Here is a 72089-nt window from a genome sequence, read left to right on the forward strand (position 1 = left end):
TAGTTGCCCTGGCTGTGTGTTTCGGGTCGTTGTCATGCTGGAAGACCCAGCCACGACCCATCTTCAATGCTCTTACTGAGGGAAGGAGGTTGTTGGCCAAGATCTCGCGATACATGGCCCCATCCATCCTCCCCTCAATACGGTGCAGTCGTCCTGTACCCTTTGCAGAAAAGCATCCCCAAAGACTGATGTTTCCACCTCCATGCTTCACGGTTGGGATGGTGTTCTTGGGGTTGTACTCATCCTTCTTCTTCCTCCAAACACGGCGAGTGGAGTTTAGACCAAAAAGCTCTATTTTTGTCTCATCAGACCACACAGGTCATTGGCAAAGTTCAGACAGGCCTGGACATGCGCTGGCTTGAGCAGGGAGACCTTGCGTGCGCTGCAGGATTTTTATCCATGACGGCGTAGTGTGTTACTAATGGTTTTCTTTGAGACTGTGGTCCCAGCTCTCTTCAGGTCATTGACCAGGTCCTGCCGTGTAGTTCTGGGCTGATCCCTCACCTTCCTCATGATCATTGATGCCCCATGAGGTGAGATCTTGCATGGAGCCCCAGACTGAGGGTGATTGATCGTCATCTTGAACTTCTTCCATTTTCTAATAATTGCGCCAACAGTTGTTGCCTTCTCACCAAGCTGCTTGCCTATTGTCCTGTAGCCTATCCCAGCCTTGTGCAGGTCTACAATTTTATCCCTGATGTCCTTACACAGCTCTCTGGTCTTGGCCATTGTGGAGAGGTTGGAGTCTGTTTGATTGAGTGTGTGGACAGGTGTCTTTTATACAGGTAACGAGTTCAAACAGTTGCAGTTAATACAGGTAATGAGTGGAGAACAGGTGGGCTTCTTAAAGAAAAACTAACAGGTCTGTGAGAGCCGGAAGTCTTACTGGTTGGTAGGTGATAAAATGCAAATTAATTACTTAAAAATCATACAATGTGATTTTCTGGATTTTTGTTTTAGATTCCGTCTCTCACAGTTGAAGTGTACCTATGATAAAAATTACAGACCTCTACATGCTTTGTAAGTAGGAAAACCTGAAAAATTGGCAGTGTATCAAATACTTGTTCTCCCCACTGTAGCTGTCAAAATCAATTTTTTATTTTGATAGCTATGTGCTTCCATATGTTGTGGAGGAGCTGAAATACAGTGATGCAAAGGATTTGGCATGGTAGCAAATTGCACTTGGATGCTACAACCTGAAGGAAATGTAGTATTTCTGCCCCACTAAACCAGTCCAGCTGATGTCTCAGCATGGAACCACTAATGCTCCAAATTACCACTAATTCCTTATATACTACATTACTTTAGTTCAGATGGATGAACGGCTAACCAAAGACATGGTATCTAAGTGAAAAGGGAAACAAGACACTGAGGTATCAGATTATTTGGAGTACAGTCAGAGTGCACTGAATGAAAATACAGAAAAATTCATCAAACTTTTGCCAAGTGAGCTGTGTCATAAAAAATTAAACAAACAACAACATTATTATTAAAAGGTGCAATTCGTAAGTTCGATTTTCTGTATAAAATAGTGGCCTCCACCGCTCCTGGAGAGCACTCGCAAGCAACACCAAAGATTGGGAGGAAAAGGGTGCACTACTTAGCATTATTTTTTCTTTGTTTTATTTTTGTTTTAGGTTGATTGTGGTTGTAGTTCATCTTGTTGGGGCAGATAACTTACAAATTGCACCTTTAACCTCCTATCAGTACAACAATTGAATTCCTAATTATGTTTAAAGCTCGTCCTTTCTTGTTTTGGTGAAGGGACAAGTGGCTAAGGTTTAGTGAGGTGTAAATGCGTCAGACAAAAATAAATTTGGTTTTAAGATACAAAATAGCACAACTGTGAGAAGTTGCCCCTTGTAAAACCACTTAAATGTCACTGTGACATCACCCTAGAACACTTAGCAGCAGGAAAATAACGTTGATCATCAAGGGAACACATCCATCTTCTATATTTCACACAGCAAGCTCAATGAACAAGACACCTTATGAAACATTTCTAAACTACTCAAATTTCAACCAGTTGAAGTCCTAGTTCATCATTTTAAAATGTTATCAAAGTTACCATGCCAACTGTATTTGATTTTATTAGAATTTGAACTCTTGACAACTCTAGGTGAAATAACCCTCTGGTCTTTGTCTGCGTTGGTATTATTCCCATAGCCACGCAGCACTATCCAAAGCAGTAGTACTCATCGGAGTCCACTCTGAGTCGCATTGTTGGCTTGCTGAAAGTCTCGTCCTCTATAACGGGTTTATCAGAGAAAAGATCAAGGTCCGTTGGAGAACGGTGTTCTGGAAGGTCTTCTGCTAACTCATCCAACGTATCCAGATAGCTGCCCACGGATATCCCGTCCAATCCATCGCTGTGTCCGTCGTGCAGACTGATGAAGCTGCCGCGTGAAGAGGTGTCGTCCTGGCTGTCTGATAGGCTGTACAGGCTGCCTGTCAGGCTGCTTTCACGACTGGCTATTCCCTCCTTGTCGTCCATCACCCATTTGATGGATTCGATGCCGTCGTTGATGGACATCAGCTGCTGCATCAGCTTGACATCGATGGCACGGAGGTGGGCCTGCGTTTGGTGTGAAAAGGAGATGCATTTTAGGCCTTTGTCATTATAGATTTGGACTAGAAACTGGACAACTTGAAACCCACATTTTTACATGTATTATAAAGTCACACAATAACACACTTCCAACAAGTAGGCCTACAATCGTATTAGTTTTTTAGATACAATGCTTTCCTATTCAATTTTAGTGAGAAGCCAACACCAGCATGTCTTTTGCATTGGCAAAGTAATGGTGAACATCAAATTGCCCCTGGGGGATAGTAAAGACACCACTCTACTCTTTGGAAGTGACATGTAGACAAAGACAGAACAGCATGCCACAGGAGATCTTTCCATCCTTGTCATGTAACAGCTTGGTCTGTGACTGCATAGCGCATAGAAGGACATTCTCACCTAGATGCCTATACAGTACCACCATTGATTTACCACCGCACCATGACAATCCCCATAGAGTAGGGGTGGGGGGAGGTAGCCTATGGTCTCATTCAGAAAGATTCCCCCAGGCTACCAGCGACAAATAGCCAGCTGTTTACGCCAATGGACAGTCAGTGGCAGCAGTCAAAAAGCATTACGCCAGATGGTGGCTGACAAAGCTGATACAATGTTCCGGACAACTGGCTTTATAAAACAGAGCCCTTTCTTGGGAGTGGATCGTGACAGGCCCCGTTTAGCTCATAATTCTGCCAGTGTTTGCTTTGCGGATATAACCCGTCCTTTATGTGTGCACACACGTTGAGCCGGAGCATAGCGGAATTTTACAACAGTATTAGCAGTGTCAATTAAAGTTGGTTCGAATGGGGTGGTGAATCACAACATGGGTCTAGCTAATGTGATTTACTGCTGCTTGATTTTTTGTTTGTTAGTCATTTATATTCATCTTTATTGATTTACCCGCCCTCCAACAATACTTACAAGAATTAAGTTTAAGATATTTTCTGAACTCTATTTAAAACAAGTCAGATTATTCTGGGCTTTTGTCTAAAATGGGAGTTATAGGCATTTTTTTTTTTTTTTTTTTTACAAAATGTTAATATACCTATGTTATAACAATATACAGTATTTGAATGAAATATTTGTGGAGGAATACACAAGATGACATGGATACAGACAACTGGTAGTCTATTGAGTACCACCGTATGAGTCATAAAAACCGGAAATGGTTCCAATCGTTTTTTTCACCATTCATTTTTCCATCTAGGACTACTTCATATAAGGTCTGTGTTTCGTCTAGGCTTACCCTGGCGTGACGTTTTGATGAATGCGCAAATCTCTCGGACAAGGTCACTTTTATCAATATTTAGCATTGTGAATTTTTTTGAGAAAATTGAGGCGAATATATTGATAAAACTCACCTGTCCGAGAGAGAATTACACAGCTATTATACCGTCACACCAAGGTAAGACTGCACCAAACAAACACATTTTTTTGTAAAATTCACGATGTGAAAAATGAATGGCGGAAAAACCATTGGAACCATTTCTGTGTTTTTATGGGTATTATGATGCGTCCACTGTGGTGGACTATTGTGAAGTGAAACAGCCAGTTGGCCAAGAGAAAAGCAGCTTGATTGGATTAAAGATTAAGTTCTGATTGTAAGAGGTGACAACAGCACAAAAGCCTTAGATGGCCCAAATGTGCCATTCACTATAGTAGGGAGGAGGGAACACAGCAGAGTACTCTTGCTGTCTTACAGTGCATTCGGAAAGTATTCACACCCCTTGACTTTTTTCACATTTTGTTAAGCTACAGCCTTATTCTAAAATGGATGAAAACTTTTTTGCCCTCATCAATCTACACACAATACCCCATAATGACAAAGCAAAAATAACACATTTACATAAGTATTCAGACCCTTTACTCAGTACTTTGTTGAAGCACCTTTGGTAGCGATTACAGCCTCGAGTCTTCTTGGGTATGACGCTACAAGCTTGGCACACCTGTATTTGGGGAGTTGCTCCCATTCTTCTCTGCAGATCCTCTCAAGCTCTGTCAGGTTGGATGGGAGATGTTCGATCGGGTTCAAGTCCGAGCTCTGGCTAGGCCACTCAAGGACATTCAGACTTGTCCCGAAGCCTCTCCTGCGTTGTCTTGGCTGTGTGCTTAGGGTTGTTGTCCTGTTGGATGGTGAACCTTCGCCCCAGTCTGAGATCCTGAGCGCTCTGGAGCAGATTTTCATCAAGGATCTCTCTGTACTTTGCTCAGTACATCTTTCCCTCGACCCTGACTAGTCTCCCAGTCCCTGCCGCTGAAAAACATTCCCACAGCATGATGCTGCCACCACCATGCTTCACCGTAGAGATCATGCGACGTTTCCTCCAGACGTGACGCTTGGCATTCAGGCCAAAGAGTTCAATCTTGGTTTCATCAGACCAGAGAATCTTGTTTCTCATGGTCTGAGAGTCCTTTAGGTGCCTTTTGGCAAACTCCAAGCGGGCTGTCATGTGCCTTTTACTGAGGAGTGGCTTCCGTCTGGCCACTCTACCATAAAGGCCTGATTGGTGGAGTGCTGAAAAGATGGTTGTCCTTCTGGAAGGTTCGCCCATCTCCACAGAGGAACTCTGGAGCTCTGTCAGAGTGACCATCGGGTTCTTGGTCACCACCCTGACCTAGGCCCTTCTCCCCCAATTGCTCAATTTGGCCGGGCGGCCAGCGCTAGGAAGAGTCTTGGTGGTTCCGAACTTCTTCCATTTAAGAATGATGGAGGCCACTGTGTTCTTTGGGACCTTCAATGCTGCAGAAATGTTTTGGTACCATTCCCCAGATCTGTGCCTCGACATAATCCTGTCTCAGAGCTCTACAGACAATTCCTTCGACCTCATGGCATGTTTTTTGCTCTGACATGCACTGTTAACTGTGGGACCTTATATAGACAGGTGCCTTTCCAAATCATGTCCAGTCAATTGAATTTGCACAGGTGGACTCCAATCAAGTTGTAGAAACATCTCAAGGATGATCAATGGAAACAGGATGCACCTGAGCTCAACTTCGAGTCTCATAGCAAAGGGACTGAATACTTATGTAAATAAGATATTTCTGTTTTATATTTTTATACATTTGCAAAAATGTATAAAAACCTGTTTTTGTTTGTCATTATGGGGTATTGTGTGTAGATTGATGAGGAACATGTTTTAATTAATAAATTTTAGAATAAGGCTGTAACATAACAAAATGTGGAAAAAGGGAAGGGGTCTGAATACTTTCCGAATGCACTGTATATATATTTCTCACTGATATGAAAGATACGTTCCTTATGTTTCCAAAACCGTACCGCAAGTGATGCGTGTTAACGTTTAGAGCAAGTGTCAGGGCTCTTAACAAAACTCCCCCAGCCAGAAGATACTACCATCAATAGGCGCTAAAGGTAGTTAGCGTCTATGAATGGGCTAACATTTTATACAGTATATCTCCATTGCCTTAAGATCAGCATTATAAGTCATCCATAAACTTCTGAGAAGGCAAAAGTATAGCCTATGAACACAAGAGCAATAAAGTTGGATTGCCATCAGGCATCTGTAAGTTATTGCATAACATGTTGAATTAAGATATCACAGGTCAGTAAACTTTCAATATAGCCTAAATAAAACAGCTGCAATAACCTTGGACAACAACCAGACTACTACAGCTAAAAGCTATTTTGTTAGCTTGGGTAAATTCATAGATATTAAAACCAGTAGATAGTGATAGCGCTGACGAATCCACGTATTCCTATGGAAAACTCCTGATGGCGCATGAAAGCCGGAAGTATTAGAATTTGAAGCACGCCATATTGTTGAATGGGGCTGAATGGCAAAAATTCTCTAAGGTGAAATCATGGTTAAAGTGGCCATAACTAGCAAAGGATCATGGTCGATGTAGTCGTTTTCATCCTGCCTGAGAGATTCAATCCAACAGCTGCTTGATGCACACCACACCCCCTTAGATACACGTGCAAAGAGTGTTCATGACGGTGTGAGTGACTGGTCTGTGTCAGCACATGGTCCTGTGTGAAGACAAATGTAGTAGTCTAATGGATCACTATTTAATTAAATATCTGGATTTGTTGCGGAATAATTCACCGTGGGGATAGAACTAATTTTAGAGCCCAAAGTGGCCATCTATTATTTATATTTTTTGACCTTTCCATATGCTTTCTAAGGAAGACCAGGGCTTCTACCAATGATTTATATATACACTAGATGACTTGTAGGGGGTGCTGTGTTGAAGCCACCATGCCTCCATCTTGGCACTCCCTCACCATTGTTAAAAATATTTTGGAAGCTATAGAAATGCATTTACATTCTACATTTGTTTTTGCCATATTTATTCTATTACAGACACTTTAATGTATTATTTTAAATTATATTATGTGAGCTAAACATACAAATAAAAAATGAAATAATATATATATATTTTTTTCCTTAAAGTATAATTCTTTGGGATTACTAATGTTACTGTCCCCACTACAACAACACAATACTTAAATAAATGTAATTTTGTCCTTGAAATACTGTAGAATTCCATTGGTTCCTATGGAGGACTGTTCCTACTGTGTGCTGACCGGTGGCTTCAGAGCTTCTCAATGGCCAATACATAGCATCCGAAATCCAGGGTTTATATACATCATTAGTTGCTACGCAGTAGCCGACCAGCAGAGCTGGTGACTTCACGCTCCAGACCAGTCACTGCGGGCCTTGGGTAAATTGCACTTAATGCAATGCACCACTGAATATACAGAAAGGTTTTGAAAAAGAAGTGAACTGACTTGAAAAAGCCTGGTTGAATTGCAACAGTACCCGTTTTGGATGTCTGCTTCAGTATTCAAGAAACATTATCAAAGGCTTACTGTATGAAACACAGGAGGCTGGTGAGGGGAGGATGGCTCATAATAAATGCTGGAACGGAGCCAATGGAATGGCATAAAACACATGAAAACCATGTGTTTCATGTATTTGATACCATTCCACTAATTCTGCTCCAGCCATTACCACGAGCCCGTCCTCCCCAATTAAGGTGCCACCAACCTCCTGTGGTTTGAAGCAACTCACTGACCCAAACCGACAGGGACAGACGCATCTTTAAGGCAACCACTTACCATTTCCTGTTTCAAAAATAACATCTTGCTCTCCAGTCGTTTCAAGTCAGCAGAGTTCGACTGGTTTTTCGGTGTCGCCGTTTTCGTATCCTCATGTTTGTCGTGATGGTTATTTCCTCCTGCAAGGGAACGAATGAGACTTTCAGGAACTTTGCGACCCAACTTTGTCTCAATATCTTTAAAATCGCGTAAGACGTGGTCCCCGTCCATGGTAGAATTACAGTAAGACTAGGCCTATAAACGAATATATATATAAATATATATATATATATATATATATATATATATGCTACGTTTTTCACTATGTGCAATAGGAAAAACCGAGAGAGCAAATTATAGGGTTCAGTGGCTTGACGACTCCCACTGACTTCACGTCCATAGCCTTGATGGTCTTAGCGCTCAAAAACCGTTCTTATCCGTAGGTAGTTAAGCGTCTATGAATGGGTTAGAATGGTCTGAGATCCGATGTTGAAAGCGTCCTCTATATATCTATTGGCGCACAGTTGCAGAGAAAAGTAATTAAAAAACAAAGTTGCCCCATCCAATTCTTCTCACCAATTCAAAATATAGAGTGTAATCCACAACAAAATAGATACATATCCCGTTATTATGCCTACTGCAAAGCCACTACACTCATCCATGAACTATTTTAGTTTTGGAAGTCCCGTTCGCCGGTGTCAGTCGTGTCCACTGAAACAATTGTCGAGCAGCACAGTTGGATTACAGCCACAGACACCCAAATGGAGCTTATGACCCCAGACAGGTGGGACTTTGAAACCACGCCTGTTTGCTGTAATCATAAGGCAATTGTCATAGCATATGTTTTGGCTTATTGTGCACAGTCATTTACTAATCATCAGTTCAATCATACAAACGATTAAATTGACATTTTATGTCAGCAAAGTAGGTTGCAGGAAGAAGTCTTTCGTAGGCTACAGTAAGCGGTCTTTCGTGCTGAATGTATTTTAATTCAAACCAATGTCGTGGCGCCTAGGCCTATAGCCTATTTGCATAGTTGTAGGCTACATTATTATTAGGGTACAGTTGTATTATACTTGCGTAATTAAATCAATATATTTTTAAAAGCAATCTTGAACTACTTTAAAGCAAACAAATTAACCTAAGTTTGATCTACGAAAAAAGATTTAAAATGTATGCACTCACTACTGTAAATCACTCTGGATGAGATCGTCTGCTAAATGACTAAATTGTAAATATAAAATCTAATTAATGATCATATATGTATTCAAAGCAACACATTTTGCCTTGATTGACCATGTCCTCTCCCTCACTACTTTGTTCAAGTTGTATTCCACTTCACTTCTACCACCTTGTGGCAATTAATGAGAATTTGCATTACTTACACCAAATCAAATCAAATTTTATTTGTCACATGTGCCGAATACAACAGGTGTAGACCTTACAGTGAAATGCTTACTTACAAGCCCTTAACCAACAATGCAGTTTTACGAAAGAATACGAACAAAAATCACAACAAATACAATATAAAATAATATGAAATAAAAGTAACAAATAATTATAGAGCAGCAGTAAAAATAACAATAGCGAGGCTATATACAGGGGGTACCGGTACCGAGTCAAACCGGTTAGTCGAGGTAATTGAGGTAATATGTACATGTAGGTAGAGTTATTAAAGTGACTATGCATAGATAATAAACATAGAGTAGCAGCAGCGTAAAAGAGGGGGGTAGAAGTCTGTGTAGCCATTTGATTAGATGTTCAGGAGTCTTATGGCTTGGGGGTAGAAGCTGTTTAGAAGCCTCTTGGACCTAGACTTGGCGCTCCGGTACCGCTTGCCGTGCGGTAGCAGAGAGAACAGTCTATGACTAGGGTGGCTGGAGTCTTTGACAATTTTTAGGGCCTTCCTCTGACACCGCCTGGTATTGAGGTTTTGGATGGCAGGAAGCTTGGCCCCAGTGATGCACTGGGCCGTACGCACTACCCTCTGTAGTGCCTTGTGGTCGGAGGCTGAGCAGTTGCCATACCAGGCAGTGATGCAACCGGTCAGGATGCTCTCGATGGTGCAGCTGTAGAACCGTTTGAGGATCTGAGGACCCATGCCAAAGTGGCAAAGTAGGCTATACAACTTTTTAGATATGATCCTGTTGTTTTTTCTATTATATACAATTCTATATAAGGAGAGTGCTTATGCATGACATTACACTCCACAATTGTTGCAGAAATTATAATAATGCAAGACAAATACTTAATATTTTATTTTGTTTAATCACCTCATATTTTCTATGGATTTAAAAAGAAGTTCAATTTTGAACCAAAAGGATTCAAATAAATTGAAATATGTTTACACATCATTGTTATACTCATAATCTATAGTTATATAGGTCAAAGTAATGTAACTAATAGTAGAATTGGTAATAGGGTCAATTAGATTCCATATTATGGACTACATCAGTTGTGGTAAAACTTGGCCATGAGAGGACGGGCTGCATTGTGCAGGTTTTTGTTCCCGACCAGCATTAACGCACCTAATTCTACTCACACTGCCACCCTCCATCGCCAACATTTGGCCACTCCCGGAATACAGTTTGTGACGCATATTATACGGCATTCGAAACTCAAATTGAAATGATGAAAACATGATTTTGTAATCTAATTACATAGCTGCAAACAAAACAAAAGTATGGAAATATGTGACACTCAGCTAAGCCTGGATCAGGCACTAAACAAAAGAAAACTGACAAAAACAGGGAGGGACTACACATTGTCTGTTGCGCCCTAATGAACATGACCCTGTGGTTTCACATTCGGCTCAGACCCCGGATTGGCTTTTGTCGTCGTCATAGCGTTGGTACTGTTCACCCAGCAGGGGCTGGCAGCCCTCCAGATTGCTGTAGGAGCGGGCGCTCACAACACATGCGGTGGAAGCATAGATTACAGCCACGATGACCAGGGCCGCCACGATGGCAATGGTGATGATCTCGGTCAAAGTGAAAGGAGCAGCTATAGCGAGGAGACAAGATTTATAACAGTTACATTTGTAATTATATGGAATGTGACACTAGCAAAGAGTCACAGACAGACAGATACAGACAGACAGATGGACTCTAACCATGGTTAAAAAAACAAAACAAAAACAATATATATATATATATATATATATATATATATATATATATATACTCTTGGCATTCTCTCAACCATCTTCATGAGGTAGTCACCTGGAATGCATTTCAATTAACAGTTGTGGCTTCTTAAAAGTTAATTTGTGGAATTTCTTTCCTTCTTAATGCGTTTGAGCCAATCAGTTCTGTTGTGACAAGGTAGGGGGGTATACAGAAGATAGGCCTATTTGGTAAAATACCAAGCCATATTATGGCAAGGACACCTCAAATAAGCAAAGAGAAACGACAGTCCATCATCATACAGTACCAGTCAAAAGTTTGGACACACCTACACATTCAAGGGTTTTTCTTTATTTTTACTACTTTCTACATTGTAGAATAATAGTGAAGACATCAAAATTATGAAATGTAGTAACCAAAAAAGTGTTAAACAAATCAAAATATATTTTATATTTGAGATTCTTCAAATAGCCACCCTTTGCCTTGATGACAGCTTTGCACACTCTAGGCATTCTCTCAACCAGCTTCATGAGGTAGTCACCTGGAATGCATTTCAATTAACAGGTGTGCCTTGTTAAAAGTTAATTTGTGGAATTTCTTTCCTTCTTAATGCGTTTGATCCAATCAGTTGTGTTGTGACAAGGTCGGGGTGGTATACAGAAGATAGCCCTATTTGGTAAAAGACCAAGTCCATATTATGGCAAGAACAGCTTAAATAATAAAAGAGAAACAACAGTCCATCATTACTTTAAGACATGAAGGTCAGTCAAGAACTTTGAACGTTTCTTCAAGTGCAGTCACAAAAACCATCAAGCACTATGATGAAACTGGCTCTCACGAGGACCACCACAGGAATGGAAGACCCAGAGTTACCTCTGCTGTGTTGCAGAGGATAAGTTCATTAGAGTTACCAGCCTCAGAAATTGCAGCCCAAATAAATGCTTCACAGAGTTCAAGTAACAGACACATCTCAACATTAACTGTTCAGAGGAGACTGTGTGAATCAGGCCTTCATGGTCGATTTGCTGCAAAGAAACCACTACTAAAAGATACCAATAATAAGAAGAGACTTGCTTGGGCCAAGAAACACGAGCAATGGACATTAGACTGGTGGAAAATTGTCCTTTGGACTGCTGGTGACACTGTCTGTGATTTATTTAGAATTTAAGGCACACTTAACCAGCATGGCTACCACAGATGGCTACCAAACCATCTGGTATGGGCTTAGTGGGACTATCATCTGTTTTTCAACAGGACAATGACCCAACACACCCCCAGGCTGTGTAAGGGCTATTTTACCAAGAATGAGAGTAATGGAGCGCTGCATCACATTACCTGGCCTCCACAATCCCCGACCTCAACCCAATTGAGATGGTTTGGGATGAGTCGGACCGCAGAGTGAAGGAAAGGCAGCCAACAAGTGATCAGCATTTGTGGGAAGTCCTTCAAGACTGTTGGAAAAGCATTCCAGGTGAAGCCGGTTGAGAGAAGATCCGAGAGTGTGTATAGCTGTCATCAAGGCAAAGGGTGGCTATTTGAAGAATCTCAAATATAAAATATATTTTGATTTGTTTAACACTTTTTTGGTTACTACATGAAACGGTACTATAACAAGGCCATCAGACTGTTAAATAACTATCACTAGGCGGCTTCCACCCGGTTACGTACCCTGCACCTTAGAGGCTGCTGCCCCATATACATAGACTTGAAATCACTGGCCACTTTAATAATGGAACACTAGTCACTCTAATAATGTTTACATATTTTTGCTTTACTCATCTCATATGTATATACTGTATTCTATTCTACTGTATTTTAGTCTATTCCACTCCGACATTGCTCATCCTAATATTTCTAATATTTATATATTACTTAATTCCATTATTTTACTTTTAGGTTGTGTGTATTTTGTGTATTGTTGTGAAATGTTAGATATACTGCACTGTTGGAGCTAGAAACACAAGCATTTCGCTACACCCGCAATAACATCTGCTAAACATGTGTATGTGACAAATAACATTTGATTTGATTTGGACCACATTGTTATATACATAGTAGATAAGACAAATATCCATAATGTATTTATATTGTCAATACACACCTGGCCATTCAGCCCATATTTATATTGACAATACACACCTGGCTATTCAGCCTGTATTTATATTGAAAATACACACCTGGCCATTCATCCCGTATTTATATTGACAATACACACCTGGCCATTCAGCCTGTATTTATATTGACAATACACACCTGGCCATTCAGCCTCGTAGGAGTAACCAAGGTTCTCAGGGGCTGCAAGAAACATCTCAGCGTGGGTCACTGGAGGCCAGAAGGGAACCATGTTGTACCCCCTGTTGTGACCAATGGGGGCATTCTCTGAAGGATAGACTGCCGAATCTGCAAAATGTCTCAGTTAAGAGTCAGCTTCTGAACATATGGCGGTGACGTACAAAGAAAAAAGCCTCCCAGAGCTAAACAAATATTGCATAGTGGTGTGTGTATTATGAATCTTAGTTTCCAAAGTAATCATGTAATTGTTGTGTAATTACCATTTTACCATGTAATTTAGAAGTAAATACAAGGAAAAAACAGCCTGTAAAATACAGCATATTCAACAAACACATACAGTGAGTGTACAAAACATTAAGAACACCTGCTCTTTCCATGACATAGACTGACCAGGTGAATCCAGGTGAAAGCTATAATCCCTTATTGATGTCACTTGTTAAATCCACTTCAATCAGTGTAGATGAAGGGGAGGAGACAGATTAAAGAAGGATTTTTAAGCCTTCAGACAATTGAGACATGGATTGTGTACAGTCGTGGTCAAAAGTTTTGAGAATGACACAAATATTAATTTTCACAATGTCTGCTGCCTCAGTTTCTATGATGGCAATTTGCATATCCTCCAGAATGTTATGAAGAGTGATCAGATGAATTGCAATTAATTGCAAAGTCCCTCTTTGCCATGAAAATGAATTTAATCCCCCAAAAACATTTCCACTGCATTTCAGCCCTGCCACAAAAGGACCAGCTGACATCATGTCAGTGATTATCTCGTTAACACAGGTGAGAGTGTTGATGAGGACAAGGCTGGAGATCACTCTGTCATGCTGATTGAGTTAGAATAACAGACTGGAAGCTTTAAAAGGAGGTTGGTGCTTGAAATCTTTGTTCTTCCTCTGTTAACCATGGTTACCTGCAAGGAAACACGTGCCGTCATCATTGCTTTGCACAAAAAGGGCTTCACAGGCAAGGATATTGCTGCTAGTAAGATTGCACCTAAATCAACCATTTATCGGATCATCAAGAACTTCAAGGAGAGAGGTTCAATTGTTGTGAAGAAGAAAGTCCAGCAAGCGCCAAGACCGTCTCCTAAAGTTGATTCAGCTGCGGGATCGGGGCACCACCAGTGCAGAGCTTGCTCAGGAATGGCAGCAGGCAGGTGTGAGTGCATCTTCACGCACAGTGAGGCGAAGACCTTTGGAGGATGGCCTGGTGTCAAGAAGGGCAGCAAGGAAGCCACTTCTCTCCAGGAAAAACATCAGGGACAGAATGATATTCTGCAAAAGGTACAGGGATTGGACTGCTGAGGACTGGGGTAAAGTCATTTTCTCTGATGAATCACCTTTCCAATTGTTTGGGGCATCCGGAAAAAAGCTTGTCCGGAGAAGACAAGGTGAGCGCTACCATCAGTCCTGTGTCATGCCAACAGTAAAGCATCCTGAGACCATTCAGGTGTGGGGTTGCTTCTCAGCCAAGGGAGTGGGCTCACTCACAATTTTGCCTAAGAACACAGCCATGAATAAAGAATGGTACCAACACATCCTCCGAGAGCAACTTCTCCCAACCATCCAAGAACAGTTTGGTGACGAACAATGCCTTTTCCAGCATGATGGAGCACCTTGCCATAAGGCAAAAGTGATAACTAAGTGGCTCGGGAAACAAAACATCGACATTTTGGGTCCATGGCCAGGAAACTTCCCAGACATTAATCCCATTAAGAACTTGTGGTCAATCCTCAAGAGTCGGGTGGACAAACAAAAACCCACACATTCTGACAAACTCCAAGCATTGATTATGCAAGAATGGGCTGCCATCAGTCAGGATGTGGCCCAGAAGTTAATTGACAGCATGCCAGGGCGGATTGCAGAGGTCTTGAAAAAGAAGGTGTTGACCCAAATATTGACTCTTTGCATAAACGTAATGTAATTGTCAATAAAGCCTTTGACACTTATGGAATGCTTGTAATTATACTTCAGTATACCATAGTAACATCTGACAAAAATATCTAAAAACACTAAAGCAGCAAACTTTGTGAAGACAAATACTTGTGTCATTCTCAAAACTTTTGTCCACGACTGTATGTGTGTCATTCAGAGGGTGAATGGGCAAGACAAAATATTTAAGTGCCTTTGAACGGGGTATGGTAGTAGGTGCCAGGCACCAGTTTGTGTTAAGAACTGCAAAGCTGCTGGGGTTTTCATGCTCAACAGTTTCCAGTGTGTATCAAGAATGATCCACCACCCAAAGGACATCCAGCCAACTTGACACAACTGTGGGAAGCATTGGAGTCAACATGGGCCAGCATCCATGTGGAACGCTTTTGACACCTTGTAGAGTCCATGCCCTGACGAATTGAGGCTGTTCTGAGGGCAAAAGGGGGAGGGGGGGAGGGGGTGTAACGCAATATTAGGAAGGTATTCTTAATGTTTTGTACACTCAGTGTAGATGAGTTAGTAAAAGGATGGAAGAGCATAATATTTTCAGAAAAGCAAGCACAGACAAAGATACTAGCACAGGAAGACAATGATCAGGTCTTGAACATGAGATCAATAGTAGAATGGGATCTATTACCAGGGGCGTGCCTCCTGAGCCACTCGTCAAAGATGGCGTCGGTGAAAGTGTGGAGCAGCACGAAGATGGGGTCGTTGGGCGAGAGGTGGGTCTGCCCGCCTGTTCCGTTCAGAAACAGGTGGGCCAGGTTGTGAAGGCTCCGTACCACAGGGTCGTAGTTTCCCTGGGGGGCGCTATAGCCTGCGCACACAACACAAGTAGTTGGTGGATTAAACACAGGGAACCATGTTAAATGGATGTGAAACTCGCCCGTAGCCTTTTGGCTGGAGTACATCAGTGACATCACACCTTCCCTGAGATCTAAAGCTCACGGAGTGACAGACTTGTCTCTTTCTCTGTCGGTTTTGTGTGTGTGTGTGTGTCTGCATGTGGGTGTGTGTCAGCATGCACAACAACCCTCAATGTTCAGTGTGTGTAAGCATATGTACAGGATGTGTAGGTGTCTGTGATATCTGTGTGTGTCAATGTGAATGACTGCAACTACTGGTGTAGACCAGCAATACCCACTCACCCTCGATGGTGTTCCTGAAGCTCTCTGAGGAGGTGGAGTAGTAGGGAGGGGTGTCAAATGTGTTCACCTGCAGGCAGTCTGCAACATCCTGGGGCTCAGGGAGACGCTGCACCATGGGGTGGGCCACGTTACCTCCTGGGTTCCTCCTGATGGGGGTGGTCTCAGTGTCTAGGGGGAGAGAGAGGAGAGGGTTAAGAGGGGTCTCAGTAACCTGGGTTAATAGAGACAATAGTAAATAGACTTGGGAAGTTGGCAAGTGCTAAAGGACACACCCGGGCCCTATTTAAATACTATTTAGATGCTTCTTTCTTTCTTTTTCCCTTCCTTCCATCATTCCTTCCTTTCTTCCTTCCATCATTCCTTCCTACTTACAACTTTCCTTCCAGTAATCACTAGTTTCAAGTTTCATGTTTTAATGTCGCATTCACAAGTACAGTGAAATGCCTTTTTAGAAACTTCAAAATCCAACAATGCAATAATCAATAACAATGTAATACTAGAAAAAGAACACGAGAAAGAAGAAGAAATATGAAGAACACAATAAGTAAGTAAGTATACTATATACAGGTTCAGTTCCAATACCATATTTACAATGTGCAGGGATACTGGTGTGATGGAGGTAGATACAGTTTGTATAGGGGTAAGGTGACTAGGCAACAGGATATAAGATAAACAGAGAAGCAGTAGCTTGTATGTGAGTGGGTGTGCATGTGTGTAGAGTCAGTTTAAATGTATGTGCATATTATGTGTGAGTGAGCAGATGATGGAGTGAGTGTGTGTGTGTGTGTGTGTGTGTATGTAAGGCCCTGTGAGTCTGCATAGAGACAGTGCAAAAATACAAATAAAAGGTCAATAAAGACACAAGGTTAACTCAGATAGTCAGTGTAGCTATTTTGTTAGCTATTTATCAGTCTTATTGCTTGGGGATAGAAGCTGTTCAAGAGCCTGTTGGTGTCAGACTTGATGCATCGGTACCGCTTGCTGTGCGGAAGCAGAGAGAATAGCCTATGGCTTGGGTGGTTGGAGTCTTTAACAATTTTCCTTCCAAGGCCTGATATAGATGTCCTGGATGGCAGGGAGCTCAGCCCCAGTGAAATAATGGGCTGTCTGCACCACCCTCTGTAGTGCCATGCGATCGAGGGCGGTGCTATTGCCATACCAGGCAGTGATGCAGCCAGTCAAGATGCTCTCAATGTTACAGCTGTAGGACATTTTGAGAATTTGAGGGCCCACGCTGTTGCGCCTTCTTCACAACTGTGCGTGTGTGTTTAGACCATTTTAAGAGTGATTTGGACACCGAAGAACTTGAAGCTCTCGACCTGGTTCACTGCAGACCCGTCGATGTGGACTGAGGCGTGCTTGCCCCCCCTTTCTTGTAGTCCACGATCAGCTCCTTGGTCTTACTGACATTGAGGGAGAGGCTGTTATTCTGGCATCACACTGCCAGGTCACTGACCTCCTCCCTGTAGGCTGACTCATCGTCGCCGGTGATCAGGCCTACCATCATTGTGTCATCAGAAAACTTGATGATGGTGTTGGAGTCATGAGTGGCCATACAGTCGTGGGTGAACAGGGAGTACAGGAGGGGACTAAGCACACACCCTAGTGTTGAGGGTCAGCGAGGTGGAGGTGATGTTGCCTACCCTCACCACCTGGGGTCGGCCCGTCAGGAAATCCAGGATCCAGTTTCAGAGGGAGGTGTTCAGACCCAGAGTCTTAAGCTTGGTGACGAGCTTGGAGAGGACAATGGTATTGAACGCTGAGCTGTAGTCGATGAACAACATTCTCACACAGGTCTCTTATCTAGGTGGGTGAGAGCAGGGGAGGGTGGAGAGCAATTGAGATTGTGTAATCTATGGATCTGTTGGGGTGGTATGCAAATTGGAGTTGGTCTATGGTGTCTGGGATGTTGGAGTTAATGTGTGGCATAGCCAGCCTCTCAAAGCACTTCATGATTACAGAAGTGAGTGCTACAGGGCAGTAGTCATTGTGGCATGAAGCCTTAGAGTTCTTGGGGACAGGAATAATGGTGGTCATCTTAAAACATGTGGGGATTACAGACTGGGAGAGGTTGAAAATTACTGTGAGTATGCCTGCCAGCTGTTCTGCGAACATTCCCTAGAATATCGTCGGGCCCCGCGGCCTTGCGGGTGTTAAAGACCTTTCTCACGTTGGCCTTGGAGAGCGAGATCATCCAATCCTCTGGATCGGTGACGGCCCTCATACCCGGCACGATGTTGTTGTTGTCAAAGCGTGCAAAAAATGCATTGAGTTCGTCTGGTAGAAAGGCATCATTGGGTAGATCATGGTTGGGTCTTCCTTTGCGATCCGTAATGGACTGTAACCCCTGCCACATGCGTCGGGTGTTGAAGCCTGTGTAATATGATTCCACCTTATTCCTATATTGTCCTTTTGCTCATTTGATGACGCGGCGGTCATAGCGGGACTTCTTGTACTTATTCCTGTCCTCGGCCGTAGCGTCAGGGTTGTCTACGATAGCTCTGTGTTCGGTAGTCCTGTCCTTTAGTTTAGCCCCAACCTTGGTGTTAATCCAAGGCTTTTGATTGGAGAAGCAGCAAACCCTCACTGTTGGGACAACGTCGCCGATGCATTTCCTAATGAAGCCAGTGATGGAGTTGGTTAGCTCGTCAATGTTATCGGCGGAGTCTCGAAACCTATTCCAATCAGCACTAGCAAAGCAGTCCTGTAGCATAATCTCTGATTCTGGTGACCATTTCTCAACGGAGCGAGTCACAGGTATTTCCTGTTTGAGTTTTTGCTTGTAAGCCGAAATGCCTTCTCAAACATGTGAACTTTCATGTGCCTTAATAACAAACTTGTATGCCATCTGTAAATACGAATAAAATTGTTAAATTACGTGCCTAGTTGGTTTAGCCAAAGAAAAAGACAGCAACCTTCCCGCTAGCCATGATTGGCTGAGATAATGAGTTTGGATTGGTCTGCCATATAGCAGGCTTCTGTCAAAAAATGTATCTTGTATTAAAACTGCATAAGTGTTGCTCTCCACTTTCTGGAGGACCGAGTTTTGAAATCAGTGGAATTCGAGTATGATAGCTAAGGAGATAGAGAAAACACCTGTCTCCGGATTACATCTTCAAACTAAGGGCAACCATAGCATCCGACAGGAGACGGGTCCATCCATGAATGATGTATATGGGTAAGATAGTCTAGCTAGCTACATTTTCAGAAATTACACATTTCTAATTTTGATAGAAAGATCCATTTGCTTGGCTAGCTATAGCCTAATGTTAGCTAGCTGACATTGAACCTGGTTGGTTAGCTACCTGCAGATTCATGCAGGGTAGTAACGTCATGAATTGTGATTATGGTTAATTGTTTACCTAGCTAGCTAGCTAACGTTGGCTGGCTGGCTGGCTTGCTAGCTAACGTTACGTGTATGAACTTATTATTCGTATATCAGAGCCATTTGCTTAGTTAGCTATAGCATAATGTTAGCTAGCTAAAATTGAACCTGGCTGGTTAGATACCTGCAGATTCATGCAGGGTAGTAACATCATGAGTTGTGACCGGTAGACCCATGGGGCGGCGCGCAATTGGCCCAGCGTCGTCCAGGGTAGGGGAGGGAATGGCCGGCAGGGATGTAGCTCAGTTGGTAGAGCATGGCGTTTGCAACGCCAGGGTTGTGGGTTTGATTCCCAAGGGGGGCCAGTATGAAAAATAAACTAACTGTAAGTCGCTCTGGATAAGAGCGTCTGCTAAATGACTAAAATGTAAATGTAAATGTGATTATGGTTCATTGTTTACCTAGCTAGCTAGTGTCGTAGTAAATATTAAAATGTTATAGCTTGGTCTGACTAAAATCTTGTGCATGACCCATTTTAATGTTAGGAGCTTGTTTTCAATCAATGCTGTTCCTATGCAAGAACAATGGACAGAGCCAATATCTTCTCAAGGACAACTCCCACGCCACAGGCCACAATCTGGTTGCTCCCCACGAGACTTTCCTTTGAGAACATACACACATTCACACACACATCTCCATGCATACGCACACTCATCCTCATGCCTCACGAGTTACGCACACACACACACTGCACTTCCTTCTACTGGTCAGAATGGGGCTTCTACTCTGGACAGAGCAGACCCGCCTCCTACGCCTCGGGAACCAATCAAGGGACTAGAAGAAGGACCCCTTCCTTTGTGTTGCATTGTATAAAGTAATGCTGAAAACTCTGTTTTTGATCCCTTTCAACTGTCTCGATAAGAGGCAACTGAATGGGTCCATGCATGTAGCTTGAGCAGTACCAGCTATCTCTGTTGTTTAATAAACTGCCTTTTGCTTAAACATATTCCTCTCCGTCTAGCGTCGTTGGTTCTGTACTTCCTCTCCTGTATGGTTTCACCAACACTAGCTAATGTTAGCTGGCTGGCTCGCTAGCTAACGTTATGTGTATGACCTTATTATTTGTATCTCAGAGCCATTTGCTTAGCTAGCTATAGCATAATGTTAGCTAGCTAACAATGAACCTGGTTGGTTAGCTACCTGCAGATTCATGCAGGGTAGTAACGTCATGAATTGGGATATGGTTCATTGTTTACCTAGCTAGCTAGCTAGCTAGCTATATGTCTTAAAAAAAGACTCCACTATGCAAGTAACCATTTCGGGTGCGTTCGTAAATTCAGTCCGGCCATCTACTGGGATTTCAGAGCACTCTCGTCTGAGTGTGCCAGAGCGCAGAATAACTGATGAATTTACGAATGTTGAATATGGCCGGTGTCAGTAAACGTCGGCAAAAAAACGTCATTAAATTGTTGCCAGCAGCACAGTTACAGTCACCAACGCACTGGATAACATGAAAACAGCCTAACTAGCTCTGCTAGGGCGAGTAAAATGGTCAGAGTGGGGTGTTCTCTCATTATGTCTCATTACTGCCATTGTGAGGTCAGAACATTCGGATCAACCCTACTCATGCGCAAGAGCGTCCGGTGTGCGCTCTGAACCGAGAGCGACATGTTTTGAATTTACGAACGGACAATCTGACAGCACAGTTGCAGTCACCAATGCTCTGGATAACATAACAGCCTAACCAGCTCTGCTAGGGCGAGTAATGTTCAGTGAGCTGTTCTGGAAGTAGCTAGCAAGTTAGCTTGGGTGCTTGCCTTCTGTTGTTACTACAGAACGCTCAGATCATCCCTTAAAGAGATGGGTGTGGCTAAATGTAAGAGGGTATGAACGATGCTGAATGGGTGTAGACAAAGAAGGGCTCTCCAGTAACAGTACCAAAAGATTCAAAGGCCATTTTTTCAAAAGTGAGTTTACAAGTTTATCACCTTTCAAAGCAAAATTACTTTCCCATTGTTCCTCAACTGTAGTGTATGATAGACCATTTTGTAGCTCCGAGTCTCTACTTGTATCCAATGTAAAAAAACACCATTTCAAATGTTGCTAAGTAAGACCAATTTCAGTACATATGTCCCTTGATGTTCTAGTCATTTGTCAACCTTGCTGAGTATGTTTCTATAATCTCAATGAATTCTACCCATTTTAACATTTGGGGAGGGTGAGTTGATCCTAGATCTGTGCCTACAGGCAACTTCTACCCACCATATATGGTGTTTTCTTTCAAACTTGGAAGGATATGAGCGCACTACTGAAGGCTTACTGTTGCAGATGGTTCCCAGTGTATCATAGTCCTCCACACTCTCACAGATCACCCTCCAGTTGGAGAAGATAGAGTTGGTGCTGATGGAATTCATATCGAGGTTGCTCCTCGCTCCCAATAGGTCATCTGTGCAGATGTCACAGGTGCTTCCACCAATGGCAAAGTTCCAGTAGGGCAGGGCAAAGGAAGGGTCTTGCAGCATATCCTAAATTGAGAGTAGGGTTAGAATTAATTACATAAAGGGCACACAATTATAATAATTAGTTTGTGCAATTAGAAGCCACAATAATGAACTGCAAATAAAATAGTTACAAATGGTCTTGGAGAAGTATATAGTGCCTGCATTATTTTAAGCCAACTAATGCAACAACATACAGCTGTATCACAATCTCAATATTTAGCTGCAACTGATTCAATTTTTTCAATTGTATGAAACAATGATTTGTCTTTATTGCTGAGGCCTAATATAGCCCCCATACTGACAGCCAAGATAAATATCTTTGAAAACAATAAACAGTCTCTGTCAGTAATGCCAATGTGTAATGCATAATTCAAGGGATAACTTGGACAACAGATGCTCTTTTGTGTCCTATTAGAGGGGAAATCTAGGCTCAGACTAGTAAACGCTTAAGCACATTTTCTGCAAAGCTTGCTTGATTATGGCACAAAATTGCTTCATCTGGAAAGATATCCTCACCCTTAATGTGGCACTAATTCAAGCAAACAATAGGTAAAGTGGGCACCGAGTGGCGCAGTGGTCTAAGGCACTGCATCGCAGTGCTAGCTGTGCCACTAGAGATCCTGATTCGAATCCAGGCTCTGTCGTAGCCGGCCGCGACCGGGAGACCCATGGGGCGGCGCACAATTGGCCCAGCGTCGTCCAGGGTAGGGGAGGGAATGGCCGGCAGGGATGTAGCTCAGTTGGTAGAGCATGGCGTTTGCAACGCCAGGGTTGTGGGTTCGATTCCCACGGGGGGCCAGTATGAAAAAAATATATAAAAATAAATAAATAATGTATGCACTCACTAACTGTAAGTCGCTCTGGATAAGAGCGTCTGCTAAATGACTAAAAATGTAAAAATGTAAAGTGAAATAACTATTGATGGGTAATAAATAGGCCCAGCCTACAGATTAAAATTGATTTTGCTGGAGGTGAAAATCCATAATACCATTAGATGATTGCCTATTATATTGTGATATCCAATTGAATAGTAGGCACACTATAAAATTAGTTATTTGCATTATTATTGACTATTTCACTTCATATTACATGCAGTGACATACATGTGATTGTTGGTACCCCATCTCACCTGCATGTCGCGCTCAAGTTGGAGCAGGTGAAACCTGTGCCAGGTCACAAACCCGGGACCTTGGTGAGAGAAGTCGACTCCGCCAAAGCTCGGCTGGCCGGCCCCCATGAAGGTCTTGCTGACCGAATAGTAGTGGGTCCATACAAAGTAATTGTAGATGGTGATGTTCTCAAACTGCGGGGTATTTCCATCGGGTCCGAAGACATCCTGGTACCGCCGCGTAGCTATCACAATGTCTGGATGCACGGTGCGCTTGGCCTGGTCCAGTGCGGTCACGAAAGCTCGCTTCTGATCCGCACTTAGCTGCATCACGTTTCTCCGGACTGAAGGATTAAAGAGAAAAATAAAATGTGATTATCTTAATCATTAATGCGTTAATGAGCAAATTTTTTTGTGGAAAGAAATTAAGAAATTATAGGGCAGGTAGCCTAGTCACCGTTCATCTCTACGCATACACCATTGCCTGAATATGAGGCAAAAAGGTCATTATATCACTATATGTAAGGACATTCGTGTCCTTGCAAAACATTTTTGTGTTGTATGCTTTCCATAGTCTGTGCAGAAATGTGTCTTTTAAACAGTTGAGTGGCAGTGCATTAAGTCAAAGTTGACTTAGGGGTAGACATAACATAGTAAACGAAAATCTGGGATGCTCAAATTAGTGTGATATGTTACGTTTGGTATGGTATTCATTTGTGGATTTCCATCATCATATGATATGTTACGAATTACAATTAATATGTTATGAATTACAATTTGTTGTCACGGATTCTGCCGAGGCTGCCCCTCCTCCTTGCTCGGGCAGGCTTCGGCGTTCGTCGTCACCGGAATACTAGCTACTGCCGATCTATGTTTCTATGTTTCTATGTTGCACCTGTTGTCTATTGTCACACACCTGTTGCCCATTATTGTAATCACGCCTTCCCTATTTAACCCAGTGGCTCCCAATGTGTTTTGTGCGTGGTTGTTTTTCGTTTCGTGTGTCGTTGGTGAGCGGGTTAGTTCCTCCCTGTGTGGAGGTATTCTGTATTGTTATCTTTACTTATTTCAGTAAAGTACGTTTCTTAGAGTTCTGTGTCCTGCGCCTGACTTCGATCCACCGCATTACACTGACACCCGTGACAGAACCACGCACCATTTATGGAGTCAGCAGGTACAGCCAGTCAGTCCGAATCGATGGAGGAACGATTTCAACGACAGGAGAGTATAATCCAGGCTCTTGGCACCGCCATGGAGAGGGTGATGAATACTATGGACAGTTGGGAGAGAGGTGGCCTTCCTACACCTCCTCCAACCACTCTACCACCCATACCACAGTCCACCCCTTCGCCACCTGGGCCCAGTGGGATTCGGCTCTCGCTCCCGGCGCCCTCGGGATACGAGAGCGTGTCCGACCTCATCTCCTGTCTGTCGAGGAAGGCGCTCGAGTGGGCCAACGGCGAGTGGGGAGGAATTGACGCTACATCGGTCCGCTACGAGGATTTCACCCGCCGCTTCCGGGCGGTATTCGATCGTCCACCGGAGGGGAGAGCGGCGGGCGAGCGTCTGTTCCACCTAAGACAGGAGAGGAGGAGCGCCCAGGATTTTGCGCTGGAGTTCAGGACATTGGCAGCCAGCGCAGGATGGAATGAGAGGGCCCTGATCGACCACTATCGTTGCAGCCTAAGGGAGGACGTTCGGAGGGAACTGGCCTGCAGGGATACCAATCTCAACCTGGACCAACTGGTGGAGATGTCCATCAGGCTGGATAACCTGTTGGAGACCCGCGGACGTTCTGATCAGGGCCCATTCATTCCATCCCCCAGCACCTCCGACTCTACCCCCATGCGCTTAGGGAGACCAGGAGAGGGGCCGTCCCCTGCACCAACTGTGGCCGCAGAGGACACACTGCCAAGATAGCGTAGCAGTGCGGTCGTGTTCTCTTGTGTGTCCATGTAAATAGCCTGTTTTTTTTTATTTATTTTTTTATTTTACGTATATATTTCCCTATCACACTTTTCATCCTTCTACTAAATATACTTTCCTGCAATCCGCCTCACTCAATGTGGAACAGATTCTATTATTTACTCACCTTTATCTAGAATCTCCAGTTGAAACTAGCCAGTCAGCTAACTAGCTAACTAGCTACTTGCTATTAGCCGCCGTTAGCGGTTTTCACCCAGAACATCAGATTTTCTGCCGGAATAACTGAATCACTGGACCATAACACCGGATCTAGCTAGCCGCAACCGAATGGATGTCGAATGGATGTTGCTGTAGGCTAATCACCACTGTCCCCGTAGCACCAGTTAGCCTTGAGCCTTGAGCTAGCCCCGGCTATCTACCTCTCTGTCTACCGGACGGGAGTAGCCAGCGAACCAGCTAACTAACTACTTGCTATTAGTCACCGTTAGCGGCTTTTCTCCATTGTCCGTGGCCTGCACTACCTACCAGCCAGCTCTAGCCTGGACTATTATTGGCCAGTCTGCACTGTCTGCACAGCGAGTTATCGACCCAGAACCTATCAGATTTTCTGCCGGAATCACTGAATCACTGGACCATTAACACTAGATAATCGCAGCTAGCTAGCTGCAACCAAATGAACGTTGTTGTTGGCTAATCAGCCTTGAGCTAGCCTTGAGTCAGGCACATCTCCCGGCTATCTACCTCTCTGTCAACCGGACGGGATCTCCTAGAGTCGACACGGAGCCCTGCCGATCCATCACGACTGGTCTGCAGACGTAATCGTCTGTGGTTTCAACAGGCTTCCCGTTGCGACGACCACGAAGATCCATCTGCTAGCCCCAGCCCGCTAGCACACGCAAACTACAACCGTGCTTCCTGCTCACTGTGCTGAAGCACCAATTTGAACTGCTCTCGGACTCACATATTGCTGTTCACTGGACCTTATGATCACTCAGCTGCACAGCTGATGCCTGCTGGACTGTTCCTTTACACGGTACCCTGTCCTGTTTATTCTGTTTAGCCTCAGCCCAAACTTTATTGCCATTCCCAGTTGTTGTTTTAGCTCTCTCTAATAACACCTGTGATTGCTTTATGCCTCTCTCCCATGTCAATATGCCTTGCCTATTGCTGTTCCAGTTAGTTCTTATCATACAATTTCACTGTAGAACCCCAAGTCCCTCTCAAACTGCCTCAAATAGTTCCTTTGTTCCACCCCCAATACACGCCGAGAACGGCTCAATCGGTGTCTCCAGTGATGCTATCTCTTTCATTGTTACCAAACGCTTAGGTTTACCTCCACTGTACTCATATCCTTCCATATCCTTGTCTGTACATAATGCCCTGAATTTTTCTACAACACCTGGAAATCTGCCCCCTTTATTCTCTGTACCCAACGCACTAGAAGACCAGTTCTTAAAGCCTTTAGCCGTATCCTTATTCTAGTCCTCCTCTGTTCTTCTGGTGATGTAGAGGCTAACCCAGGCCCTGCAGCCCCCAGTATCACTCCTACTCCCCAGGAGCTATCATTTGTTGACTTCTGTAACCGTAAAAGCCTTGGTTTTCTGCACGTTAATATCAGAAGCCTCCTTCCTAAGTTTGAGTTATTCACTGCGTTAGCACACTCCGCCAACCCTGATGTTCTAGCAGTGTTTGAATCCTGGCTTAGGAAGGCCACCAAAAATTCTGAAATGTCCATCCCCAACTACAACATTTTCTGTCTAGATAGAACTGCCAAAGGGGGTGGAGTTGCAATCTACTGTATATCCAGGTCTGTGCCCAAACAGTTTGAGCTTCTACTTCAAAAAATCCACCTTTCCAGAAATAACTCTCTCACTGTTGCCGCTTGCTACAGACCCCCCTCAGCCCCCAGCTGTGCCCTGGACACCATATGTGAATTGATTGCCCCCCATTTATCCTCAGAGTTCGTACTGCTTGGTGACCTAAATTGGGATATGCTTAACACCCCGGCCATCCTACAATCCAAACTAGATGCCATCAATCTCACACAAATTATCAACGAACCTACCAGGTACAACCCTAAATCCGTAAACATGGGTACCCTCATAGATATCATCCTGACTAACTTACCCTCTAAATACACCGCTGTCTTCAACCAGGATCTCAGCGATCACTGCCTTATTGCCTGCGTCCGTAACGGGTCCGCAGTCAAACGACCACCCCTCATCAGTGTCAAACTCTCCCTAAAACACTTTAGCGAGCAGGCCTTCCTAATTGACCTGGCCCAGGTATCCTGGATGGATATAGATCTCATTCCGTCAGTAGAGGATGCCTGGTTTTCTTTAAAAGTAATTTCCTCTCAATCTTAAATAAACATGCCCCATTCAAAAAAGACAGAACTAAGAACAGATATAGCCCCTGGTTCTCCTCAGACTTGACGGCCCTTGACCAGCACAAAAACATCCTGTGGTGTACTGCATTAGCATCAAATAGCCCCCGCGATATGCAACTTTTCAGGGAAGTTAGGAACCAATATACACAAGCAGTTAGGAAAGCAAAGGCTAACTTTTTCAAACAGAAATGTGCATCCTGTAGCACTTACTCCAAAAAGTTTTGGGACACTGTAAAGCCATGGAGAATAAGAGCACTTCCTCCCAGCTGCCCACTGCACTGAGGCTAGGAAACACTATCATCACCGATAAATCTACAATAATCGAGAATTTCAACAAGCATTTTGCTACAGCTGGCCATGCTTTCCACCTGGCTACCACTACCCGGGCCACCAGCTCTGCACCCTCCGCTGCAACTTGCCCATGCCCCCCGCTTCTCCTTCACACAAATTCAGACAGCTGATGTTCTGAAAGAGCTGTAAAATCTGGACCCCTACAAATCAGCTGGGCTAGACAATCTGGACCCTTTCTTTCCAAAACTAGCCGCCGAAATTGTCGCAACCCCTATTACTAGCCTGTTCAACCTCTCGTTCGTAACGTCTGAGATCCCCAGAGATTGGAAAGCTGCCGCGGTCATCCCCCTCTTCAAAGGGGGTGACACTCTAGATCCAAACTGTTACAGACCTATATCCATCCTGCCCTGCCTTTTGAACGTTTTTGAAAGCCAAGTTAACAAACAGATCACCGACCATTTCGAATCCCACCGTACCTTCTCCGCTATGCAATCCGGTTTCCGAGCTGGTCATGGGTGCACCTCAGCCACGCTCAAGGTCCTAAACTTTATTATAACTGCGATCGATAATAGACTACTGTGCAGCTGTTTTCATCGACCTGGCCAAGGCTTTCGACACTGTCAACCACCGCATTCTTTTAGGCAGACTAAATAGCCTTGGTTTCTCAAATGACTGCCTTGCCTGGTTCACCAACTACTTCTCAGATAGAGTTCAATGTGTCAAATCGGAGGGCCTGTTGTCTGGACCTATGGCAGTCTCTATGGGGGTGCCACAGGGTTCAATTCTTGGGCCGACTCTTTTCTCTGTGTATATCAATGATGTCGCTCTTGCTGCTGGTGACTCTCAGATCCACCTCTATGCAGACGACACCATTTTGTATACATCTGGCCCTTCATTGGACACTGTGTTAACAAACCTCCAAACGAGCTTCAATGCCATACAACACTCCTTCAATAGCCTCCAACTGCTCTTAAACACTAGTAAAAATAAATGCATGCTCTTCAATCGAACGCTGCTGGCACCTGCCCACACGACTAGAATCACTACTCTTGACGGGTCTGACTTAGAGTATGTGGACAACTACAAATACCTAGGTGTCTGGTTAAACTGTAAACTCTCCTTCCAGACTCACATTAAGAATCTCCAATCCAAAGTTAAATCTAGAATCGGCTTCCTATTTCGCAACAAAGCCTCCTTCACTCATGCTGCCAAACATGCCCTCGTAAAACTGACTATCCTTCCGATCCTTGACTTCGGCTATGTCATTTACAAAATAGCCTCCAACACTCTACTCAGCAAATTGGATGTAGTCTATCACAGTGCCATCCGTTTTGTCACCAAAGCCCCATATACTACCCACCACTGGGATGGCTGGTCCTCACTACATATTCGTCGCCAAACCCACTGGCTCCAGGCCATCTATAAATCACTGCTAGGCAAATCCCCGCCTTATCTTAGCTCATTGGTCACCATAGCAACACCCACCCGTAGTATGCGCTCCAGCAGGTATATCTCACTGGTCATCCCCAAAGCCAACACCTCCTTTGGCCGCCATTCCTTCCAGTTCTCTGCTGCCAATGACTGGAACGAATTGCAAAAATCTCTGAAGCTGGAGACTCTTATCTCCCTCACTAACTTTAAGCATCAGTTGTCAGAGCACCTTACTGATCACTGCACCTGTACACAGCCCATCTGAAATTAGCCCACCCAACTACCTCATCCCCATATTGTTATTTATTTTGCTCATTTGCACCCCAGTATCTCTATTTGCACATCATCTCTTGCACATCTATCATTCCAGTGTTACTACTAATTGTAATTATTTTGCACTATAGCCTATTTATTGCCTTACCTCCATAACTTGCTACATTTGCACACACTGTATATATTTTCTGTTGTATTTTTGACTTTATGTTTTGTTTTACCCCATATGTAACTCTGTGTTGTTGTTATCGCACTGCTTTGCTTTATCTTGGCCAGGTCGCAGTTGTAAATAAGAACTTGTTCTCAACTGGCTTACCTGGTTAAATAAAGGTTAAATAAAAAATTAAAAACTGCGGGTCGGTGCTGGGGAGGGTCCCCAGGGAGTCGAGGCAGTAAGCAGAGCACTGGTCGACCATCTCAGGTGAGTAAGCACCCGACTCACCCAGATCTCCCTGTTGGTCAGTTGTGTATAGAGGTTGTTTTTCCAGAGTTTTCTCCTCATTCCCAGCATAAGGCGCTAGTAGATTCAGGCGCAGCTGGGAATTTTATTGATCGTCAATATTCACATAGTTTAGGAATTCCTACTGTTCGTGTTGATGTGCCCTTCCCTGTCCACGCATTAGATAGTCGCCCGCTAGGGTCAGGCCTAATCAGGGAGGTTACCGCACCACTCTTAAATGAGGACACAGGGGGGTCATGAGGAAAGGATTAGTCTCTATCTTATTGATTCTCCTGCGTATCCTGTGGTGTTGGGACTTCCCTGGTTAACCACTCATGACCCCACTATTTCCTGGCAACAGAGGGCTCTCAAGGGATGGTCCAGTCAATGCTCAGGGAGGTGTGTAGGGGTTTCCTTGGGGGCTACTACGGTGGAGAGTCCAAACCAGGTCTCCACAGTGCACATTCCTTCCGAGTATGCCGATTTGGCTCTCGCCTTCAGTAAAAAGAGGTCGACTAAATTACCACCCCATCGTCCGGGGGATTGTGCGTTAAATCTCCAGGTAGGCGCTGCACTTCCCCGGAGTCACATGTATCCTCTGTCACAGGCGGAGAAGGCGGCTATGGAAACATATGTCTCCGAATCTCTGAGACAGGGATACATTCGGCCTTCCACTTCACCTGTTTCCTCAAGTTTCTTTTTCGTGAAGAAGAAGGATGGTGGGTTACGCCCGTGCATTGATTACCGTGGGCTTAATCAGATCACTGTCAAGTACAGCTATCCCTTACCTCTGATAGCTTGTATGACGGAATCACTGCACGGGGCGCGCTTCTTCACGAAATTGGATCTCAGGAGCGCGTACAATCTGGTGCGTATTCGGGAGGGAGATGAGTGGATGACGGTATTCAGCACCACCTCAGGACACTATGAGTACCTCGTCATGCCATACGGGTTGATGAATGCTCCATCAGTCTTCCAAGCCTTTGTCGATTAGATTTTCAGGGATCTGCACAGACAGGGTGTAGTGGTGTATATTGATGACATTCTCATATACTCCGCTACACGGGCCGGGCATGTGTCCCTGGTGCGTAAAGTACTTGGACGACTGTTGAAGCATGACCTGTATGCCAAGGCGGAGAAATGCCTGTTCTTTCAGGAGTCCATCTCCTTCCTAGGGTACCACATGTCCGAGTCTGGGGTGAGGATGGAGAGTGACCGCATTTCGGCCGTGCGTAATTTTGGGGGTTTGCAGCAATTTTGGGGGTTTGCCAATTACTACCGGAGGTTTATCCGGGGCTTTGGTCAGGTAGCGGCTCCCATTACCTCGTTGCTGAAGGGGGAACCGGTGCGTCTGCGGTGGTCAGCTGAGGCGGACAGGGCGTTCAATCATCTGAAGAACCTGTTTACCTCGGCTCCAGTGCTGGCTCATCCGGATGAGGACGCGTCGGAGGCTGGGATAGGTGCTGAACTTTCCCATCGCTCGGGCACACCACCCAAGCTCCGCCCCTGTGCGTTCTTTTCGAAGAAGCTCAGTCCAGCGGAGCGCAACTATGATGAGGGGGACCAGGAGCTGTTGGCTGTAGTCCAAGCCCTGAAAGCATGGATACATTGGCTTGAGGGGGCTAACCACCCTTTTCTCATTTTAACTGACCACCGCAATCTGGAGTACATCCGGGCGGCGAAGAGATTAAACCCTCGCCAGGCAAGGTGGTCAATGTTTCTCACCCGTTTTTGTTTCACCCTTTCGTACAGGCCAGGTTCCCAGAACGTCCTGCTGCCTCATTCCTCTGCCCGGTCTCCCTACGGCCCTACAGACTGCTGAGGCCCTATTTACACACGTCTTCCAGCACTATGGGATACCTGAGGATATAGTGTCTGATCGGGGTTCCCAGTTCACCTCAAGGGTTTGGAGGGCGTTCATGGAACGTCTGGGAGTCTCGGTCAGCCTGACCTTAGGGTTTCACCCCGAGAGTAACGGGCAGGTGGAGAGAGTCAACCAGGAGGTGGGTAGGTTTCTGAGGTCGTATTGCCAGGACCGGCGGGGGGAGTGGTCGGTTTTCCTCCCCTGGGCAGAGATGGCCCAAAACTCACTCCGCCAATCCTCCACTAACCTTACTCCATTCCAGTGTGTATTAGGTTATCAGCCGGTTCTGGCACCTTGGCATCAGAGCCAGATCGAGGTGGATGAATGGTTTCGGTGCTCACAGGAGACCTGGAACGCTGCCCATGTGCGCCTGCAGTGGGCCATCGGGCGGCAGAAGACGAGCGCCGACCGCCACCACAGTGAGGCTCCGATGTATGCACCGGGGGACCGGGTCTGGATCTCAACCCGAAACCTGCCCCTTCGGCGGTTTGTGGGCCATTTAAAGTCCTGAGGAGATTGAACGAGGTATGTTATAGGTTACAGCTTCCTCCTGAGTATCGTATTAACCCCTCGTTCCATGTGTCTCTCCTCAGGCCGGTGGTAGCTGGTCCACTCCAGGAGTCTGAGATACGGGAGGTTCCTCCGCCCCCACTGGACATCGAGGGGGCACCGGCGTACTCGGTCCGTTCCATCTTAGATTCGAGGCGTCGGGTGGGAGGCCTGCAGTATCTCGTGGAGTGGGAGGGTTACGGTCCGGAGGAGCGGTGCTGGGTCCCTCCATGTTGAGGGATTTCCACCGTAGTCATCCGACTCGCCCCCCACCGCGTCCTCCTGGCCGGTGTCGACGCACGGCTGGAGCCACGCGTCGGGGGGGTGTACTGTCACGGATTCTGCCGAGGCTGCCCCTCCTCCTTGCTCGGGCAGGCTTCGGCGTTCGTCGTCACCGGAATACTAGCTTCGATCCACCGCATTACACTGACACCCGTGACATTCGTATGATATGTTACAAATTTCAATTTGTAGAATATGTTATCAATTTGCTATTTCTTTTCTTATTTTAACCAGGTAAGCCAGTTGAGAACAAGTTCTCATTTACAACTGCGACCTGGCCAAGATATAGCAAAGCAGTGCGATTAAAAACAACAACAACACAGAGTTACATATGGAATAAACAAAAAAGTACAGTCAATAACACAATAGAAAATCTATATACAGTGTGTGCAAATGTAGTAAGTTATGGAGGTAAGGCAATAAATAGGCCATAGTTCAAAATAATTACAATTTAGTATTAACACTGGAGTGATAGATGTGCGGAAGATGATGTGCAAATAGAGATACTGGGGTGCAAATGAGCAAAATAAATAACATTGTAAATAACAATATGTGGATGAGGTAGTTGGGTGGGCTAATTACAGATGGGCTGTGTACAGGTACAGTGATCGTTAAGCTGCTCTGACAACTGATGCTTAAAGTTAATGAGGGAGATAAGTGTCTCCAGCTTCAGAGATTTTTTTTGTTCGTTCCAGTCATTTGCAGCAGAGAACTGGAAGGAATGGCGGCCAATAGGGGTTGCGACAATTTCGGCGGGTAATTTTAGAAAGAAAGGGTTCAGATTGTCTAGCCCAGCTGATTTGTAGGGGTCCAGATTTTGCAGCTCATTCAGGACATCAGCTATCTGAATTTGGGTGAAGGAGAAGCGGGGGGGCATGGGCAAGTTGCAGTGGAGGGTGCAGAGCTGGTGGCCGGGGTAGGGGTAGCCAGGTGGAAAGCATGGCCAGCCGTAGCAAAATGCTTGTTGAAATTCTTGATTATCGTAGATTTATCGGTGGTGACAGTGTTTCCTAGCCTCAGTGCAGTGGGTAGCTGGGAGGAGGTGCTTTTAATCTCCATGGACTTTACAGTGTCCCAAAACTTTTTGGAGTTAGTGCTACAGGATGCAAATTTCTGTTTGAAAAAGCTAGCCTTTGCTTTCCTAACTGCTTGTGTATATTGGTTCCTGACTTCCCTGAAAAGTTGCATATCGCGGGGGCTGTTCGATGCTAATGCAGTACGCCACAGGATGTTTTTGTGCTGGTCAAGGGCAGTCAAGTCTGGGGTGAAGCAGGGGCTATATCTGTTCTTAGTTCTGAATTTTTTGAATGGGACATGCTTATTTAAGATGGAGAGGAAAGCACTTTTGAAGAACGTCCAGGCATCCTCTACTGACGGAATGAGGTCAATATCCATCCAGGATACCCGGGCCAGGTCAGTTAGAAAGGCCTGCTCGCTTAAGTGTTTGAGGGAGCGTTTGACAGTGATGAGGGGTGGTCGTTTGACCGCGGACCCATTACGGACGCAGGCAATGAGGCAGTGATCGCTGAGATCCTGGTTGAAGACAGTGGAGGTGTATTTAGAGGGTAAATTAGTCAGGATGATATCTATGAGGGTGCCCATGTTTACGGATTTAGGGTTGTACCTGGTAGGTTCCTTGATAATTTGTGTGAGATTGTGGGTCGGCCGGGGTGTTAAGCATATCCCAGTTTAGGTCACCAAGCAGTACGAACTCTGAGGATAGATGGGGGGCAAGCAATTCACATATGGTGTCCAGGGCACAACTGGGGGCTGAGGGGGGTCTGTAGCAAGCGGCAACAGTGAGAGACTTATTTCTGGAAAGGTGGATTTTTAGAAGTAGAAGCTCAAACTGTTTGGGCACAGACCTGGACAGTATGATACAGCTACATCTCTACAATAGATTGCAACTCCGCCCCTTTGGCAGTTCTATCTAGACGGAAAATGTTGTAGTTGGGGATGGAAATTTCAGAATTTTTGGTGGCCTTCCTAAGCCAGGATTCAGACACTGCTAGAACATCAGGGTTGGTAGAGTGTGCTAATGCAGTGAATAACTCAAACTTGGGGAGGAGGCTTCTGATGTTAACATGCAAGAAACCAAGGCTTTTACAGTTACAGAAGTCAACAAATGATAGCGCCTGGGGAGTAGGATTGATACTGGGGGCTATAGGGTCTGGGTTAACCTCTACATCACTAGAGGAACAGAGGAGGAATAAAATAAGTGTACGGCTAAAGGCTTTAAGAACTGGCCTTCTAGTGCATTGGGTACAGAGAATAAACGGGGCAGATTTCCGGGCGTTGTAGAATAGATTCAGGGCATTATGTACAGACAAGGATATAGAAGGATATGAGTACAGTGGAGGTACACCTAAGCATTGGGTAACGATGAAAGAGATAGCATCACTGGAGGTACCGATTGAGCCAGTCTCCGCGTGTATGGGGGGTGGGACAAAGAATCTATCTGAGGCAGGTTGAGCGGGACTGGGGGCTTTACAGTGAAATAGTACAATAACTAACCCAAACAGCAATAGGCTAGGCATATTGACATGGGAGAGAGGCATAACGCAATCACAGGTGTTATTCGAGAGGGCTAAGACAACAACTGGTAATGGCGACGAAAGTTTGGGTTGAGGCTAAACAGATAAACAGGATGGGGTACCGTGTAAAGGAACAGTCCAGCGCGCATCAGATGTGTAGCTGAGTGATCATAAGGTCCAGTGAACAGCAATAGGTAAGTCCAGGAGCAGTTCGTAGGCTGCTACAGCACAGGCGAGCAGGAGGCACGGCTGTTGATTGTGCGTGCTAGCGGGCCGGTGCTAGCAGATGGATCTTCGTGGTCGTCGCAACGGGAAGCCTGTTGAAACCACATCAGACGATTACGTCGGCAGACCAGTTGTGATGGATCGGCGGGGCTCCGTGTTGACACTAGGAGGTCCCGTCCGGTTGACAGAGAGGTGGATAGCCGGGAGATGGGCCTGGCTCGAGGCTAGCTCAAGGCTAACTGGTGATAGCTTTGGGACAAGTGGTGATTAGCCAACAACAACATCCATTCGGTTGCAGCTAGCTAGTTGTGATGATCCGGTGTTAAGGTCCAGTGATTCAGTGATTCCGGCAGAAAATCTGAAATGCTCTGGGTCGATAGCACGCTGTGCAGACTGGCCGATAATTGTCCAGGCTAGAGCTGGCTGGTAGGTAGTGCAGGCCACGGACAGTGGTGAAGACCGCTAACGGTGGCTAATCGCAATAGCTTATAGCAAGTAGCTAGTTAGCTGGCTAGCTGGCTAGTTTCAGCCGTGGGTTCTTTATAAAAGGTATGAAGAAATAATAGAATCCGTTCCACATTGGGTGAGGCGGGTTGCAGGAAAGTATATTTAGTTAAGGATGGAAAGTGAGATAGAGAAATATATATACGAAAAAATACAAAAAAACTGGCTATTTACACGAGGACACAACATAATACAAGACCGCACTGCTATGCCATTTTGGATAACCTATACATATAATATGTTTCCAATTCCAATTTGTTGTGACTATGTTAGTTAAGTGGATAATGCTAACATTAGCTAGGTGGCTAACATTAGCTAGGGGTTAGGGTTAGGGGCAGGGGGGAAATTAACACCCATCACACGCCAAATATGGGTAGATTTTGGCATTGGCGGGTAAGAATGTTTATTTCACCAGCCACGTTGGCGGGTGATCACACACAGCATTTGGGAACTGTTTTTTTATCAACCCAAATGTAGAAGTTGGTCGAATTGACCTGAAAGGCTACTAAAGTGTGACTTTGTCCTCGTGTTTCTTGGCTAGTTACATTGTTTTGTTCACACGCTAGATTGTTTTTCAATATTAGTTTTGAGTTTGCTGCAACTGTCTACTGGTAGAGCAGACACGAGATTATCATCTCTGACAGACAGGGAGTGCCGTTACCACTCAAATATTTGGGGGTAACGGCAAATATTTGGGAGTAAATTGTGCTTGATTGATCATGGAACATTCCAAAAACCTTTTATTCATGTTTTGTCATTTCTTATCATTAAAACACTCAAATAAATGTGGCCCTACATTTATTTTTGTGCTCCTAAATATCAATTTATGTACTCCTTGTAAAAAATAAACTGCATTAGAGCCCTGAACTAATAATAATAAATAACCCGTATCACTCAGCATTTTGTGTCAGGGCAGGCACTTAGTTGATTCTTGATGTTCAGTTGTAGAACTGTTTACCTGTTTAACTTTTTACTATTGTATCTAAATTATTTATTTTGGTTAAAAGACTCAGGTCACAAAAATAATATTGAATTGAGCAATATACCACATTACTTCTTACTAATAATACATGTATTGTTTTAAAAACATTACAAAGCATGCTCATCTGTTATTTGTCCACCCTGGTTAGGGGTTAAGGTTAAGGTTAGGGGTAGGAGTTAGCTTAAAGGGTTACGGTTAGGGTTAGGGGAAGGGTTAGCTAACATGCTAAGTAGGTGCAAAGTAGCAAAAAAGTAGTAAGCAGTTGTAAAGTTGATCATTAGCTAAAATGCTAAAGTTGTCCGTGATGAGTTTGAACACGCAATCTTTGGGTTTAGACATTCGAGTCACCCCCCGTTTTTTGCCTTAAGTAACATGTCTTATACAACCATGCCATATATCATAGCCTACTAATTTGAGCATCCCGGATTTTAGTTTACTATGTTACGTCTGGTCTATAAGACCAGCCTGGTAAAGTAAGGCGCATTGGAGCCTTGTATAGAGGTTGTTTGTGGTAGGCTATCATTTACTTATTTTATTCAACAGATATGTGGACTGTTGATTTCAATTATGTTGGTTTAAGTGTGAGATTTACCACTCCACTTAAATGAGACACATAATTGAGATGATTAACCCTATGCAGTTTCGATTGCGTAAAAACATCAAATCATTTTATAATGGAAACTGCAACATTTGGTTATTTGTTTTCAAGTGGGATAAAAAAAAAGAAAACGTACCAACAGCGACGGGTTGGTCACAGTTTAACCCGGCCAAGCCATGCATACAACGGCTACAATCATAACCGGTGAAATTCCCGTTGCACTGGCAGGTTCGGTTGAAGTAACGGATGGGCCAACGTTCACGGTCATCCCGTCCATCGTGGGGGTACTGCGGGCCGTGTGGACTTGCGTCTGCCGCTATCGAAATACACTGTCCACGTCTTGTGGCGGACCCGCAGGCGTCATTCGCGACCCCAAACGGGGATGGACAACACTGACCACTCCGAAGTCCCTCCAGAGTCACACATTCCCTCGGAAACTGCGCGCCCACAAACACCGCGCCGAAAAGCACCAACAATCCGTACTTCCACATAGGCAATGAATAGGCAAAAAGACGCACACCAGAACGTTAGTTAAATGTAACCGTGCATCACCCAATTCTCTTTCTTCAATCACATCTAACAGAAGTCAGTACCTTACTCGAAACCACATCACTTCAAAGTTCCTTTTCTGTTTCAACTCAGTGCGCACTTGTGTCCTCTTGTATGCTACTAATTGCCCACACACCAGCCAAATAAACATCTGGCCTTTAAATACCGCATTAGCACATGACTGGATGCCCAGATTTCTGATCCCCTCGTGATCACATCACATTTCCAACCGGACTGAGAGGGATAGATGTTAGGCAGTCATGCACACTGTTTTACTACTATGAGACACACCAAAATTCAGAGTTTTGAGAAGAATGTGATTTAACATGGTTAGAAAGTACATAACATAAGCCTAAAACCGAATTTAAGCACTCATGTCACCTGTGCAAGCTACTGAATTAATGCTGTCCTCCAGTTTTCACCCCATCAATTGATGTTCATGAACTTCTAGACCAATTTCAACACATTTTGTCAAAAGGTATTACAAATAAAATTGCATGGACAAAATAGTATTTTTTATAGCGGTTTCATTGAAATCCACAAATTAGAGTGACTGCTCTAAATTGGTATGGCAGGGAGTCTCTAATGGTAGCCTAGGCCTGTCACTTTATGAAGTGATGAAGTACACTAAAATAAAATTGTCTCCTGCTACATGATTAAGTGTCACTTAGAATAAAATGGAACCAAATGTACATGTTATTATGCCTACATATATTTATGTGTATCTTATCACTAATACAACCCACTCATCTTCATGTTATTCTAAAAGATAGCCCACCTAGGCCTAACTATCATTGAAATAGTGTTATTTTAATTATGATATAATCATAATATTAGTCACTCTCTCACACATAACAGTTACATTGTCCTTTGTGATGTATTGCTTACTGTCACACATCTGTATCATTACACCTAGTGTCATCAGTTCAGTTTGTTTATTTATTTGCACAGATAAAACGTTTTATACAAAGTTAAAGGTAATACAAGGTATGCAATGCATGGGCTCTCCTTTAGCCAATTCCTAATTGTTTACACAGGTTCATGAGTTCATGTTAGATTGTGATCATCTTACCCAAGTCATTTGACTTCTCATGCAGCACCCCTTCCTCCCTATCTACTTTGCCCCCTCCACCCGGCCCTCTTTCCTCCCTCATTCCAATCCTTCCCTCCTCATGTGAGCCAAGAACCCTTGGAGGCCCTTGTGATGATGGCAGCATAATACAGTGAGAAAGTCTAGTGTTATAACTCTCATAGACCACAACTTTACTTTTGCCTCTAGGAATGGAGAGCATATACTGTAGGACCTTTTTATCCTAGCTCTCACTTGATGGATTCAAATGCCAGTTGGCATTTAAGTATTGTTAATGATCTTTTAGTTGGGACTGTGTGGTTCCATGAATTTTGAACACATTGCGAAGCAGCTGAATTTAGTGTGATATTAACCTAAAACAACACCACAATAAATGAATCACAAAAGGCCAAAACATAACCTGCAAGGCGGATAATTAAAGTTTCCTTTAGAGCATTCTAGGTCACAGTAAGAGCAACTTCATCAAACCCACATTACCAATTGAAATGACGTGTAAGCAACGTTGATTCAACCAGTGTGTGCCCAATGGGTATACTATTTGCTTGGCAGTGGGTTATTCTGAGGGCATCTCCGAATACAGACAATAGTTGTTCACTTGCACTAATTAGTAGTCATTATTTCATAATAACTAGGACATGCACGATATCGACGTCCTCAGGAGGTTGAACTCCTCCTAATTAGCGAACAACCATTTTCTCGGTGCTATGGTTTGAGAGATAGTTGGGCGAAAACATCAGATGAGTGCTGTGAAAAAAAGTTAAATGGCAGGTTCTTAGCTTTCAATTACCATATGTTTGTTTCCCACTTCAAAGCACAGACGTGACTTTTAGAAAGAACTTGGCAGAAAGCCAACATTCCATAAAAACGCTAAACAGATACAAAGGTATAGAGAGCCACCTCATTTTGAAAGGCAGACCCGAAGGTTGTAGGCTGCCAAGTGAATAAAGGAAGTAGAAATAATTAAACAAGTACATTTAGGGAAAGGAAAAATAACAAGTCCTCAATTTACTTCTAATTCTCTCTGTAAGATCTGAGTTAGATTGTTTGCCAATGGAAAATATGAATTAGGAATCCACCACATACTTTTCTTCATGTAGGCCTACAAAAGAAAGCCTGCCATTTTTTCCCATCTAGCTAAAGTAGAATTGATTAACAAGTACATTTAGGGGAAGAAAAATAACAAGTCCTTGATTTACTTTTAATATTCTTTGTACTGTTGGAGTTGGATTGTTTGCCAATGGAAAAAGTGAATTAAGAATCTATACTCAATATGTGCATGGGAATAATTTGATGATATCTTAAAAGAAAAGAGAAACTTGCACACTGCCCTTCCCAGTATCACTTCAGTTTATTAATCTTACAAATCAGCCTTCATGTAGGCCTACAAGAAAAAAACTGCATTTTTTTCTCATCTGGCTGCCAGCACACATAGTGGAAGCGAAAAGATTTAAATCTGTCACATGCATTTCACGTTGTTGGGACCATAATTCCAGCCAGTGGTATCTCCAAAGGTCTGTGCACAGCGCTGAATTTAATCATCACTAAACCTAAATCTGAATCGGTTTTCAACTGTTATTAATAATTTGACAAAATAAATATTGTCTCAAACACTGTTCGATCTGCTTGCTGACAATCCTTAACTGTAATTTATTAATGCAATTGTATTTCATTACAATATATATACATTTAATAATTAAACAAGCAATTGTCCTGGAAGGTAATGTTCTCATGCATTTAAGCCATTATAAGGTAATATGTCTAGGTCAGTGTATCTTAATTCTGGTCCTGTGGTATCCATTCTCATACTTGTTTTACTTGCAAAAATACCTTCATTTGTATATGATTCAATTGGTTAACTCAAGCATGTCATCTGTACAATAATGAAAGGTTATATATTATATATTAGGCATTCTCTACATATTTGGCTATTGTTGGCCAATAATTAAAAAAGACTACACACACACACACATTTGTTTTACTGTCCTTGTGGGGACCAAACAATTGATTCCCGTTCAAAATCCCTAACCCCTTGTCACGCCCTGGCTCTGGGGACTCTTAAATGTTGAGCCAGGGTGTGTAGTGTCTATGTTTTGTTTTCTATGTGTTTCTTTCTAGATCGTTTATTTCTATGTTGGCCAGCTTCTAGATCGTTTATTTCTGGAGGCAGCTACAGGACATATCGGTAGAATAGGAGAGGAGGCCACCAGGTTACGGGGGCTATTGGTCCAGAGGGAGCAGGAGTAAGTTGGTCAGAGGGAGGAGCTACTGGAGGCGATAAGGGAGAAGGAGAGTGTAGAGGCACGGCGAGAGGAACTGGTTAGGCAGCAGAGGGAGCGGAGGTTTATGAGGAAACCCAGTCCCGCTCCTCGCACTAAGCAAGTGGTGTGTGTCAGCAGTCCGGTCCGGCCCGTTCCTGATCCCCGCACTAAGTTAGTGGCGCGTGTTCCCAGTACGGCCCGACCCGTTCCTGCTCCCCGCACTAAGTTAGTGGTGCGTGTTCCCAGTCCGGCCCGACCCGTTCCTGCTCCCCGCACTAAGTTAGTGGTGCGTGTTCCCAGTACGGCCCAACCCGTTCCTGCTCCCCGCACTAAGTTAGTTGTGCGTCGCCAGCCCGGTACGGACTGTTCCTGCTCCCCGCACCAAGCCAGTGGTGCGCGTCGCCAGCCCGGTCCGGCCTGTTCCTGCTCCCCGCACCAAGCCAGTGGTGCACGTCGCCAGCCCGGTCCGGCCTGTTCCTGCTCCCCGCACCAAGCCAGTGGTGCGCGTCGTCAGCCCGGTCCGGCCTGTTCCTGCTCCCCGCACCAAGCCAGGGGTGCGCGTCGTCAGCCCGGTCCAGCCCGTTCCTGCTCCCCGCACCAAGCCAGTGGTGCGCGTCGTCAGTCCGGCACAGCCCGTGCCTGTTCCACCAGGCACCGGTCAGCTGCTCCACACCGGAGCCTGAGCAATCCGCTCCACCGGTGTCCAGTCCAGCTCCGGCCAGCGGGACCAGACCAGGGGCACTACGGGGGGGTAGCGAGAGAGTGGTGGTCACGCCCGGAGCCGGATCCGCCTCCGAGGCGGAATGCCCACCCAGCCCCTACCCTCTTGAGTTTGTGTGGCGCGGTCGCAGTCCGTGCCTTTGGGGGGGGGGGGGGGTACTGTCACGCCCTGGCTCTGGGGACTCTTAAATGTTGAGCCAGGGTGTGTAGTGTCTATGTTTTGTTTTCTATGTGTTTCTTTCTAGATCGTTTATTTCTATGTTGGCCAGGGTGGTTCCCAATTAGAGACAGCTGTGGCTCGTTGTCTCTGATTGGGAACCATACTTAGGCAGCCTGTTTTGCACTTGTCATTTGTGGAATCTTGTTCCGGAGAGGTTTGTGTTTTGTTAACCTTAGGACTTCACGTATCGTTTTGTTGTTTTTGTATATTTTGTAAAGTACTCATTAAAAGATGTACGCATATCACGCTGCGCCTTGGTCCACTTATTACGACGATCGTGACACCCCTAGCCCTAACCCTAAACTTAATCCTAACCCTTAACCTAACCTTAACCTTAACCATGAGCCCTAAACCTAACCCTGATTCCTAACCTTAACCCTAAACCTAATTGTAACCCCAAACCTCCTCCCTAAACCTAAAATAGCCTTTTTCCTTGTGGGGACCAGCGAAATGTCCCCACTTGTCAGAATTGTCCTTGTTTTACTATCCTTGTGAGGACTTCTAGTCCCCAAACTAGTAAAACCAAAAACACTCACCATTGTACAAACATACCCACAACCTTGGAATCCTCATGCATATTCATAGTCCATAGTATCAACTTACATTCAGTTTGAATAGATATCAGAAGTTGATACATGGTTGAAATTAAGACAATGCTGGCCACTCCCATTACAAATTAGGGCAACCCCTTACTATACCTGTCAAAAATAATAACAGACACCCCCATAAATATTTAATACATATCACCACAGGTGCAGCTGCAGCCCACTCAAATAGGGGTCGGGCTCCCCCCAAGAGAGTCAACATGAAATTCAAACTATATTTTTTTCTGGATGGGTGTGCATTGAAACCCAAATGGCATACACATGCATGCGCACATCCCGTGACCAACCAGTCTCCCTCATTATCTCTCCTTTTACTACAATTCTGTCTATGTGAAGTGTGTGAAGTAGCCAATAACCTTTGCAACCTCTTGGATCATGTGAGAATATGTGACTGGAGCTTAATGGTAATCCTTGCCCTTGGTCAAAAAGGCACAGTGAGAGTCATTAACACTGCAACTAGGAGCTGTTCATATGACTACCTCTCGGATGGTGCCCACTATCCCCCTCCCCCTTCTTCTCCTTTCCTGTCTCATCCCGTTCATTTGATTATGAGAATCATTCCTTTATATTTCCAAGTTCACATTAATTCAGAGTAGTTAACGATGCTATATGAAACCTTTGCATCTGAGTGGTCACCTAAATGAACAGAAATATTGGATAGAAAAATGGACAAAAGAGAATGCAAAGAGTGTGCAAAGCTGTCATCAAGGCAAAGGGTGGCTATTTGAAGAATCACAAATATAAAAAATATTTTGATTTGTTTAACACTGTTTTGGTTACCACATGATTCCATATGTGTTAATTCATATAAAAATAATATGCCATTTAGCAGACGCTTTTATCCAAAGCGACTTACAGTCATGCGTGCATACATTTTTGTGTATGGGTGGTCCCGGGGTTCGAACCCACTACCTTGGCATAACAAGCGCCGTGCTCTACCAGCTGAGCTATAGTAGGTGTGTCCAAACTTTTGACTGGTACTGTATATATATATTTATTTTACATATTGAAGCCCTTATTTTTGTTGGCACAAAACTACCTACATACTTCCATTCATTTGTATGGGTTACCTTCAGACGAGTCCCGTGGCACTTATGGGGGTCGTACAGCAAAACGTTTTAGTGAGAAGACCGATTTTCAGGATGTCTCCTGGTCTGACAAACAGCACTGTAGCTCTGCCACTTTCCACCGCAGATGCGGAAGGGCGACATTGGGGGATGCGGGAGATTGAGATGCAGCCCATGCAAAATACTGTATCTCTAGCTTAAACTGACAGGCGCTTCAAGAGACGTTTAAGGACATGTTATATCAATCTCTAAGTCATGCTTAATGTCAACCTTATAAAGGCAATATGCTGCAACTGCATACTGATTCCTGCAATTTTACTGTGTTGAAAAGAAAGGATCAAAAATATTCCTGACCTTTTCTCTTCCAATAATACATCACACAAAATATTTGTCAAGGGATAGAGGCAGCACAGGGAAAATATGTAGGGTTGGAGGGCAATAAGTTGAGATATGCAGGCCTAGACAACAGCTACTTTGTTACAGTGCAACAACTAAGTCTCACAAAGCTCTCTAGTGATAATCATACTAAGCAGTCACAAGTTACGCTAACAAATTGTCCCGCTGATAATCATAGTTTAGGTTGGCATTTCATAGCATTTCATTTGACCACCTAAATCCAGTTGGCAAAACAGTCTCGCACCTTGAGGGCAAGTGGTCTTGAGGGCAAGCGATAACCAGACCTGGGTTCAAATACTATTTGAAATATTTCAGATACTCTGAGCGTTTGTTTCAGCCTGCCATGTTGACAGGGTTTAGACTTTTGGGACTTTTCTATTAGTTCCATTGCAACATGCAAGCTCCATGAAGCACAGCTAAAATATTTGAAATCATTTTAAATAGTATTTCAACCCAGGTCTGGTGGAAAGTTCCTTTTGGTTATGGCGAAGTCTAAGTTATGTCTAGTGAAGAAAATCACAATGGACAAAATATCTGTTCTCGTTTATGCCCCGCCCCTTTCTGAAATTCAACTGATTATTTATTTTATTTCTTTGGAAGGCAGTTTTAATTAGTGTTGTTGGCTGTTCGTGTGGTTCCAATCTAAGCTTGCGTTGTCTCCATCAGCTTCAAATGAGTAATGTCACCCATTCACCAGCAGGGGTCACGGTTACCCCATATAAATGGCTGTATTAATTTGTCACAACTCGAGACCGAAGTATTTCTCATCATTGATCCCACTGTGAGTGTTACATTTCACAACAGTTGGGCATCATTTAGACACAAAGTAGTGTATCTGCTTGAAGAAGGGGAAGCACTTATTTCAAGTTCTCAGAGGAGCTAAAATGGTCAAACCACACGGACACCGTGGTGAAGAAGGCACAACAGCGACTCGTCAACCTCAGGATGCTGAAGAAATTCGGCCTGTCCCCGAGGGCCCTCACAGTGTTCTACAGGAGCACCATCGAGAGCATACTGTCGGGCTGCATCACAGCCTGGTACGGCAACTCCACCGCCACTGACCACAAGGCGCTACAGCCGAACGCACCATCGGGTGCACAATGCCTGCCCTCCAGGTCACAAACAACACCAGGTGTTGCAGGAAGGCTAAGAAAATCATCAGGGACCCCAGCCACCAGAGCCAACGACTGTACTCCCTACTTCCATCACTCAGACGTGGGCAGTGTTTATTATTATTATTATTATTATTATTATTATTATTATTATTATTATTATTATTATTATTTTCATTTTCATTTTATTGTTTCATTAGCTTCCCTTTGACCTTCACTGTACCCTGTATTTACATCTGCAACCATGTGCATGTGACTAATAAACTCTAAATCTAAATACACAAAATCACCTGTCATAGCAATACTGTCATATATACCTGATATATAAAAACATACCTTTATACTTACAGTATATTCGCATCTAAATATATAAATGCACATAAATATGGTTGTCCGTTGTTCTCCAACCACCAACAAAGTATTTTCCCAAAACACGTCGGTGTCTGTTTAAATTAAATATCTAAAGACAAGTGGTGGAAAAAGTACCCAATTGTCATACTTGAAGAAAAGTAAAGATACCTTAATAGAAAATGACTCAAGTAAAAGTGAAAGTCACCCAGTAAAATACTACTTGAGTAAAAGTCTAAAGTATTTGGTTTTAAATATACTTAAGTATCAAAAGTAAATGTATGAATAATTAAAAATTCCTAATATTAAGCAAATCAGACGGCACAGTTTTCTTGTTTTTTAAATTTACGGATAGCCAGGGCCACACTCCAACACTCAGACATAATTTACAAACAAGGCATTTGTGTTTAGTGAGTCCGCCAGATCAGAGGCAGTAGGGATGACCAGGGATGTTCTCTTGGTAAGTGCGTGAATTGGACAATTTCTGTCCTGCTAAGCATTCAAAATGTAACGAGTACTTTGGGGTGTCAGGGAAAATGTATGGAGTAAAAAGTACATTATTTTCTTTAGGAATGTAGTGAAGTAAAAGTAAAAGTAGTCAAAAATGTAAATGGTAAAAGTACAGATACCCCAAAAAACGACTTACTATTTTTACTTAAGTACTTTACACCACTGCTAAAGACTAGGCCTACTCTCAATGAGTTTATATATGCCTTTAAAACCCTGCTCAAAGACTTTTGAATGAAGAGTATAGAGTTGAGCAGGCAAGTTCTTTATAAAACCCTGACCTTACTCATGGCTTATATCAGTCTGCTGGGGGATTTAGCGTCTAATGATTGGAATAGGCGTCAGTGAGACAGAATGTGATCCTTGGTCAAGCATATCACAAACCAGATACTGCTTCACAATTCTCCACACTTTTCTCAAAGTGTGCACTTGCAACTTAATGTAAAGTGATACAAAGTCAAAAAGGGTCATATGTAAACTCTTTAAGTACTTGAAAGTAACAGTGCTTCTGCAACACAGTCAAAAACTTTGATTGCAGGGGCCCGTTTCAACACAGTAAGCAGAAACCGCCATGTACATAAAGTATGTGAAGAGGACTTAATTTATTTCACCGGGGAGGGAGCTTCTTGGAACGTGGCGTCCACACACACTAGACAGAGACGCTGATAAATGAGCGGAGTAGGGCCCTCTCTAAAGCCTCTTCAAATATCGGGTGACTGTCCACTTAGTCTTAGCGCCTCCACCAGCACCTTAAATCTGCTGCTTTCCAATACGAAATCATTTCAGGTGATTTACATAGCAATCATTTAAACAGTGCTGGAGCCATGACATGTCGTTAGCAATAAAAAACCGAGATAGACTACGGGTCAAAAGTTTTAGAACACCTATTCATGAAAGGGTTTTCCTTCATTTTTACTATTTTCTACATTGTAGAAAAACTATAAAATAATACATATGGAATCATGTAGTAACCAAAAAAAGTGTTAAACAAATAAAAATATATTTTATATTTGAGATTCTTCAAATAGCCACCCTTTGCATTGATGACAGCTATAGAAAATAGTAAATAATAAAGAATAATAATAATAAAGAAAAACCCTTGAATGAGTAGGTGTTCTAAACCTTTGACCGGTAGTGTATACTGCCCATGCCCGCTGCCATCACCTGATTGCTTTTTAACCGTCATTAGTCTTGAAGGAGAGGCTTCTCAAAGCTGTAGCGCTGTCTGTGAGAAGTTACCTCACCGATATCTGGGCAAACATAGAAATGAAAAAGGAATTAGGGGAGAGTGGGGTAATTTGAGCAATTATTTACTTCCGTATCACTCCGTCAAGGGAAATATAGTATTCGTTCTAACAAAGACATCTACATATATTTCAGGATGTTGTGTATCCCTGGAAATAAACAGAATTCATAAACAATACAGTTTTTAAAATATACAGTACATAGCTCGTCCAAAAAAGTGGTCTCTTGGCACAACCTAACCCCGGATATGGGGTAAATTGAGCCACGGGTCAGGGTAAGTTAAACCGTCTACAGATTTCTGTACCTAATGAAATATTACCACAAGTTTTTAACAACCATTTCTATCTTTATTTCCCAAACACAATTCAACACAATCATGATAACTTTTTTGTCTTCTCATCATTTTAAGCATCTTTTAACACAGGCTTAACACCTAACACTTTTTTAAACACTTTTGATATTTGGCCATGCCATGTATTAAGACTTGCATTATGCCTGGGAAGAAAACGCTTCAATTTGCTCAACTTGCCATTGGCTCAACCATTGGCTTAACTCACCCCATGGCCATTGGCTCAACTTACTATATTAACCCACATGGCTACAAGGATGCACTTTCGTGCTAGGTTTAGGACCTCATATTGCAGCTTATAGAGACCCCAACTGATGTATAGAACTGTCACGTCTCCTCCCGTTGCTCCCCTCCGGCACTCTGATTCGCCGGTCTACTGAGCCACCTCTCTGAGCGCACCACCTCGGCAACACCGGAATGGAAACCCAACGCACCCTAATCACCTCCAGCGCACCTGCACCTCATCATCTCATCACCACCCCTACAGTGGTGTGAAAAAGTGTTTGCCCCCTTCCTGATTTCTTATTTGTTTGCATGTTTGTCACACTCAAATGTTTCAGATCATCAAACAAATGTAAATATTAGTCAAAGATAACACAAGCAAACACAAAATGCAGTTTTGAAATGAAGGTTGTTATTATTAAGGGAAAACTAAATCCAAACCTACATGGCCCTGTGTGAAAAAGTGTTTGCCCCCCCGTTATAACACAACTCAACTGTGGTTTATCACACCTGAGTTCAATTCCTCTAGCCACACCCAGGCCTGATTACTGCCACACCTGTTCTCAATCAAGGAATCACTTAAATAGGACCTGCCTGACAAAGTGAAGTAGACCAAAAGATCCTCAAAAGCTAGACATCATGCCGAGATCCAAAGAAAATCAGGAACAAATGAGAAAGAAAGTAATTGAGATCCATCAGTCTGGAAAAGGTTATAAAGCCATTTCTAAAGCTTTGGGACTCCATCGAACCACAGTGAGAGCCATTATCCACAAATGGCGAAATAGCCCTGGACTGTTCAGTGTTGTGTTGTGTGTGATTGTTAGTGTCTTGTCGTGTACTCGCTCTTTGTTGTTCTCTTGCTCAGTGTTAAGTAAACCTTTACATTGTTGATTCCTGCGTCTGCGTCCTGCCTCTTCTTATCCTCAGTACTCGTCACAAGAACAATCTTATAATGGTCTACTTTGCTTTAGATACAAGCATCATGAAACCTCTAAGACAATACATTTATTTGACTTGGTGAACATCTGTTTTTTGGACCTAGCTTGCTTACCACTTTTTTCCATGTGGTTTCTTCCTTCACAGACTCTGTGAAATGATGACCTCTTCCTAAATATTTGGTCATATGATTAATTTTGTGTATGGTTTCCTAGAAACAAGGGTGGCTCAACTTACCCCACTCTCTCCTACAGAGTGAGAGAGAGAGAATGAGAAGTATAAGAAGGAATAAATCAACAGGAGGGAGGCTCGTTATGAAGCAGATTATTGCAGTCGGTAATTAGCGTGGAATAATGCTTAGCGCCAGGATGTGCTAGGAACTGACTGGGTTGGAAGGTTGAATCGGTCTGAGCCAATTAAAACAGAGGAGACAGAGGGAGGAAGATAAACGTGAGGAAGGTTGTGCAACAGTGTGCTCAGCCATGCTTTTATGCCCCATAGGTCTAGCATAGAGATAGGCTTTGATTTAAAGTATATAGGCATTATTAGCCATTTTTCTTACTCGCACACACTGTAAAAAAGACCAACAAATCTAGTTGTTTCAACTAATTATTATTATTAAGTAACTGGTTTCACAGCCTTTTTTTTGTTTACTCAACTTTTTGGTCCAAGTGTTACCTAAAACAAAACAAACAAATAGTTGTCTCAAACTTAGCTCTAACTTGAGAAAATCTTGGCAAAAATTCAGTCAATTTAAAATGATGTGTTTGCTCTACTTGTCTCATATATGTTCATTCAACTATAAATTATTACTTAACTAAAAAAGGCTGTGCAACTGGTTACACACACACAAACAGTGCTTTTAACATACAATGTTTTCAACTTAAATATTTGACACATGATGACATTGTGCATGTTAATTTATACTATTATTATTCAATATGTCCCCACCTGGGATTTGAACTCACAACCTCTTGGTTCATGGCATTCCAATCTTCCTGTTACACCACCATGTCTGTGTCAATTATCAGTTAATCTGACTATTCTCTCATTATTGATTTGATTGACTTATTTTTGCAATTTTAGGTTTTTCTGTATAGTTGTCTAATGTTGGTGGGACATATTCCTCTGTTTTAATTTTACTCCTTAATCACTATGATAAATAAAATAGGTTTTTTTGAGTGTACTTTTAACAGAGCTGAGATTTACTTTGAAGTGCAAAGTGTAGCAATACAGGTGAAATCAGTTAGTGACACAGCCATGAAGCATAGCAGGAAGATTGGAATGCTGTGAGTTCAAATACCAGGTGAGGACATGTTGAATATTAATTACTGTATAAATGAACATGCACAATGTCAATGTGTGTCAAATATGTAAGTTGAAAACATTGTTAAAAGCAGTGTGTGTAACTACTTCCACAGCCTTTTTGGGGGGGGAAATGCCCAAATAAGAATTGTTAGTTGAATGAACATGAGACAATTTGAGCAAACACATCATTTTCTCATGTTGGAGCTAAGTTTGGGTCAACTAAAAATGTGAAGTTCAGGTAACACTTTGACCAAAAGTTGAGTAAACAAAAAAAAGGCTGTGGAACCATTTACTTAATAATGTTTAATTGACATTGTATTTTATTTTTTACAGCGCATGATACGGACAACGCATTCACCATTGTGCTGCACTCTGCCCTATCCCACCTGGACAAGAGAATGCTTTTCATAGACTACAGCTCAGCTTTCAACACCATATAGTCCCCTCCAAGCTCACCATTAAGCTCAGGGCCCTGGGTCTGAACACCTCCTTCTGCAGCTGCAGTAGAGCGGGTCAAATGTTTCATGTTCCTCTGAATGCACATCACAGAGGGCCTGACATGGACTAATCACACCGACACATGTGGCGAAGAAGGCGCAACAGAGCCTCTTCAACCTCAGGTGACTGCAGAAATTTGGGCCCTCAGATCCTCAATAAGTTCTACAGCTGTACCATCGAGAGCATCTTGCCATGCTGCATCCATGCCTGTTATGGCAACTGCACCTTTCTCAACCACAAGGCTCTACAGAAGGTGGTGCGGAGAGCCCAATACATCACTGTGGACGAAGTCCCTGCACTCCAGGACATTTACACCAGGCGGTGTCTGAGGAAGGCCAGGAAGATCGTCAAGGACTCCAGTCACCCGAGCCACTATGTTACCATCTGGCAAACAGTATGGGCACATCTGGGCTCGGATCCAACAGGCTCCGAGACAGCTTCCACCAAAACAGCTAACCCTAGATGTCTACCTGCTCAGACCTGCACCTTAGAGACTATTAGATACTATTTGCACCTTAGAGACTGTTTGCACTGAATCTCCACACATCCAACCCTTACACACAAGCACACACACAAGCACACATGAACACACATAAACACACACACACACACGTGCACACACACACACACACACAAGCACACAACTCTGCTGTTCTATATATACTATTAGTGAAACTGCGCGACCAAGACACTATCCACTTTATATTTGTAACACAATCAACTTGACATAGCACACTCATACTTTGTACTGTATATTCTATTGTGCACATATCAGTTTCATTACTATGCATACTACCTTCCTCTAATTACTTTTTATTTTTTATTTGACTTTTGATTATTATTGATATTGATATTGTGCTGCAATATTGAGGGAGCTAGCACCTAAGCATTTCACTGCACCTTTTATACCTGGTGTAAACCGTGTATGTGACGAATACAATTTGATTTGATTAGTCATTTAAGAAAACAGTGAATAAAGGCCTAACAAATGGCTAATAATACAGAATAGATGCCTGATATTTCTGTAATTGTGAAGTATCACAGTGCTCGTTAATGATACAGTACCAGAGGCCTATGAGCTGGAAAGACCAAGACCAACAAAGTCCGCAAATACTGTGATGGGGATTGGTTCATAAGGTGCTGTCCATGGTCCTGACCAGGCTCAGGCTATTTGTGGTGCTGAATCGACAGCTCCACCACAAGTTCTATATGGACCACACCTTCTCCAATGGCTATAATAATGTTAATACAGATCAATAACCATAAAGAATATGCCCAAATAAATTAATCATGACACATGGGCCTTAGAGTAACTAATGGTGGAACTGCCTATAATTACACTGTAACTGGCTAGTATATGCACAAAGTTGCACAGTGAGTAGTACGTAAGTACCTATTTAATGTAAAGTCAGGAAGTAATTTCGGTGCCACTTTACTTGAAGGGTGTATAGGCCTACTAGGGCATTCATGACACCTTTTCAACCAAACAGTGACAAAAAATACATTTTCAATATGCCAGCAATGATTTGAGATTAATTTACCAGTTGCTGTTGAGATTAATTGACCACATGCTACTATATCCAACCATGCAGTGCTCTGATAGGCTACCTCACCTGTGCAATCTATCGCTATCCTCACACAAGCTTTAGTCGTGATTCCCTCATTAGGTGTCCGCTCACACATAGACACACACGGCTGCCATCTAAAGCATGCCGACAGCATGAACAAAGGAATCGGTGAAAAGAGAGAGCAGATCAAAGGTTTGGATGAGGCTTTGTGAATTGCCTGACTTGGATTCCAAAGTGAAAGATAGTGGCCATTTTGTGGGGCGCAACACAACGGCCATAGAAATCCACCTTTTCAAAGTTGTACGAAAGAGGAAGGTTGTTCCTTTTTAAAGGGGCAATTTGGGATTGGTATATCAATATTTAGATGTTTAAATTTGCATAGCTTTATAGCTTTAAAACTATTATCTTCATCAAATAGATGGTTAGTCCTTGCACCAATAGCTCAGTCTTTGAATTTGAGAGTGGTTACATTACTCCAGCCCCATCCCTCAGTTGTTAACCCAAAAAAGTGGCGGGGTGCCCACTTTATTGTTTAAATCCCAGATTACCACTTTAATGATATATGTGGTGTCTTTCTGAATATAGAGCAGAGTTGTCTCTAAAGATGGAGCTATCAGTATCAGACATTGATGTCTGCCGACTGGAGAGCATGTGGTTCAGGAATGGAAGTTTCTACTTTGTAAGAAATGTGTGTGTGCACATGTAATGCATTTGAAATGAGCTGTCGTCTTTATGTTCCTCTGTGCATAGATAGCGTGACTTTTGAGGATCGTATGACAATGTCATATTCTGTTTGTATCACATCGGAGGGAAAGAGAGTAGCCTACTTTGGATGATTGTCTCAGTCCTAAGAGTTCCAGAAACTTAGGATGTGTCACAAATAACACCCTATTCCCGATATAGTGCACTACTTTTGACAAGGGCCCATAGGGCTCTGGTCAAAGTAAGTAGTGCACTATCTATGGAATAGGGTGTGGGTCCTAGTCAAAAGTAGAGCACTATATAGGGGATAGGGTGCCATTTGGGAAGCATCCATACCACACATGCTAATCCATGGCCCCTTTCCCTTTATAGACACTACTTTGGTGTTCCCAGTGGTTTGACTACTTAATCAACCCTACTATCAATCGGTGTGACAAATAAATCAAAAAGAAAAAACATTACTTCTAATATGGTATTCTAAATGCAGCAAACACTCACGTGCCAATAATAGCATTTATTATGAAATATAATTTATAAATGAAATAAATTGACACAAATCAATTTCAGAGTCAGACGAGCAACATTTTTAAAACCTCCCGTTTTGGGCTGGATGTATCAATGTGTAGTTCATACAGTGGGGGAAAAAAGTATTTAGTCAGCCACCAATTGTGCAAGTTCTCCCACTTAAAAAGATGAGAGAGGCCTGTAATTTTCATCATAGGTACACGTCAACTATGACAGACAAAATGAGAAAAGAAATTCCAGAAAATCACATTGTAGGATTTGTAATGAATTTATTTGCAAATTATGGTGGAAAATAAGTATTTGGTCAATAACAAAAGTTTCTCAATACTTTGTTATATACCCTTTGTTGGCAATGACACAGGTCAAACGTTTTCTGTAAGTCTTCACAAGGTTTTCACACACTGTTGCTGGTATTTTGGCCCATTCCTCCATGCAGATCTCCTCTAGAGCAGTGATGTTTTGGGGCTGTCGCTGGGCAACACGGATTTTCAACTCCCTCCAAAGATTTTCTATGGGGTTGAGATCTGGAGACTGGCTAGGCCACTCCAGGACCTTGAAATGCTTCTTACGAAGCCACTCCTTCGTTGCCCGGGCGGTGTGTTTGGGATCATTGTCATGCTGAAAGACCCAGCCACGTTTCATCTTCAATGCCCTTGCTTGCTCAAAATCTCACGATACATGGCCCCATTCATTCTTTCCTTTACACGGATCAGTCGTCCTGGTCCCTTTGAAGAAAAACAGCCCCAAAGCATGATGTTTCCACCCCCATGCTTCACAGTAGGTATGGTGTTCTTGGGATGCAACTCAGCATTCTTTGTCCTCCAAACACGACAAGTTGAGTTTTTACCAAAAAGTTATATTTTGGTTTCATCTGACCATATGACATTCTCCCAATCCTCTTCTGGATCATCCAAATGCACTCTAGCAAACTTCAGACGGGTCTGGACATGTACTGGCTTAAGCAGGGGGACACAGCAGGATTTGAGTCCCTGGCGGCGTAGTGTGTTACTGATGGTAGGCTTTGTTACTTTGGTCCCAGCTCTCTGCAGGTCATTCACTAGGTCCCCCGTGTGGTTCTGGGATTTTTGCTCACCGTTCTTGTGATCATTTTGACCCCACGGGGGTGAGATCTTGCATGGAGCCCCAGATCGAGGGAGATTATCAGTGGTGTTGTATGTCTTCCATTTCCTAATAATTGCTCCCACAGTTGATTTCATCAAACCAAGCTGCTTACCTATTGCAGATTCAGTCTTCCCAGCCTGGTGCAGGTCTACAATTTTGTTTCTGGTGTCCTTTGACAGCTCTTTGGTCTTGGCCATAGTGGAGTTTGGAGTGTGACTGTTTGAGGACAGGTGTCTTTTATACTGATAACAAGTTCAAACAGGTGCCATTAATACAGGTAACGAGGGGAGGACAGAGGAGCCTCTTAAAGAAGAAGTTACAGGTCTGTGAGAGCCAGAAATCTTGCTTGTTTGTAGGTGACCAAATACTTATTTTCCACCATAATTTGCAAATAAATTCATTAAAAATCCTACAATGTGATTTTCTGGATTTTATTTTCTCAATTTGTCTGTCATAGTTGACGTGTACCTATGATGAAAATTACAGGCATCTCTCATCTTTTTAAGTGGGAGAACTTGCACAATTGGTGGCTGACTAAATACTTTTTTTCCCCACTGTACATGCATAATCTAGGAGCAGAATTACTGTTTTACCTCAATTAGCCACAAAATCCCTAGTTTGAAGGCGACTGTTTTTTAAAAGCTGTGCCGTACCATGTTCCCATCATTTCCTCCCATATGGGCCAGCCCCTTAGCAAACTGAGTTCTAGCCAATGAGTTTCAGCCCTTCCTGATTTGGCTTTGTTTTTCTGCTTGGTCATTAATGCAGCAGCCATGACTAAAGCCAAACGAAAGTTGTCTTGGAGGGGTGGTTTAATGTGGCTATCTCTTGTGTGTGTGTTCGCATGTGGCAAGCGTTTGTACATTCACTTTGCCAAAACAGTACACAGTTACAGTCACTCACCCTTCTAGATAACTTGATACAGTCTAACTAGGCCTTGTGTCTTGAAGTCACCTAGGCTAGCTAGTGCTAGCCAACTTCCTTCGCCAATTAGCTTCAGCCAGCTGGTGTGCAGCTATGGCAAAGTTGGTTTGACATTGGATAGCTTATCTCTGGGGCTAGTTAGGGACCGTCAATAAATTACACAATGTAAATGAGACAATATTTTCATTTTGCACATCTTTTAGTTATCTCATTGAATGCTTTCAATATGTTTATATGCGTTTCTACAATTTATAGTTGGTTTGAGGTTTTTAGGTAATTGAAATTTGGAGGTATTGACATTTTAAAATATTGTCCCATGTACATTGTCCCTAACTGGCCCTATAGGGATATCGAATGTCAAACCAAATTGACAAAATTGATCGGGTTGTGTGCAGCTGTGCTCTGAATTGATGATTACTTGGGTGCTGCCAGCTGTGGGCATGTGGGCAGAACTGAAATAAACCCAAACCAAAGAAAACTGTTACGGTACCCTTCATTCCGTGACATACCACCTTTTATTTACACTTTGTAGTCAATTTTGACACTAGAATAAATGTATTTGATGCCACATACGTGGTTTTGCTTTTCAGGGGCGGTCGCTCTTTAAGCTTGGCAGTCAGCCAGAACATTACGCTGTAGTTGAGGCAGTCATAATTGAAACTCACTATTACTTCAGAACATCCATGGGCACTAGCCCAAAAAAGAGTCCATTGACGTTCTGTAAAAGCAAAACATGACATCACTGCCCTGGAAGAAATCCACCAGAAAGCAGAATGTCTCCCTCCCATTCCATTCCACATCCCCAAATCTGCCTTTCTTCACATTTCGAACTCATAAGCAGCTACATGACACAATGCCCAAGGTAGTGATTCACCTGCTCTGTTTCCCTCCCAACGTCATTTGTTAGCGCTCCATTATGTCACGTCGCCAAATGTATTCCATTTGTTATGTGCGCAGGGGTGACGACGGTGGAAATGTTCTTGCTAATTTAATGCCTATTGAGACAGAAAATTGGATGTACTTCAGGGGCCCGTGATGTGTGTCGCGTGTCGCCGAGCTGCCGATTTCTGCCAGAGATTAATTAAAAATGAAATTTCGTAGGGAAGGTGAGGGAGACAGGAGGACCTGTGACAGTCGCTGTCTCCCTTCCATATTTCTTCATAATTGGAAATAAGCGTATCTCGAGGAGGAAGGCCTGCGACAGCTTTCAATATATGCGACCAAAATGGCACCCTATTCCTTATGGGCCCTGGTCAAAAGTAGTGCTCGGTATAGGGAATAGGGTGCCATTTGGGATGCAACCTAAGCCGGGGGATTTCATTGGGAAGCCGAGGTGTTCAATGGGCAATGGAGGCTTTCACCAGAACCCCCTCGTGGACCTCTGAAAACTAAACATAGTGACAAAAGGACATGGATGCTTATGTTTGAGATGGGGTTTCATTCAGGGATTAGTGCTTACATGACTACATACATCATGGTCCAATTCATTTAGAGGGGTTCTACTTTGTAGTCGCATAATTGTCATGCTAAACTCACTGACTTTGTTTGGTCTCTAAAAAATGAACATTGCAGCTAACATTGTGAAGTAATAACATTGCAACATGGTTTTGTAGAATATAAATAGTGATGGGCCCAGGAATGGACCACACCAACTGACACTGGTCCTGCGATAGACTAGCGTCCTGTCCAGGGGGTGTATTTGTACATCAAGCTGCCTCATGCTACAGAAACAGGAGATGGGCTCCTGCCCTATGGGCCGTTCTAATTCAGACAAGGCTACTTACTTCTAACTAGTTGACACAACTGTTTTGCTGTTATAAATCTCATTTACTTTTCATAGGTTACATAGTCAGATCACTTCCGATTCAGAGCACTGACCTTGCTGAGACTTAATATAGTGGGCATGAAACTGCCATTTTCCATTCTCAGCACAACTGATATGACAACCAATATTATTGTAAAATGTCATTTAGATCTGTGCTGGGTAACGTAAGGCGTAATGGCTCACGAAAAGTGTCGTCTTATTCAAGGAGAGACTACACCAAATGTATAGAGTGCCTTTCACCTATTTCTCCCATTCGTTCTGTAATCCTCAGTCAAAAGATCACAGGTTTTTTACCTTTCTCTCAAGACAGAAGATTACAGGCTGTCACTGCAAGGATTTGGGTCGAACCAATGCTGTCTGCGTTCCCAATCTCTTATACCCTTTCTGCATGAGTACCGGTGACTGGTAAAAATAACAGGTATTCATGACGCAATTCCATGCATCTGTGAGCCTAGGTGCCCCATTTTGACAGCTCGAGTAATTGGATGCTATAGTATAGAGACCGTAATACACTTATGTAACGGTGAAACAACTGTCAATCATGGTACGTCTTAGCACTGATGCTCCAATCATGATTTGGTCCTGTGTGGCTCTGTTAGTAGAGTATGGCGCTTGCAAGGATAGAATTGTGGGTTTAATTCCCGCTGTGGCCACCCATATACACATATGACTGTAAGTCGCTTTGGATAAAAGCGTCTGCTAAATATCATAGATTGCATGGCATATCAAGTTGACTTAAAGAGACAACTCCACCATTACTCCATGCTAATTATCTCTAACAAGGCAATACAGAAGCGAGATAATAAACCCCATTTAGACACTTCCATCTACTCTGTATTGTGTTGAAGAGACTTAAAGCTGTTGCAGGTTGTTAATCTTTGCAGGAATAGGAGCCGTGAGGGAGACTCATGCCCCCTGGGGTACGCATGATTTGTCTTATTGTCATGACTCATTGCTTGGGCTATCAACAGCAGCACAATAGCACAGAGGTATCTCTATTGGGAACATGACAAAAGGGTATATATGCAAGCCTGGGGATCTTGGCAAGTTATTCAACTGATGCATTATGGTAATGTTATGTGTGTGTGAAAAAAGGGGTTCAGCAGTAAATGCTTACAATGAACAACACATTTTAAATGAGATCATAGGCATCATGTCCGAAATTAAATGCATGGATGTTCAATACAATCGAACAGTGTATAGCTTTATTTTGTGTAATTATGTTATACTCTATACCATCTGATACAACAGAAAATATAACCTCTCTCTTACTAGACAACTGACCACAAATCATACTTCAAATTATACATTTCAGATCATATTCAATGATTTCCCGAGGTCCAAGCTAAGATTTGCTTTCCCTTGATAGTTAAACCATGTCAAACTTATCAGATTGGGTGAAATGGATTACCAAGTTTCCCACAGATGACAACGGCGCATAAATAGTAAATCAAATCAGTTTGCTCTATAATCATTCCCAACATGAGTCAGAAAATACCCATAATATAACCATTTGAAATGGTAACAAAATCCCTCTCGAAACTTAGAAGGGGAAAGATAGATTCTGATGCTGCCACAGTGTCTGTGACCAACCTGGTATACTGCAATGATATAACAAGCTGCAAGGAGTCCTTATCTGCAAGGAAACTAACCTATCTGTTAATGTAATATATCATGAATAAGCAGTAGAAAACCTGTTCATTCAATTTCAATCAGACTTAAACCAATTTGTGCCACCAAAGACTAATAAAAAATGACACAGGCATGCATCTGTTACTGATTCATTTCATGGCTCAGGGCAAGTGTTTTCCCTGCAGCTCCCAATATTAATATTGAAGTGACTTCAGTGTTCTGTAATATTCATAGTTTGTCTTGAGCTAACTGACCATTCATTCACTATTCATTCACTCTCCAATGTTATGAACAAGAACTCCTCACTTCCTCTGAGGATACGACGGTAGCCTATCTCTTCTTTTCTATGCTCTTCTTTTTGGAGTAAAGACTGCTATTGGAAGAGACAGACCTAATTTTCTGTGAATATGCAAATCTCATAGACCACACAAGCTAGCCTGCTTTGCATCATGTCTCTTGGTAATGCCCTTCAGCTAATGCCAATGAACTAATGATTCCCATCTCCCACTCCTGTTATCTCTATGTTATATTTGGGTTCTGTGGGATTTTATACAGTATATTGATCCTTAGTCAGAAATAGTGCAGAATACATTTTTTATTCTCACCCTGTTTTCACATTCACCCCATTTCTGTGTCCACACACATGATGCTATAGCTAAAATTAGGCTTGTAGTACGACATAGGATATGCATCGTGTCGTCCTAGGATGAGCCGTTTTTTTATGGAAATACTCAAAAGTCTGTGTTAGGGCCGTTCACACTTCAACACTGCAGCCTTGAAGTTGAATTGAGGCAACGGGTCGACGTCAGAGTGCATTGGGTTGACATCTTGAGGGAGGAGCAACTTTAGGTTCTTAGAGAGAGTGGTGTGTTGTCCTCCCCACCCCTCCACCCCCCTTTTGGCTCTCAAGCAATGAGTACGAAAACAAAAGCCCTGTCTGTTCCCTTTATTTAGGCCACTTACATAACCTAGCCATTGTGGAATACTTGATGCCTCCCCGTTATTAATTTTTGATTGTGTCTCTCTTTGAAGCTACTGTAATTGGGCATTTATATGTTTTGCGTGTTTGTCTCTGAGGCCTCCGTGCATTTTGACGTTAGTTCAGTGGCAAGACTCTGAAAGTCTCCAAAGTAGAACACAAGTTTCCCTTTATTTGCGTGTGCCCCAGGGGGTATGTTGTAGATCAGTTGGATGAAAGCAGAAACGAATAGAGAGAGAAAGGTTTCATCATTTCCGAGTAAACATTTTGCGGTATGGAAATATGTCATAGCTTGTCTTCCCAAAAAAAGTTTCATAACTCAGCTAGCTTGCAGTTTCTCAAGAAAAGTGTTATAGTTATGAGAGGTATTGAGCAAAGCCAGCTTCATAGAATGAAGCACTTTTGCTCTGTAATCTGTATTGTGTGTTTGATGGCAGGGCATGATTTAAATGGGGTGTTCTAGCACCAGTGGTACAGGTAACTGACACAGCACTGGAGTTAAGCTGACGATGGTTGACTGTCACAAACTCCAGAGTCAAGATACAAGTTATGTATCAACCTGTCCTCCAGATAAATCAAGATGGATGCCTCAAACAGCTCTCAGAGCTTTGTGTTTTCCCAGGCAATTGTTGTGTCACTCTTGGTTGCTTCAAAATTGTGTTGACACTTTGTACACGGTAAGTTGCAAACATAGCCCTACATTTTCAAAATATACAGTATGTTTCCTAATTTCTATTGTGGTGTCGAGACAACGATGCTGATATGCTGTGATGACAAGAAATCCGCTGACACTGTCCTTGATTATAATGGTTTATTACATCAAAGATTACAGTATCAATTTACAGACTCCTGCAGACATCTGGAGAACAACTGACCCAATCTCTAATATGTTATTCTCTCCGTCCTTTGTTCAAAAACATGGTATTTATATCCTATGTAACATAATATGGGTGGTTTTAGATAGACCAATCCCTAGCCTTTACACATCCGAATCTCCTCTGTCTTAGGGGGCCCCTATAGTAATGTTTTCCAGATGTTTCCGCAAGCAGAGCCAAATTCCTTTAACACACCATTTGCAAACGTCAGCAAAATCATAAACTATTTAGATACTACACTATATACCAATTTAGGAAAGAAAGGTGATTCAATTGGGCAGTAACATGTGAAGCCACTTATATTGAAACAATTTGGTATTGCAGTGAATTCAGCAGGTAGCCCTGACCGGGACTCAAACCCGGAACCAGCGACTATCAAGACAACACCTTAACCGTTACGCCAAGAGATTCAAACCACTTGACAAGGTCGCTTGGTGTAGGTTGTTAATGTATGAACAAACCTGTCGATATTTTTTTCTAAAGGCTGTTGTGGCTTCATATCAACAACAAGAGGTACTCTTGCCATGATTGAATAACATGCAGCACCTCTGTCTGACCTCTGTGATTTTGGTGAAGACACATTGAGAGTGCAATGAACAGAAGAGGTATACTACAATAGTCCACAGCTAAAAGAGACCTCAGTTGGAAGAATGGGGTCTATATGATAATGTGTAGCTTGCGAACAACAAGCTCCTATTGAAATCGTTAATATGTTGCAATAGCATCACCTTTGATTTAAAAAATCTGCCAAAAATCTATATTGTATGGTATCTATACAAGGTGTCCCTTGTTGGACTTGAGTATCAAAATAATATCTACACAATAAAATAATTCATACAAACAGATGTTCACAGGCAACCCAACCAAATACACATTCCAAATGCATCCAGCAATCATATTGTATTTGCTTCATGATGAAGTACTATGTCCAATGGCCTCTGTTCTGTGCAAAGAAACAGAACGGCAGCTGAAGGGGAAGTTATGCCTCTTTCCTATGTGGCTGACGTTGAAGGAAGGCTACTCAGTCATCTCATTGATCAACAGCGTCCCAGTTATTGCTGGATGCCCTTAGGCCTAATTAAATAGTAAACCTTTTATTGGCCTCCACAAAGATATTTGTAAATACATTTGATGCGAGGAAAAATCATCGAAGATTCCCACTCCCCTACCAACACAAAGTTACGGTTATTGCCGCTTGTTCTTTCCCCAGACCCATTTAGGCGCATTTAGAATGATGAAAGAGTTGGGAAATTGTGCGTGAGGGGAAGAGGTAGTATAGTCTATCTATCTGGGTGAAATGTAAAACAAAGGCCCAGCAGACATCAATGAGATAATGAAAAACAATGATGTTAGAGGAGAGAAACCAAAGAAGAGTTGCAGCTTATGGTACGGTGATAAAGCCGGTTGGACACACTTCTTTAAAGATATAAGTCAAAGTTGGGGTCAATTCAGGAAGTATGCCTTCTGATGCTGAAAATTGAAATTGGAATTGAAATGTACATCTTGAGTTGACTGCGTTGAAATGGAATTACCCCCAATCATGATACAAGTGCACAGATCATACAGCGATACATTGTCTGATGAAACACTTTTAACACATTTTACACATTTAACCTGCTTTATGACGTCTAATCGTAACACACGAAGAAGAAGAACATTTGCACACATTCTCATCGAGCGATACATGTGTCTGACGATACACTTTGCTTTATGACCGGGTGTTGGGAAGTAATTGGGGGTGAGGCGGAACGGGTCAAAAACCGTCTGTTTCCACAGGCAGTGAAATATGTGACCTCATTGCGTCGTAAACAACGGGTGACAGTGTATTCGATTGTCTGTACCGAGAAGGCACCTTTATGGATGGGCCGAGGTGGCATTAGCAGATAAATCAGGGACTCCATCATTAATAGAGCCGAGAGCTATCAAGTAATAACTCCCAGCATAAATAAACTGATATAGTTGGCCTTCACTTGGCTGGTATATTCATAATTCAATGCAGTAAATTATCTGGTTGGTCGCCACTTGCCACCTTTCGAGATTCTAAACCTTAAAGGTGCACTATGCAGAAATCGCTCTGCCATTTCCTGGTTGCTAAAATTCGTATAGTTCACCTAATTTCAGTTTATGTGACAAAATAAGCAAGTATAGTGTAGAGAATCATTTTACCATCTAAACCGCTGTGAAATATATTTTCCATAACCAAAAATATTGTATTTTCTGCTGATTGTAGCTGGTGTACAAAACCGAAAGCAAAAGACACAAAAACAAAACTTAAGAACGGGTGCATAGAAATAGTGCACACAGCACAGATCTACCACTTCTTATACTTGAAGAAGAATGAGAATGACAGGTCGCCCCAAAAAGTTACATATTGCAGCTATAATAGCCATGTCCCTTCTTCCCCTTTTACGAGGAAATTCAATTGAATGACCTGGAGTGTTGAGAGGGAGAAGACACCAAACTGCTCTACCCCAGATTAGCCAGGAGAGGGAGCTCCATGCATTGGCTTCATGTACAGTGTACTTCGCTCCCTTCACTTATAGTGATTCCACAGCCCCACTGTTTCTGTTAGAAACGTTATGTCATTGATTTCTCTCCCAGTTCTATATCATCCACATCACATGCCATATCTGTCATGTCATCACCGATGTCTGTGTGTATACAGTATATGGACTGAATTTAAACCTCACAATGTGAGAATGTGATAAGAGCTTTGATGTTTTCTGAGAGACATCATGGGAGCTGACATTTAAGAGAAAGAGAGAGGGAGAGAAGCTCCGTGGAATGTATGCTTCTGGCTCAGTCTCAGAGGCATGGAGGGCTCTCTCTCCCGAGCTGATTGCTACCACTTTCTTAGAGTCTATAGAATAACCTGTGTGTGTATAAGGGAGAGCTGCTGGCATTTTGTAGTGTACTTAACAATGTTGCTCTCTGTACCGTTTCCCAGGGTGGACAAGCAAAGGCCCAGACGACCGTATGGATCTTAGCTTGTCAAATGGTTGTGAAACAGAACTGAATGCTGGGAGATTGGACCCGGAGTCACTGCTTTTTGCTATCTCACTTACACACACACACACGTGCCCTGCGCGGACACGCACACACACTTCTTTATGTTAACACACACATAGCGGTAGGGGGCTCAGCCAGATTGCTGTGGCCGAAGATATGCGGTGCGATCATCAATCACGACGGCCTCCCTCTGGTCAAATCAAGTTTGTCCCGCCGTGAACAGAACTGTATGGGAGCTCAGCAAAGGCAGGCCCCTTGCTCGCTGGCACCCACAAGCACATCAATCTCGCCACGGACCGACAGATGGATGGACGATGATTAGGAGGAGGCTCCTGGCTCAAAGGGGACGACTGGGACACGGGTTCCATGGGTGATGGATTCCTCTGTTCCATTGTCTATACAAAAAAAGAAAAACAGCTGGAGTGACCTGGGCTCATTGTTCAAGATGCGTTTGTTCTGTCAAATCCCCCCCAAAGGGAGACTGATTTTTACCCTCAACGGACGGCTCAGTGGGGCTTGAATTGTGGGGCTTGATTAAAGTCACCTTGGCAAGAATCACTTGCTGCTCTGGTTTCAGTGCTCCCTCCCTACCCCGCCCCACCCCACCCATCCTCAAACCTCCCAATGCACCTAGCCATTACAGCCTCATCTTGGGAGTCAAATCAGCCTACAATGAGTACTTACAGTGTAACTAGACAGCATAAGAGGCACTTAGTGTAAAATGGCTAACAACATGGGCATAATCTACTGTACTCCAACCATTATTTTAAAAGGGGTACGAAGTACCTAAGGAAGGCTGGGGTGTGGTGAGTTGGAGCATTTTTTATTTTTAAAACACCTGAAACAGCTTTTTCCTGCAATCTAGAGCCATGCCTAATTCTATGACAAAAATATGTATATTTTTCTGCATAGGTTATTTAAGCATGCCTCTTTACCTATTCAATTGTCATTTAAACCAAGTATTTTTCTGCATATCTAAGCATACAGTACCTCTTGAGCTGTCTGTATCCTCTGGACTGGTGGTTATTTTTTTAAAGAAACTAAGTATGCTTCTCTGCATCACTGCAAACATCTGGGTAAAAGATTGAAAGGAATGTGAGTATTATTCAATACATTTAGTAATTGCTTGCTTTTCTAAAGTCTACCAACCTTGCCAGCAGGCATGCCAGCTAAAATAGATAGACAAGCTAGCTACTCTAACTTGATTGATAGCCTGAAATGGCTTGGTAGCTAGTTATGCGGTAGGGAGATTGAGAACCTGTCTAGCTGGATGGCTAAAGCCAACTTCATAAAATTGCTAGGTGACTAGTATTACAGAAAAACAACAAAACATTTTAGTTTGATATATTCATCAAGAAGGAATCAATAGGCTATATAGCTTAATTAAACTAATTTACAAAGATACCTCCTGCCCATCACTGGCAGTTAAAATCAAATCGAACACTGTGTGTGTCACTCTACATTCTCTCTCCTCCTCCACTGACAGTTCTGCAAGCACTAGAGTATCTAGCGTCCTGGCATCTCTTTGCTCCGTGCACCTTGGAAGGAACCACTTACTAGGGAGAATAAGGGTCTCTGACTCCAACAGTAACATCTATTGAATGGGAGTTAACCTATGAATTGCAAAACCAAGCTTTCCTGATGCCATTCCATCAGTATCCCATGTTACCTGCTCTCTCACTCTCTCTCTCTATCTCACTCTCTCCAGCTCTCTCTCGTTCTCTCTCACTCTCCATCTCTCTCTCTCTCCATCTCTCTCTCGCTCGCTCTCTCTCATTCCATCTCTCTCTCTCTTTCGCACTCACTCACCCTGGTGAGGTCAACTTTACTTTCTGTATTGGTGGCAGATCCGGGCAGGCCTCGACCAATGTTCGAGTTGGGGAGCTGAAGTGCAGCTCATAAGTTGTAATTGGTCTCCTGACATCCACATGAGGGCTGATTAGCATTGCTTTGAACCAGTCAGAGCGCATTAGCCCCAGAACAAAGAGACAGACCCGATAATGGTGATTAGAAAATTACAGAAGTTACTGACACACAAGATCAGAAAAGGCACATTTTAGGAATTTTTCAGTCCATTTTAATGTCATTTCGGTCAATATGAGACCTTATATATGAGTCGTTATCTTCAAATGGCCAGACCAGGTCGAAGAGAAAAGGGGAATACTATTTCACACGGATAGTGAGCATGCCGTGATTAGGCCTCTGTCAAGCGAGGACACAAAAGCTTTGATGTCTCTTGTCATTATGACTGATCAATGACGGCAGATGTCTGTGAATATACATGAATGTCAGTGGGGCTAAATTCTGTCCCAGCAGTTACATTGATGGATCGACTGTAGCCTCTACAAATATTGATTCAACTATAGATTTCCGTCATATTTGTGGCTTTAGAAATAAATATTGTATTGATCTAGCATACTAGCTTGATATTAATCTGTTCCTCAAACCTCTTTGCTCTCTGTTGACATAACACTCTGTTGACATAACAGGTCGTGTCTGTATGTTTTCCAGTGGAGACATGCCATTGTTGTTAAGGGTTTTCCATCCCTTCTATTGCTACTTATTCTGCTTAAAATGCCTTTTTTTTCCTTTTGATTTTTTTTTTGTCATTTAGCAGATGCCCTTATCAAGAGCAACAACTACATATCACGGTCATAGTAAGGAAAAAAATATAATCCTCAAAAGTAGCTATCAGTAAGAAAAGACAAATCCAAGTGTTAGTTCAAGTAAGGCAAGTGTGTTGTGGTATTAATGAAGATGCCAGGTTTTAAGATGTTTCCGGAAGATGGGCAGTGACTCTGCTGTCCTAACGCCAGGGGGAAGCTCCTTCCACCATTGGGGTGCCAGGACAGAGAAGAGCTTTGACTGGCTGAGAGGAAGGGACAAGAGACGAAGGTAGACTGAACATAGGGAGGAAAGGAAAGCACCAGAGTCTTGACCACTGTAATACTATTGTATGACTCATCAAACAAAAGGTTAAATCAACCAAGACTTTGTCCATTGAACTGCCCTTTCTTTCCCAATCAATTTACAAGGCTGTTGTCACGGATCCCCCCGGTACTGCTGCTCATTCCGTTCACCAGCTCCGGAGGTCTACGTCACCGGCCTTCTAGGCGTCACTGACCTGGTTCATTACCACCAACCCCGGACTGTCTTGTCTCATTACACACACCTGGTTCCCATTCCCCCTGATTAGTATGTGTATATATGTGCCCTCTGTTCCCCATTGTCCTTGTCGATTATTGTCCCATGTCCGTTAGTCTCGTGAGCACCGTGTATTGTGCTCTTGTTATTACGGGTCTCGGCCCATGTATTTGTTTGGAGGTTTACACCTCGCTCTTTTGTTTGGGTTACATCCCAGTGTTATATATATATATATATATGTGTTTGTTTTGGGCTTCGTCCCCGTTGTTCTTTCATGACGTACCTTGCGTTGGGTGGAGTGATAAAAAACCCTAATACGTATTCCTGCGCCTGTCTTCTAATCATTATACAACGTGACAGAATAATAATGGAGACAGCGGGAAAGACAGAGCTTGCGACCATCGTAGAAACAGTCCAGCATCACGAGGACTGTCTCTCCAGACTCGGTAACACCATGGACAGCTTGCTGGCAACCATCCTGCGGTTGAAGGGGAAAGTGCAGTCCCTCCAGTCTCCAGCACCGGTTCCGGCACCAGCTCCCACACCAACACTACCTCCCTCTGTCCCATCTGAGCCGGTCTGCAGAATACCCCTGTCCCTCCCGGAGCGCTTTGACAGAGGGCCAGTGAGATGCAAGGGATTCCTTCTGCAATCCGACCTGTACCCTGCTCGCTACGCCGAGGCTGTCTCCGGGAGAGACAGGGTTGCCACAGTCATCTCGGCACTGACCGGACGGGCCCTGGACTGGGGTGCCGTGGTCTGGGAGACGGGCGGATCCTAGGTCGAGTCCTATGAGCGCTTCACCCTCCTCTTCCGCTCTGTGTTTGATCATCCTGTGGAGGGATGAGAGGGGGGTGAGTTTCTACTCCGACTATGCCATGGATCTAGGACTGCCTCAGCGTTCGCCCTGGAGTTCCGGACCATCGCGGCCTCCACCGGATGGAACGAGTCGGCTCTGGTCACCGTTTTCCTCAGCGGACTGCAGAAGGAGGTACAGATGGAGTTAGCCTGCCGTGATGACAACCTGTCACTAAACCAGCCCGAGGCAGAGCGTAGGAGAAGGAGGAATCTGGGCCTCTGCTCCTATGGTGGAGAAAGGGGTCATTTCTCCCTGACCTGCCCTCTATCCACTAATAGGCGAGGAGGTGACAAGCCAGGGAATTCCCCTGCTCCAACCCAGGGAGGATGCAAGACCTCCTCTTCTTTTCTGTCAACTCAACCAGTGTGTTTTTCCATTAAATTCCCTGAATACCCTAGCCCCTCACTCCCGTTAGCTCTGATTGATTCAGGAGCTGCCGGGAATATTTTAGGCGCACTGGCCACTGCATTATGCATTCCTTTGGTTCCCATACAGTCACCCATTCCGGTTCGAGCCCTGGATAATCGTCCAATAGGGACAGGGCTTGTACATCACATCACTGTTCCCGTTTCTCTGCTGACCCATGACACTCATTTAGAACAGATCACCTTTTTGATTATAGACAACCCCACGTACCCCGTTGTTTTAGGTCTCCCCTGGTTGAGTTGGCATAACCCTGTTAGTTCCTGGTCTGAGAGGAGACTGCTGGGATGGTCGCAGGAGTGTCAGGGGAGGTGTCTCGCAGTGTCTGTCAACATCACTACGGTGGATAGTCCGGACCACACCACATAAGTGGATTTACCTGAGGAATACCAGGATCTGCACCGGGTTTTCTCTAAGACCCAGGCTACACGCCTGCCTCCTCATTTCCCCTGGGACCGTGCCATTGACCTGCTGTCTGACGCAGTCCTCCCGAGAGGACATGTCTATCCCCTCTCCTACGCGGAAACCGAGGCCATGGAGACCTACGTACAGGAGAGCCTCCAGCAGGGTTTTATCTGCCCCTCTACGTCACCAGCCTCCTCTATCTTATTTTTTGTTAAGAAGAAAGATGGGGGACTGCGCCCCTGCATTGATTATTGAACACTGAACAAAGCCACTGTTAAGTTCAGCTATCCTTTACCCCTCATCCCAACCATCATCAAACAAATGCACCGGACGCATTACTTCACAAAACTGGACTTGAGGAGCGCCTACAATCTGGTGCGCATTCGTGCAGGCGACGAATGGAAAACTGCCTTTTCCACATTTGCATTTACATTTTAGTCATTTAGCAGACGCTCTTATCCAGAGCGACTTACAGGAGCAATTAGGGTTAAGTGCCTTGCTCAAGGGAACATTTACGTCATTTAGCAGACGCTCTAGTCCAGAGCGACTCACAAATTGATGCATTCACCCTATAGCCAGTGGGATAACCACTTTACAATTTTTTTTGGGGGGGGTAGAAGGATTACTTTATCCTATCCCAGGTATTCCTTAAAGAGGTGGGGTTTCAAATGTCTCCGGAAGGTGGTGAGTGACTCCGCTGTCCTGGCGTCGTGAGGGAGCTTGTTCCACCATTGGGGTGCCAGAGCAGCGAACAGTTTTGACTGGGCTGAGCGGGAACTATGCTTCCGCAGAGGAAGGGGAGCCAGCAGGCCAGAGGTGGATGAACGCAATGCCCTCGTTTGGGTGTAGGGACTGATCAGAGCCCGAAGGTACAGAGGTGCCGTTCCCCTCGCTGCTCCAAAGGCAAGCACCATGGTCTTGTAACGGATGCGAGCTTCAACTGGAAGCCAGTGGAGTGTGCGGAGGAGGGGGGTGACGTGAGAGAACTTGGGAAGGTTGAACACCAGACGGGCTGCGGCCATGACCATGGGACAACCATGGGACGTTCTGAGTATCTCGTAATGCCCTTTGGCCTCTCTAATGCTCCTTCAGTCTTCCAGGCCTTTATGAACTAAGTGTTTCAGGACATGCTGAGATGGGGTGTAGTGGTTTATATAGACAACATTTTGCTCTACTCTGCTGACCGAGTCCAGCATGTCTCGTTAGTCAGGTCTGTGCTGGAAAGACTGTTGGAACATAATCTCTATGTTAAACAAGAAAAGTGTTTGTTTTTCCAGCGGTCCGTGTCCTTCTTGGGCTACCTCATATCCACGGAGGGAGTGGAGATGGAGGAGCAATATGTCAGCACAGTCAGGTCATGGCCCATCCCCAACTCTGTGAAAGCAGTCCAGCAATTCCTGGGGTTCGCCAACTATTTCCGGGGGTTCATCGGGGGCTACAGCACGGTGGTCGCGCCTCGTACATCCCTGCTGAGAGGTGTCCCCAGCGGCTTCGTTGGACGGCGGAGGCGGGGAGGGCTTTCGAGACGCTGAAGGCACGCTTCACCACTGCTCCCGTGCTGGCACATCCCGACCCCTCACTCCCCTTCATCGTCGAGGTGGATGCCTCCGAAGTAGGAGTCGGGGCAGCGCTGTCCCAGCACACCGGAACCCCTCCAAAACTGCGGCCCTCCGCCTTCTACTCCAAACAGCTGAGCCCCGCCCAGAGGAACTACGACATAGGGGACCGGGAACTCTTGGCGGTCAAGAAGGCTCTGAAGGCATGGAGGCGCTGGCTGGAGGGGTCTAAACACCCTTTCCTGGTGTGGACGGACCACCGCAACCTGGAGTACATCAGGGCCCAGTCTAAGACATCCAGACACCTCTCTTATGGAAAGCTCCTTCCATAAGAGAGGTATTTGGTAGCATTGCCTTTAAATTGTTTAACTTGGGTCAAACGTTTCGGGTAGCCTTCCACAAGCTTCCCACAATAAGTTGGGTGAATTTTGGCCCATTCCTCCTGACAGAGCTGGTGTAACTGAGTCAGGTTTGTAGGCCTCCTTGCTCGCACACGCTTTTCAGTTCTGCCCACAAATGTTCTATAGGATTGAGGTCAGGGCTTTGTGATGGCCACTCCAATGCCTTGACTTTGTTGTCCTTAGGCCATTTTGCCACAACTTTGGAAGTATGCTTGGGGTCATTGTCCATTTGGAAGACCCATTTGCGACCAAGCTTTAACTTCCTGACTGATGTCTTGAGATGTTGCTTCAATATATCCACATAATTTTCCTTCCTTATGATGCCATCTATTTTGTGAAGTGCACCAGTCCCTCCTGCAGCAATGCACCCCCACAGCCTGCTGCCACCCAGTACTTCACAGTTAGGATGGTGTTCTTCGGCTTGCAAGCAACCCCCTTTTCCTCCAAACATAATGATGGTCATCATGGCCAAACAGTTCTATTTTTGTTTCATCAGACCAGAGGACATTTCTCCAAAAAGTACGATCTTTGTCCCCATGTGCAGTTGCAAACCGTAGTCTGGCTTTTTTATGGCAGTTTTGGAGCAGTGGCTTCTTCCATGCTGAGCGGCCTTTCAGGTTATGTCGATATAGGACTCGTTTTACTGTGGATACAGATACTTTTGTACATGTTTCCTCCAGCACCTTCACAAGGTCCTTTGCTGTTGTTCTGGGATTGATTTGCACTTTTCGCACCAAAGTACGTTTGAGTTTTAATGACTCCAACCTAAGTGTATGTAAACTTCCGACTTCAACTGTATATGTGCCCTCTGTTCCCCATTGTCCTTGTCGATTATTGTCCCATGTCCGTTGGTCTCGTGAGTACCGTGTATTGTGCTCTTGTTATTATGGGTCTCGTCCCATGTATTTGTTTGGAGGTTTACACCTCGCTCTTTTGTTTGGGTTACATCCCAGTGTTATCTATGTATGTATGTGTGTGTGTGTGTGTGTGTGTGTGTGTGTGTGTGTGTGTGTTTGTTTTGGGCTTCGTCCCTGTTGTTTTTTCATGATGTACCTTGTGTTGGGTGGAGTAATAAAACCCCTAATACATATTCCTGTGCCTGTCTTCTAATCATTATACAACGTGACAGCTGTCCGCCTACATTGATTTTCTATTTTCACAATCCCATGGTCCTTATCTAATCTATCATTGGAAGGACCAACCTCATTGCATTGTACAGTTCAGCTTTTGCCAGTGTATGGTCTATACAGTGGATGAGAGGGTTAAATGCAATTTCAGAGGTACGTAATACAAATGCACTCTCAAGACACAGATTGTCAAAAGGGAAACTCAATGAACTGAACATTAATGCAGGGTCAATTTGGGGGGGTC

General features: G+C 43.7%; 2 protein-coding genes across 2 annotated transcripts; both read right to left on the bottom strand.

The window, feature by feature from the left end:
* Positions 1 to 1012: 1012 nt before the first annotated feature.
* On the bottom strand, positions 1013 to 7913 carry LOC121554393 (leucine rich adaptor protein 1-like). The gene is made up of 2 exons (XM_041867962.2): positions 7644 to 7913; positions 1013 to 2575 (listed from the first exon to the last, which is right to left on the bottom strand). Exons 1-2 carry the CDS (start codon positions 7851 to 7853, stop codon positions 2177 to 2179), a joined length of 609 nt encoding a protein of 202 aa, XP_041723896.1. The 5' UTR covers positions 7854 to 7913; the 3' UTR covers positions 1013 to 2176.
* A 1746-nt stretch (positions 7914 to 9659) lies between these two features.
* LOC121554582 (5,6-dihydroxyindole-2-carboxylic acid oxidase-like) lies at positions 9660 to 38025 on the bottom strand. The gene is made up of 7 exons (XM_041868207.1): positions 37476 to 38025; positions 23074 to 23396; positions 21764 to 21968; positions 16119 to 16286; positions 15608 to 15787; positions 13001 to 13147; positions 9660 to 10625 (listed from the first exon to the last, which is right to left on the bottom strand). Exons 1-7 carry the CDS (start codon positions 37828 to 37830, stop codon positions 10435 to 10437), a joined length of 1569 nt encoding a protein of 522 aa, XP_041724141.1. The 5' UTR covers positions 37831 to 38025; the 3' UTR covers positions 9660 to 10434.
* Between the last annotated feature and the right edge of the window lie 34064 nt (positions 38026 to 72089).

The sequence above is a fragment of the Coregonus clupeaformis genome, chromosome 39, assembly GCF_020615455.1.
Source record: "Coregonus clupeaformis isolate EN_2021a chromosome 39, ASM2061545v1, whole genome shotgun sequence".
Classification (NCBI taxonomy): Eukaryota; Metazoa; Chordata; class Actinopteri; order Salmoniformes; family Salmonidae; genus Coregonus; species Coregonus clupeaformis.

What these genes read in the sequence shown, in the direction of transcription:
- LOC121554393 (XM_041867962.2), bottom strand. Translation starts at nt 7,853, where the DNA reads ATGGACGGGGACCACGTCTTACGCGATTTTAAAGATATTGAGACAAAG. An exon ending in TATTTTTGAAACAGGAAATG is followed by an intron (nt 2,576 to 7,643) that starts GTAAGTGGTTGC and finishes CACCAAACGCAG; the next exon opens with GCCCACCTCCGTGCCATCGA.
- LOC121554582 (XM_041868207.1), bottom strand. Translation starts at nt 37,830, where the DNA reads ATGTGGAAGTACGGATTGTTGGTGCTTTTCGGCGCGGTGTTTGTGGGC. An exon ending in AACTTGAGCGCGACATGCAG is followed by an intron (nt 21,969 to 23,073) that starts GTGAGATGGGGT and finishes CTCTCAATTTAG; the next exon opens with GATATGCTGCAAGACCCTTC. An exon ending in CTTCAGGAACACCATCGAGG is followed by an intron (nt 15,788 to 16,118) that starts GTGAGTGGGTAT and finishes TTGTGTGCGCAG; the next exon opens with GCTATAGCGCCCCCCAGGGA.